This window comes from Gastrolobium bilobum, unplaced genomic scaffold (genome assembly GCF_033153095.1).
Source record: "Gastrolobium bilobum isolate Gb01-03AN ecotype WA unplaced genomic scaffold, APGP_CSIRO_Gbil_v1 utg15086, whole genome shotgun sequence".
In the NCBI taxonomy this organism is placed as follows: Eukaryota; Viridiplantae; Streptophyta; class Magnoliopsida; order Fabales; family Fabaceae; genus Gastrolobium; species Gastrolobium bilobum.
The window spans coordinates 68,017-140,105 of record NW_026897226.1 but is presented as its reverse complement, the minus strand read 5'-3'; the positions used below and the strand labels follow the sequence as shown (position 1 = coordinate 140,105).

At 38.5% G+C, this 72,089-nt stretch overlaps 2 protein-coding genes across 10 annotated transcripts; one reads left to right on the top strand and one right to left on the bottom strand.

The window, feature by feature from the left end:
• Window positions 1-24,863: 24,863 nt before the first annotated feature.
• Window positions 24,864-25,946, bottom strand: LOC133304985 (uncharacterized). Its single transcript, XM_061505079.1, has one exon. It carries the CDS (start codon window positions 25,944-25,946, stop codon window positions 24,864-24,866), a length of 1,083 nt encoding a protein of 360 aa, XP_061361063.1.
• Window positions 25,947-35,224: 9,278 nt separating this feature from the next.
• On the top strand, window positions 35,225-62,851 carry LOC133304987 (uncharacterized). 9 transcript variants are annotated; one of them, XM_061505081.1, is made up of 10 exons: window positions 35,225-35,360; window positions 35,489-35,594; window positions 36,309-36,447; window positions 37,023-37,131; window positions 37,207-37,343; window positions 48,087-48,223; window positions 49,379-49,485; window positions 50,259-50,386; window positions 57,108-57,137; window positions 57,302-57,707. In XM_061505081.1, exons 1-10 carry the CDS (start codon window positions 35,316-35,318, stop codon window positions 57,357-57,359), a joined length of 996 nt encoding a protein of 331 aa, XP_061361065.1. In that variant the 5' UTR covers window positions 35,225-35,315; the 3' UTR covers window positions 57,360-57,707. The 9 variants fall into 9 exon arrangements, with proteins under 9 accessions (XP_061361065.1, XP_061361067.1, XP_061361071.1 ...); XM_061505083.1 differs by lacking the exon at window positions 49,379-49,485 and adding an exon at window positions 48,575-48,648; XM_061505087.1 differs by lacking the exons at window positions 57,108-57,137; window positions 57,302-57,707 and adding an exon at window positions 62,819-62,851.
• Window positions 62,852-72,089: the final 9,238 nt, after the last annotated feature.

Sequence of the window (72,089 nt, the reverse complement as noted above, 5' to 3'; positions counted from 1 at the left end):
TGCAATATAAGTTCAAAAGCATTTAACAGTATAACTTCCAAAACCACGCAGTGCAACAGATATTCATGCCATGTGTGTCAAAACTATTCTACTGGCCAGAGAAATACAGGAATACGTCTATTATCTACAGTTAGTACAAGGAACATCGCTTGCACCTCACCCACAGCCTCACCCTATTGTATGTACCACATACTCAGGCTTACCGTATAAGTAGAACACCACATGCATATCATAAAGGCACTTGCATATAACAGCTTAACAGCATTTCACAAACCAATATATCATGAAAACAACATCATGCATATAACCATACCCCCAAGGGACATGGTGGAACCAACAATGGCTAAACCGAGGACACGAAAGCTTACCTTGCAAGCTAGCTATTCAAGCCAAGAGTCCACACAATCTCAAAGTCCACAAACAGCAAGATCACAATTTGTTTAGACCAATTATAACATCAATATTCATACTATATAGGCATACTCAAAAAGACAACGCCTTTCTCTTATGTTTTACGTCTTTAGGCTCCTCACAAAGCCACAAGCCCTTAATAAATTAGATTCTGACTTAGTTAATTATTACAGAGGTTCAACAACCCATCATGGGTCCACAAACCCATAAATATCATTCTGTATGAATAGTGCAGCCACTGTTCTTCGAAAACCCAGAATATCCAGATACTGTTAAAGAAATATCCGGATATCTCTCGGGGACATATCCGGATATCCATATCCGAATATCAATATCCGGATATCTCCCACCAAATATCCTGATATTTCGCGGCAGAAACTCAGAATCTGCATTTCGCGAAATACCACTTAAAAGGTTGGGTTTTTAACCCAATCCAACGTTAAAGCATGCAATTTTATCCTCTTTTAAGTTCATATACAGATTACATACTTGTTTAACTCATTAACATGCCAAGGATTCATCTTTTAAGCAAGGAAACTCAAGATCAAGGTTGGTGACACTCACCCAAGGCTTCAAACAGAAAAGTAAAGCTCTTGGAGCTCCCACAACAGCTCCTCTAGATTCTGGTTTCCAAGTGCACGAAAATGGCACCTCAAGGAGAGTCATTTCTCTTCAAAGGTCACAACTTGAGACAAGAAACACCAAGATAATGGCTTCCACCACCCACTCTATGAACTCAGCCCCCAAACTCCAACCCACAGTGGCTGGAAACTCACAAAAGGCTACCTCTCACCCTCACAATGAAGCCCACAAGTGTTTACAAGGAGAAGGAGAGAAGGATCAATGCAAAAGATGACCACTTGGCTCAAGAAATGGAGAAGGAGACCAATGGAATAGTGTTTCAGGTCAGCCACCCAAGGAGCCTCACGAAGGACAATAGGAATGTCTAGGGTTTTGTGCAAATAAGTGTATTTATAGTCACTTAGGAATTAAACACACAGTATTATCGCTAATTGCTACGCTTAGCATTTTAATCCCAAACTTTGGAATCTGAACCTACTCATTTTTCTAAGATTTATCATATTTTTATTTTATTTTTCGCAGCACCTTTCCGGTATGCGCTTTTCCATAGCCAGTATCAGTTATGGCACCAGTTCTCATTATTTTAACTTGAAACTTGTTTTACAAGTCCTATATAATATTCTAGGAATATTAATGCACTTATTATAATTTTCCGGGATACTTCATCGGTACGCCTTTATACCAGGTAGCAGGACCGGTATCTACACTTTTCGTCCGAAAAGCGACTTTCAGCATTCTTAATCACTTACCATAATTATTAAAGCATCATAATAATTATTAGGGTCAATTATGGAATTATTTCCTAATTCTCACATTTAATTAATTAATTTTCTTAATTAGCAATGCGGGAGGACAGCTGGTGCTGTTGGTCAGTTCCCACCGCCACCGCCACCACCTCTGTCGTCGCCGCCGCCGCCTCGACCTAGTCTGCAGGACGAGAGCCAGAGCCATGTTGAGGGCACTGGTCAACTCACTGCGGTGATGGAACCCTATGTGGAGCCTGCCGAAGATAGAGATGTGATCGACCGCCGGCTTAATGCTTTTCGCAAGCATAAGTCACCTACCTTTGATGGATCTTATGATCCTATTGCTGCGGCTAGATGGCTTCAGGCGCTGGATAAGATCTTCCGGGTCATGCAGTGTACAGATCCGCAGAAACTGATGTTTGCTACCTATATGCTGGAGGGCGATGCCCATGAGTGGTGGATGAACACCTCTCATGCTTTTGAGATGCAGAGTCATGTTATGACATGGCCATTCTTCGAGGATTGCTTTCTGGGTCGGTACTTCCCTTATGATGCTCAGGAGAGGAAGCAGGGGGAATTCGACAGGTTGGTGCAGGACTCGTTGTCTGTTGACGAGTACCTGGCCAAGTTCAATGAGCTGGTTAAGTTCGCTCACTTTCGGATGGAGAGGCCTACTCCGATCTTCTTGGCTGCTAAGTTCCGCAGGGGACTTAATGAGGATATTGCTGGTTGATGCTCTCCGGCAAGTATACCGATCGCACAAGTAATATAGAAAGTAAGTAGAGTATCGTCTCCACAGGGATTGTAAACCAAGTACTACGATAACCAGTCCCCTTAAGTTGGAAAACTCGGTTTGTTGTTTGGAAAATTGTGAATTGAATTTTAGTAACAATATGAAATAAAGACTTGTTTTTATATTTTTATTTAAGAGAAATAAAACAATAACAATGGGAATTGATTTGTAAAAATGAGAAAAGTATTATAGCTAGAGTGCACTCACCTTATGATCCCCACTTCTTACTTTGTATTGATTTACAACATTAATTTATAAAATTACTCGGATAAATTATTATCTAAAATAATTAGTTAAATCTCAATCCCTTGGCAATTTAACCCTTTAATCCCCAATTGGAATCCTAATCCCTTAGCAACCCCTCATGAAAATTAAGCGATGAACTCTATAATTTAGGCATCCGCAATTCAATACACATCTATTCCTAGCATGCATACGAACCGTTATCCTACCCCCTTTCAGGATGAAAACCCCAATATCCCTTTCTAGGGTTCTAACCCTCAGACTATTATCAACTATTAGAGTGATCAATTCTAATAAAGAAAATATCAAATACGAACAAGGTAGAGATAAAGATAATTATATAAACGAGCAATTATAAATCAATCCGCGTAACAAGGGTTCACGTAGGGTTTGTGACCCTAACTACAATAAAAGAAAACTAGCCAAGCATAATCATGGCTAAAAATAATCCAATATTCAAAAGCATAAAATTAAGAAGAAAAGAGAAGAAGAACTTGATCCCAGGAATCATCTCAGAGCTCTAACGTCGACTTTCTTTAGAAGAATAGGTCTGAATCCCTAATTCTGTCATATGGATCCTATTTATAATCCTTTTTTCTTCCTTCCAAATATACCCCTACGGTAACACGGTATTATTTTCCCGCAACCCGGCGCCAGTTGGCGCCACTTCGCGCCGCGCTTCTGTGCAAAATTGCAAAGTCGGAACCAATTTCTCGTACACTGGCGCCAGTTGGCGCCATCCTTCACCTTTTGGGCGCCAACTCGCGCCACTTCTCCTCACTTTGTGGGCACCTAGTGGCGCCATCTCCTTGTAATTTGGGCGCCTAGTGGCGCCATCCAATTATGTTCTTCTGGCGCTGGTTTGCTTCATGGCGCCACTTAGCATGAGTTTGGCGCTAAGTGGCGCCAAGTCACTACCATTTATACTATGCTGCAACATGGAACTTTCCTCTGTGTGGAGCCGCGTCAACAGGCTTTTTATAATTTGTAATTTTCTCTCCTTTTACCTGTAAAAACACAACCAATAAGTGAAAAATATATTGAAAAGAAAGAATCAAGCTCCTTCAAATCCACCTTCATGGCACCATCTTCCTTGGCATCATCCGCTACACTTTGTTTTTCCTTTACTTCAAGACTAAAACAATCATCTTTGTGAGAAGACTGTTTTAGAGAATCAAAGACGTTGATGGTAACAGTCTCATCATTCATCCTTAGCTCAAGCTTCCTGTTTTCAACATCAATCAGTGCTCGAGCAATGGCCAAGAAAGGTCTATCCAGCAAAAGAGGCATCTCAGCTCCCCCTTCCATGTCCAATACTACAAAATCAGCAGGAAAGATGAACTTGTCCATCTTTACAAGAATATCTTCAATAATACCACTAGGCTTCCTCAAAGACTTATCAGCAAGTTGAAGAGATGCCAAAGTGGGCTTCAACTCGGTGATCCCCAAGGATTTACAAACAGAAAGGGGCATTAAATTAATGCTAGCCCCAAGATCACATAATGGCCTGCCAATTTTTGTGTCCCCAATTTCAATAGAAATTTTGAAACTCCCTGGATCACTGAGTTTGGGTGGGAACTTCTTCTGTATGATGGCACTACACTCCTCAGTGAGTGTTACAGTTTGGCATTCCTGCAGCTTATGCTTTTTTGATAACAAGTCCTTCATGAACTTGGCATAATTGGGCATGCAAGCCAGAGTTTCAGCAAAGGGAATGTTGATATGCAATTTCTTGAATATATCCAGAAATCTTTCATAATGTTGTTTTTTAGCATCTTTCTTAAACCTTTCTGGATAAGGTGCCATTGCCATCACATATTCTGGTTTCAGTTCAAACTTCTCCTTTGCTACTGGTTTTTCCACTTCAGCAGGTTTTTCAATTTATTTTTCTTTTTCTGGCTCACCTGCAGTATCCAGCTTCTTTTCAGCTTCCACATTTATTCTCGGCTTTTCTGGAGCTGCTACCACTTTACCACTTCTAGTGGTGACAAACTACCAATCCTCCTTTGGATTGGTAACTGTGTTACTAGGAAAATTACATGGAGTTCGCACTCATGTTTCTGGTATTAGCCCTAGTCTCTTCCATGAAAGCATTTGTATTTTTGGTATTGGCTCTAGTCTCCTCCATAAAAGCATTGGAGTGTTGAGCCATTTGTCCAACTAATCTCTCCAAATCAGAAAGTTCCTTCTGTGGAATAGGAGGAGGTTGCAGAAAGTTGTTTGAACTATAATCAAGACCACCTCCTTGACCTCTCCTCTGAAAATTATTTTTGCCAGGAGAACTCTGATTTCTTTGAAAATTTTGTTGGGGCTTCTGCTCATACCAAACCCCATTCACTTGCAACTGTTGTGGATTATCACCCATTAGAGTGGGACACTCATTAGACTCATGAGCTTCCTTACAGTATTCACACATCACAGAAGTTGATTGAACCTTGGACACTTGCATTTTCTCAAACTTCTCATTCAAGCTGTCAAACTTTTTGGACAACAGCTTTTGTTCAGCAAGCATAGCATCATTACTTTCCAGCTTTATTACTCCTTTTTTTGCCTGAACTGGGAAGCTCTCATTCTCATTTCTTGCAAGTTTCTTGATCAAGTCAATGGCTTGCTCAGATGTACTCTGCCGAATAGAACCCCCAGCTGCACTATTTATCACCAATCTTGTGTCAGGAGAGATGCCATTAAAGAAAATTGCTACCTTTCTATCATCATCTCCCTTATAGTGCGGACACTTCCGGATAAGTTCCTGGAATCTCTTCCAGGTTGCACACAGCGATTCTCCTTCAAACTGGCGAAAGTTTGTGATCTCATTTACCAGATGGTTGTACTTCTCCATAGAAAAGAACTCGGCAAAGAACTTTGTGGACAAGTCTTCCCATGTCATGATACTATTAGCTGGCTGTCTTTCTATCCATCTGAGAGCTTTTCCCTTAACAGCAAAAGGGAATAATCGAAGCCTGATAGCATCGGCAGACACTCCATTGTGCTTGGTAGTGTCACAGATCATCAAAAATCGATCGATGAACTCATGAGGATCTTCCTCCTCAGCACCAGAAAACTGAACCCTTTCCACCAAAGTAATCAAAGATGGCTTCAGCTCAAAATTGTTTGCCTCTACCGTCGACCTGATTATACTTGAGTTTGGCCTATTGAACACCGGAGTCAGAATGGTGTCCAACAATCTTGGAGGTGGGTTGTTTGCATTGTTGTTACCCATCATTGCTTGTATTGGATGTACAGGTACGTTCTTGAATTCTTCCCAAATTATCTGCTTGGAAACCTTCCACAGTCTCCTCTCAGTCCTTGAGATTTCTGGATCAAATACAAAGTCTGTAGGAGGAAGTCTACCTCGCATAAACTCAGAAAAAAAATAGTTAGTAGCACCTGCAAACACAAAACAAGATAGAACAAAATAAAATAAAAATAAAAATCCAATCTCAAAGATCAACGGTTATTTATAATATTGGAATTAGCAATCCCCGGCAACGGCGCCAAAAACTTGATGCTCTCCGGCAAGTATACCGATCGCACAAGTAATATAGAAAGTAAGTAGAGTATCGTCTCCACAGGGATTGTAAACCAAGTACTACGATAACCAGTCCCCTTAAGATGGAAAACTCGGTTTGTTGTTTAGAAAATTGTGAATTGAATTTTAGTAACAATATGAAATAAAGACTTGTTTTTATATTTTTATTTAAGAGAAATAAAACAATAACAATAAGAATCGATTTGTAAAAATGAGAAAAGTATTGTAGCTAGAGCGCACTCACCTTATGATCCCCACTTCTTACTTTGGATTGATTTACAACATTAATTTATAAAATTACTCGGATAAATTATTATCTAAAATAATTAATTAAATCTCAATCCCTTGGCAATTTAACCCTTTAATCCCCAATTGGAATCCTAATCCCTTAGCAACCCCTCATGAAAATTAAGCGATGAACTCTATAATTTAGGCATCCGCAATAAAATACACATCTATTCCTAGCATGCATACGAACCGTTATCCTACCCCCTTTCAGGATGAAAATCCCAATATCCCTATCTAGGGTTCTAACCCTCAGACTATTATCAACTATTAGAGTGATCAATTCTAATAAAGAAAATATCAAATACGAACAAGGTAGAGATAAAGATAATTATATAAACGAGCAATTATAAATTAATCCGCGTAACAAGGGTTCACATAGGGTTTGTGACCCTAACTACAATAAAAGAAAACTAGCCAAGCATAATCATGGCTAAAAATAATCCAATATTCAAAAGCATAAAATTAAGAAGAAAAGAGAAGAAGAACTTGATCCCAGGAATCATCTCAGAGCTCTAACGTCGTCTTTCTTTAGAATAGGTCTGAATCCCTAATTCTGTCATATGGATCCTATTTATAATCCTTTTTTCTTCCTTCCAAAAACACCCCTACGGTAACACGGTATTATTTTCCCGCAACCCGGCGCCAGTTGGCGCCACTTCGCGTCGCGCTTCTGTGCAAAATTGCAAAGTCGGAACCATTTTCTCGTACACTGGCGCCAGTTGGCGCCATCCTTCACCTTTTGGGCGCCAACTAGCGCCACTTCTCCTCACTTTGTGGGCACCTAGTGGCGCCATCTCCTTGTAATTTGGGCGCCTAGTGGCGCCATCCAATTATGTTCTTCTGGCGCTGGTTTGCTTCATGGCGCCACTTAGCATGAGTTTGGCACTAAGTGGCACCAAGTCACTGCCATTTATACTATGCTGCAACATGGAACTTTCCTCTGTGTGGAGTCGCGTCAACAGGCTTTTTATAATTTGTAATTTTCTCTCCTTTTACCTGTAAAAACACAACCAATAAGTGAGAAATATATTGAAAAGAAAGAATCAATATAATTAGCAAATATGTATTTAAGTTTCTCTTTTATGAATCAATTATTATTAATTTTAACATGGAAAAACCACACTTGCCAGAGGCACATCACTGGTTACCTCACTGGTTCTGCTTCGATAGACTTCGGGACACTGGTGCAGTAGTGTCGGGACATCGAAGACTTCTGCATCTCGAGTAAGGCCAAGAGGGCCAAGATTGCTGAGACGAAGGGAACTAGTAGTTCCACTTCCTGGAGGGACAAGAAGTTTGGGAGCAAAGGCAAGGGAAAGCAGATGGCGGCTCGGCAAGCGCCAAATCAGTTTAAGAGGACTTCTGCTCATGGAGTACAGCGAGACCTCCCGCTCCCAGATGCTCGGGGTGTGGGAAGACTCATTGTGGGTCATGTTCTTCTGGCCACTTGATATGCTTTCAGTGTGGCAAGGAGGGCCACTACTCCAGAGATTGTCCGTCGTCGACGGTGAGAGCTGCAGCAGTTCAGGAAGCTCCATTGCAGATGGTTCCCCTTCCACCACCAGCGGCACCTGCAATGCCACCTGCTACTGGACGTGTGTATACATTGGATCGCCAGCAGTCGGACCGAGCTCCGAACCTTGTCAGAGGTACTGTTACCATTGGTGGATCGTTTGTTGATGTCTTGTTTGACTCTGGGGCTACGCATTCCTTTATTGTTATCCCAATTGTTTTGGGGCTTGAGTTTCCCATGTCTGTGCTTTCTCCACTGTTGCGGGTGACCACCGCCACCAGAGAAATGTGTGATTCTACCACTGTTCATCGAGATGTCGTGTTCCAGTGGGATGGCCGTGATTTCTCGGTAGATCTGATAGGATTGCCGATGGCCAATTTGGAGATTATTCTGGGCATGTATTGGTTGTCCAGAAATTGTGCATTCATTGATTGTTGTGCCAAGCGAGTTGTGATGTCTCCGGGTGATGCCACAGCCAGTTCTTCGCCTTTTATTTCATTACTGCAGGCTTTGAGAGCCTTGAGAGCAGGGGCTTTCGGTTATATCATGTTGAGAAGTTTTGTGAGTGGGTCACAGGAGAATATCGCCGGCTTTCCTGTGGTGAGGGAATTCCTTGAGGTATTTCCTGAGGACATTCCTGAGTTTCCGCCGCAGAGGGAGATAGAGTTCTCCATTGACTTATTGCCTAGTGTGGGGCCTGTTTCATTGGATCCATATCGGATGTCGCCACCAGAGTTGGCGGAGCTGAAGAAACACATTGAGGACCTTTCAGGGAAAGGCTTCATCCGACCGAGTGTGTCTCCGTGGGGAGCACCGGTCATCTTCGTGAAGAAGAAAGATGGAACTATGCGATTGTGCACCGATTACAGGCAGCTGAATAAAGTGACAATCAAGAACAAATATCCTCTTCCGCGTATTAATGATCTGTTGGATCAACTGAAGGGCATTTTTGTGTACTCAAAGATTGATCTCTGGTCTGGATACCATCAGATTCAGGTTAAGCCGGAAGACGTCTTGAAGACTGCGTTTCGTTCGAGATACGGTCACTATGAGTATTTGGTGATTCCTTTTGGACTCACAAATGCACCCACAATCTTCATGGATTACATGAACAGGATCTTCCAGCCGTACCTGGACCAGTTTGTGATCGTCTTCATTGACGACATATTGATTTACTCCAAGACTGAGGAGGAACATGCGGTGCACTTGAAGATTGTGTTGCAAGTGCTGAAGGAGAAAAGGCTTTATGCTAAGCCTTCCAAATGTGAGTTTTGGCTCAAGTCTGTGAAGTTTCTTGGGCATGTCATTTCTGCAGAAGGTGTTGCAGTGGATCCGAACAAGATTGAGGTCGTTCTTGATTGGGAGAGGCCTAAGACGGTAACTGAAGTGAGGAGTTTTCTGGGTTTGGCAGGTTACTACCGGAGGTTCATCCAGGGACTCTCCATGTTGGTTTTGCCAATGACTCTCCTTACCCGGAAAGAGACTCCATTTGTGTGGACTCACGAGTGTAAGGAATGTTTTCAGGAGTTGAAGGAGAGACTGACGACTGCACCTATGTTGGTCCTTCCTGATCCTGCTGAGAAAGTTGAGCTGTACACTGACGCCTCCGGAAAGGGGCTGGGTTGTATGTTGATGCAGCTAGGCAAGGTGATTGCCTATGCTTCGAGGCAGTTGAAGCCTCATGAGGAGAACTACCCGACTCATGATTTGGAGTTGGGTGCTATTATATTTGCTTTCAAGATTTGGAGGCATCATCTGTTTGGCATGAAGTTTGCTGTGTTCAGTGATCACAAGAGTTTGAAGTATCTGTTTGATGAGAAAGAGCTGAACATGAGACAGAGGAGATGGATGGAGTATCTGAGGGACTACGACTTTGAGTTGAAGTACCATCCTGGCAAGGTCAATGTGGTAGCTGATGCTTTGAGTCAGAAATCCGTGAGTCTATCCAGTTTGACCATGGGTGACTATGTTATTATTGAGCAGTTTCGAGATCTGACGGTGACCTCTTTGTTTGGGGGTGCACTTCTCGAAATGGAAACTGTGCAAGTTGAGAATGAGCTCATGGAGAAGATCAAAGATGCGCAAGTGCAAAGAGAGTGCCTAGACTATGTGAAGAACAAGGACGGTGTGTCTTGGAATGAGGATGGATTGCTGACTTTCCAGAAGAGGATTGTGGTTCCTCGAGGTCCTTTGACTGAGGAGGTGATGACAGAGGCTCATAAGGGCCAGTTTAGTGTCCACCCTGGTGCTATAAAGATGTACCAGGACTTGAAGAGGAATTACTGGTGGCCGGGCATGAAGAAGGACATTGTTGTTTATGTGTCCAAGGGTTTGATTTGCCAGAAGGTGAAGATAGAACACCAGAGGCCGTCTGGTAAATTTCAACCTCTTGAGATTCTGGAATAGAAATGGAGAGCATTTCCATGGACTTCGTTGTGGGTTTGCCGAAGACTCAGGCTGGTTGTGACTCTATATAGGTCATTGTGACAGATTGACCAAGTCTGCCCACTTTATTCCGGTGAAGGTGAGCTTCACTACTGAGCAGTTGGCCAGACTATATGTTCGCGAGATCGTGTGACTTCACGGGGTGCCCAAGAATATCATCAGTGATAGGGACCCAAAGTTCACATCTCGGTTCTGGGAGGCGCTGCAGGAAGCTTTTGGTACGCAGTTGAGATTGAGTACCGCCTATCACCCTCAGACTGACGGACAGACCGAGCGAACCATCCAGACATTGGAGGACATGTTGAGGTCTTGCACTTTGGAGCAGGGTTCAGCATGGGATAGGTACATACCATTGGTTGAGTTTTCTTACAACAATAGTTTCCACGCTAGCCTGGGCATGGCACCCTACGAGGCGTTATATGGTAAGAGGTGTCGAACTCCTACCTGTTGGTTTGAGGTGGGAGATAAGGAGCTTTTTGGCTCTGACTTGGTCCAAGATACTACCCAGCAGATCCAGTTGATCAGAGAGAAGCTGAAGCAGACGCAGAATCGCCAGAAGAGCTATTACGTTATGAAGCATCGACCACTGGAGTTCAGTGAGGGTGAGCACGTGTTTGTGAGACTATCACCTGTCACCGGTGTTGGTCGAGCACTCGGAGTAAGGATGTTGAGCCCGCGATTCATTGGGCCCTACCAGATACTTGGTAGAGTAGGACCTGTTGCCTACTGGCTTGCCTTGCCTCCGAACTTGGCCAACAACCATGACGTGTTTCACGTGTCTCAGCTGCGGAAGTATGTAGCGGATCCCTCTCACGTGGTGCAACCGGATGATGTGGAAGTTCGGGAGAACTTGAAAACTCCTGTCGGACCACTCAAGATTCTCGATCGTGGCGAGAAACAGCTGAGGAGCAAGATCATTCCGATGGTCAAAGTGAAATGGACTGGAAGAACTCCTGAGGAGTGTACTTGGGAGCGAGAGGACGAGCTTCTCCAGCAGTATCCCGACTTCCGAGACAGGTATATTTCTGATTTTGAGGACAAAATCCTTAAGAAGGTGGGGTGAATGTAAGAACACGCACCGTTAATTTAGGAAATTAATTAAATAAATATGAGAATTAGGAAATAATTCCATAATTGACCCTAATAATTATAAGAAGGCTTTAATAATTATAGTAAGTGATTAAGAATACTGAAACTCGCTTTTCTGACGAAAAGTGCAGATACCGGTTCTGCCTCACGGTATAAATGCGTACCGATGAAGTATCCCGAAAAATTATGAAAAGTATGTATATGTCACTAGGAAAATATATAGGACTGGTATAACAAGTTTCAGGTCAAAATAATGAGAACTGGTGCCAGAACTAATAATGGCTAAGTAAAAGCGCGTACCGGAAATGTGCTGCAAAAAATAAAATAAAAATATGACAAATCTTAGAAAATGAGTAGGTTCAGAATCCTGAGTTTGGGATTAAAAAGATAAGTGTAGCTATTAGCGCTAATACAGTGCGATTAAGACTAAAGTGGCCTATATAAAGGCTTGGCACATGATCCTAGGTCAGCCTCCCTCTATTCTACGTGGGTTTTTCTGAGTATTGTGACCAGCCACCTTCCTCCATCCTTTTTCCCTTCATTGGAGCTTCTTGGGAACACATTTTCTCTTGCTTTCTTCTCAAAGATTCCTTGGGTGAGTGTGTTCTAGCCTTGTGGGGTTGAAAGGTTAGCCATTTTCTGAGTTGGAGGTTCTATCTCGAGTTGTGAAAGGCTGATTTCACTGTTTATGGGGAAGGAGCCATTGTTCCTTGCTTGTGTGGCTTCAAGAAGCCACATTTGGAAAGAAAGGACCTTGCTTGTGTGCCATTTTCGTATCCTTGTGTGTGCTGAACTTTGGAGCTGTAGTGAGAGCTCCAAGAGCATCATCCACCTCTGTTTTGGTGCTTGGGGTAAGTTGTTGAACCTTGATCATGAGTTTTAGTTGTTAAAGGTTGAGTTTTGGCATGTTAATGGGTTAAATAAGTAACCAACCTGAACATGAACCTTAAAATGAATAAAAGTGCATGCTTGGACGTCCTAATGGGTTAAAAATGCTACCTTGGGAGTGATATCTCACGAAGTGCAGAAACTGCATTCTGTCGCGAAATATCCGGATATGGGGTTTGTAGATATCTGCATATGGATATCCGGATATGATATCCAGATATGCGGATATGCCCCCGACATATATCTGGATATTCTGGGTTTTCGAGGACAGTAGTTGTACTGTTCATACAGAATGACATTTTGGGTTTGTGGACCCATGATTGGTCAATGTGGACTTCTGTAATAATTAATCTAAGTCAGAATCTACGGGATTAAGGGCTTGGGGCTTTGTGAGAAGCCTAAAGACATGAAACGTAAAGGAAAGGCGTTGTTTTTATGTCATATGCTTGTAGAGTATGATTATTAATATGATTATTGGTCCAAATAGATTATGATTGTGCTGTGTGTAGACTTTGAGCGGGTGTGGACCTTGGGTTGGTTCGATTGCTTAGAGGTAAGCTTTTGTGTCCTCGGTTTAGCCATTGTTGGTTCCACCATACCCCATGGGGGAATGGTTTATATGCATGATGTGTTTTCATGTATTGATTTATTGAAATGTTGTTAAGCTGTTAAGTGCAAATGCCCTATGATATGTATGTGATGTCCGCCTAGACGGGATTAAGTTCCTGTGGGCAGGTACGACATTGGCGTGTACTATTGTGGGTTGTAGACGTACGTACATCCTACACTTCCTCTGATCAGTAGAATAGTTAACAGACATGACATGATGATATGCTGCATTGCACTGATTTTGGAACTTATATGATATTACTGCTTTTGAGCTTATATTGCACATGGAAGTGAGCTTGGGGTGGAGAAATCCTTGAGGACCCCTTGCCTTACTGAGATTTCTGTTTAGAGATCTCACCCCATGTTTGGGGCACATATTTCAGGTTCAGGTAACTCGGGGGTTGAGACCTCGGGTGGCAGGAGGCCGGAGCTGAGTTAGATATATGCTGCTTATGATGATTATGCTTGGATTATGTTTGGATGCTGATCTGCTTTACTATCTTTATGATTATGTTGTTATTGTTGAGACTCTATTGGGCTTGTTGCCTTATTTGGTGAGCATGGGGGTTGTCCATGACACATTGATTGGCTATGTCTTATTTAGATTCGAGTTGTTTTAATGTAGCAGGATTATGTTCGGACTACCTGTTGTAGATCCGTGACTTAGATACTCACCTTTATTTATATATTGAGGTTATTCAGTGTAGATAGCTATTTAATTGCAATTACATACAGGCAACATTTCGAAAGTGATTTAAGTAATCAACTTGGTAATTGATAATGACGTCATAATTGAAAAGAAAAATATATTCCGCATTTTTAATTAAGTGTGGCTTAATACGATGACATGATAACAAACCGGGTATACACGGGGTGTTACAGAATCCAAAGACTGTCCAGGTATGAGACTGCACAGTTTGGGATAGCTTATAAGAATTAATTGGTACTTCTTATACTAACAAGATGCATCTACTTTTTCATAGCTCGAAACAGAAGAACTCCATAGTTAAACATGCTTGACTTGCAGTAATTCTGGGATGGGTGACCTCCTATGAAGTTTTCCCAGGAAGTGTGTGAGTAAGGAATAAACACACTGAAAAGTCTCATGTTAGTATGTGGGGATAGTCATTAATTCTTGAAGCGACTGTGCGTTACAAGTGGTATCAGAGTAGGGCCTCTCTCCCAGTACGGTGTGGTTCGAGGACGAACTAGGCAGAAGCTGGTGGGCATGTAACATCCCGAGCGCTGACGAGAGGGGAAGGATCGCCGGTGCGAAAGGGAATGGACAAGGAGCGGCTCCTGACAGGCTTCCAGCGGGGGGTTACATGAATGAATCGAATCGACACCCAAAAGAGAGGAATTCCAAAGACTGTGCAGGTATAAGACTGCACAGTTTAGGATAGCTTATAAGAATTAATTGGTACTACCTGTACTAACAAGATGCATCTACTTTCGGTAGCTCGGAACAAAAGAACTCCACAGTTAAGTGTGCTTGACTTGCAATAATTCTAGGATGGGTGACCTCCTAGGAAGTTTTCCCAAGAAGTGTGCGAGTGAGGAAAAAGCACACTGCAAAGTTTCGTGTTAGTGTGTGGGGATATTCATTGATTCTTGAAGCGGCCGGGTGTTAAAATATACATGTTCATCTCAATTTACTACTTCATATTATCAATAATCCAACACGAATTCAAATTTCAAACTTAAAAATTTTCCATCAAAACATGCTCATATTTTCCAAGACTTACATTATGAAAATCAAACCATAGAAATAGAGATTTCTTACCTCCAATCATGTGTACAAGGTCTAAGGAACAAAACCCTAGCTTGGCTCCATCAAAATACATATTTTCACTCCTTGATGAATAGTTCCATGAATTAGGGGAAGGTATGATCTCTTCACCCAAGCAATTTCAGCCCAAAATAAGTAGAGGAGTGGATTCCTTGAGTGATTTACTATCAATTTCATGTATACACTTAATCATTTGGTTGAGTGTGGGAGGAGAAATCAAGGGAAGAAAAAATGAAAATCTAAGCACCATGAGAGGAGTGAAACTCGGCCTTTGTAACACCTTGTGTTCACCCGGTGTATTATCATCAGAATGGTATTAAGCGCAACATATTTAATTAAATAAATGTGGAACCTAAACTATTAAAGCGTGGACTATAATAACCCTAATAATATGACTTTTAAATTAGAGGGTTATAATGAGGACCATATGGTCATAAATAGAATGAGGATGAAATTCTAAGAATTTTGATACCCATATTGAGGGTATTATGCACAGATGAATTTTTATCTGTTAAATTTAACTGTTGACGTAATAAGAGTCAGTAGAATAGCTTCAAGTTAGAAAACTATAGTTAGAGAGCTAATCTAATGATATAAACATCATGAATGAGGTTAGGATATGATTTGATGAAGATTGATACCCATATTGGGATATTTTTGAAAAGTCACTTATGCCGGGTATTTTGTACTGCTGTAGCAGCAGCCGGTAGAATCCCGAAACTGGAAAAAGATGAGAAAATGGAAATAAAGATAATATATGCCTAACAAGTCATAATTAGACCAAAAATGTTAAAGTTAATAAGATTATGAAATCCGGGTACAGTTAAGAACACCGGTAAAAACTATAGTGCAATTAAACAACTATTAGTGGATCTGTGATCTACTAATCAAATTTTTAGTTAAGAACATGATAATTAGACAAAATTAATGTTAAGTACTTAAAGTTCAAGTCTTGGGAGTTTTTGGGTAAAAATTTGACGATGGTTCAGTTAAAAATTACACCGGGTTTCACTAAAGGACAAGGTGCCACTTAAGTGACATGACAACCCTAATTAGGGCACCTTTCTCTCCATTTTCTGATCAGATTCAGCAGCCCCCTTCCTCCTTCTCTCTCTAAATTTCAAATTTTGAAAACTCTCTCACTTCTCTCTAAGATTCCATCACCTAAACCTCTCCAAAACACAAAACCTCATTCATCAAAGTTGTTCCTCTCACTCTCCTCTTCACAACCATACCATTTTTATGATGTGGAGCCAAAATTTCGTAGCCTTTAGCTACTTGGACAACCACGGTTTTGTGAAGAAAGATGGCCATTGAGTTGTGTTCTTAAACTTTCTTGAAGAACCACACTTGGTTGCTTGGTTCTTGTGATTTGTGGGTAAGTTCTCTTGATTTTATTATGAAAAAACTCATCTTTTCTTCTTGTGTTCTTGAGACTTACTCGTGAGCATGTTCATGAAGGTGTGTGTTTGCCTAAAGGTGTGTTCTTGGTGGAAAATCGTGGAGCCTGGAGATAAAGGAGGAAGCTTGAAGATGTAAGCCTCCATTTGATAAATATGAACCAAAAAGTCTCTCTTGTTCTTCTGTGTGTGCCACAGTTTTGTTATGTATTGGAGAAATAATGTTTAAAAAATTTTAATACCATGGTTTGATGATGATCCTTAAGGGTAGGTGTGTTTTGAACCATGGAATGATGGATTGGATGACTAAAGGTGCCACCTTTGGACCTTTGAGTGATGTTCATGCAAAAAGATGACTATGAACCCTAATATAGACTATGTATGATTCAGCCAAGTCAAGGATGGATAGGGTTTGATGACAAAAAAATGTGTTTAAGTTGTTAAGTGTGGAAAAATGATTAGAAAGATTAACTATGTGGGTTAACTCTAAGTAAAACTCATTAATCATGATTAATAATGGCTAAAAACCCTAATTAAAATAGCTCATCAAATCTGCTCCATAGAGTATATAAAGGTTTAGTTGTGTTAAAATTAAGGAGATGATGAACTAGGGGATTAATTAAGGGTAGGAATTAATTAACAAAAGTAATTAAGGATTTAACTCTAAAATTGGACTAAAGTAGGGTTTAGGTACACTAATTAAGCAATTAGTAAAATTTAAGTATCATGACATAATGGGATTAAGGAGATTTCATAATGTGACTTAATAATAGAAAAATCCAAGAATTAAAGTGAATTAGGATTTATAATAAAAAATAATTAAGGTTTGTTAAGTAACTCCTAGAGTCCAGCCATAGGCAGTCTACACACAATATCTGTAGAGTATGAAATAACTCAAGGGAATGACCTAAGAGCCTACATACCTATTCATTGGCCAGGAACCTCATAACATACATCATCAATGCATCATAACATAATGAGTCATATAATCTCTATATGAATATGAATGAATGCACATATACAACATATCTCATACTCTCATACAATGCAACCATAATGCCACCATCATGGTGGAGTCACAAAGAGAAGAGAAACATCCTAAACAAAGAGCTTATCTCAGAGAGCTATACTCAAGCCCACTTACCTAGGCAAGTATGTATGCTCCAACTCAATGTTCTCACAAGCAAGTATCTCTAGGCACACCTAGAAAAGGAATCATACATACACATTAATGACATATTAATCAGTCAAGTAAATATACAAGACTTAGCGATTTATTGATTCATTAATGACATACATTATGATACGGGCCCACAAGCTGAAGAGACAATGGATCAAGAGGAAGAGCATCAGCTGGATCCACAAGTCACGCCCAAGGCCAGGTGGGCCAAGCGTCACAGAAGTCAGCCCAAATGGATGAGGGATTACCATTTGGGTTAGGGTGGGGGTGCTGCATAGGATCAGTTGGTTGCGTGTTCTTAGGAAGTTGTTAGAATAAGAGATGTGGTGTTTCTGTATTTTCATTCTGTTTGTTTTACAATTCCGTTAGCTGTGAGTTCAGATAGCACCTTCCAATTGTTTCCATTTCCATTACCTTGCTGTTGTATATAAGTCGTTTGGCTTTTCATTGGAAACCAAGCAATCAACAAGTTTTTTTTCTTTCTTTGGTTACTGTTTGTTAAAGGAGGTTTTTGTAACAGCCCGTTACGTACCGGTAATGTTATCATTGCATATAGTATTAAGCGCAGTTACAATCACAGTAATTGAGTTTATTAAATTACGGGTAAACTTTTTCTTTTATTAAATCCGCATTGTTAAACAATTAATCATTTCCGTAACTAATCAAAACAACTCCGTAATTGTAAATGCAAAACTGCGGAAGCATAAAACATATTACCATGCTTGAGGTAATCGATTACCAAAGGTTCCATAATGAGGAAATAGCTCAATTTGGGCTTCCCTATTTTGGGTAATCGATTACCTTGACATAGGTAATCGATTACTGAACTAGGTAACCGATTAACCATGCAAAGGTAATCAATTACTTTGATCACAGTGGCTCAATTTTTGCGTTCCCTGTTTCAGGTAATCGATTACCTATGAAAAGTAATCGATTACCTTGCAGTAAAAATGACATATGACAGCTTTAAAGACCCAAAATGAGTGAGGTAACTTACTCCTAAAACCTTGATCTTTAATATACACCTTACCTAGTTACTAATGTAGGCTTTAGGCCCTTCCATCATACATATCCATTATGCAATGCATCAATTACAATATCTCCCATTTGTTTTGCCATTTACACATCATATGGCTCATTTTACATCACAAGTCACTAAATGCCTTTAAACATAATGTGTGGCCATGGACAAGTCTCATGCTCACCAAAATACCAATATAAACCAAGGCATGAAATATAATTCAGATACAAAAGACTTAGAATCTAATCATGAACACCACAAAAGCATGGAATCTCAACATGCAATATATTCATGATCTAAGTCCCAAAATGCTAAATAAAATGCTATGTGCATCATATATGCTCCTCTAAAATGCCATGCTCTCCATATGCACATCATTCTCAACTCGTCTACTAAGCGGGCCTCTTGCCCGAAGCTCCTCCGTGCTCACTATATCCTGAAATGAAGTCCCCAAACGCGGGGTGAGATATACAAATATATCTCAGTAAACCAAGGGTATTAGAGGATTACTCCACCACATGGCTCACTCAATGTGCAACAGTAACATCATGTAAACATGCATATACATACAAAATCACAAACAACTGGGCATAAAACCAAGACCATCCTTATAAGGATTCCGTTCAAGGCCCCATCATATAACTCCCGGGAATCTTCCTGGTGCCTCTCCCATGGATGAGACGACCCCATGGAAAAACCCAACTGGAACTCCTCATGAGCCCTATCCAGCAGAAGTCCCACGTTTGGATCATCCTGGTGTCGCTCCCAGAGTCGGCCCCACGACAAAACCCAACCGGAATCCCCAAAGGATATCTCCAGCGGAAGTCCAAACCACACACATCTACTGGCTAGAGATCACAAAATTCAACACACAACATGCTCCAAACATGTCACACAATCAAGCAATAATGCATGAACATACATATTCACACAATGCCAAAAGCACAAAATCCAACCACAACCTTCCACTAGGTGTGGTGGAGCACACAAGGGACTAAACCCAAGTTCCAAAAGTTTACCTCAAGTCCAAGAACAATGCTCAAAAACGTACACTCCAAGCTCAATCCTCCACTATCGCGTCCGTGAGAGGCAACCTATATGATCAAACACAATGACCATCATCCAAATGCAAACAACCAATCAATTTCACACAATTTTAAAACCAATTTATAGTCATTTAGACCTAATGGCCCTTTCCCATTTAATTCAATTATCTTAACTACTTGACTCATCAAAGTAATTCACCAACCCATCCATTATACACTTAATCATCATCCATTGCCTAAACCATATTTTCACATCATTTTTCCTCCCAAACACCTATGGTTCCAATTCTTCAAGGAAGCACCCCTCAAGGTTTTCAATCCAATTAAACACTCACACATCTCATAAAATCCTATTATTAACCTATACCAATGGTCCATAATTCAATTATTCAATTACACCACATACCAATTTCATAAAGTCTTGAAACTCATCACAAAATTGCCTAAGTTATGAATTTACAAATCACCATAAATTTTATTGCATCAATCATCCTCACTCATCATTCTAAGCATTTAATTACAAAGGAGGCATACCATTTAATGCTCCTAACTACCTTAACCCAACTTACATCATCAAAACCCTACTAATTTTTATGATCTCCATGAATATTTAAAGAGGATGGAAGAACTTACCACCAATAGCTTCCAATGATCCTAGGGATTGATATCCAAGCAATGAACCAACCCCAAAGTCACCAAAAATTCTCCAATAATCCCAAATTTTCGTGGCTGATGTATGGCTTTTTCTCCTTCCACAATGCTCCCCACAAGATGCTCTCTACATGGAAGTCACTCACAAGAGTGTGGGGAACAAGTTTGTAGTTGGAAGTTTTTGCTAAAAGTGGCTAGAAAAATAGTTGCAAATTCAAAAAGATCACAACCCTTACAATGGTGAAGGAGCTCGACGGTGGAGAAGAATTTAGGAGAGAGAGTTTTCTGATTTTGGGTTTTAAAAGGTCACTTAAGTCACTTAAACCCTTAGGTGGGTCCCACTCTCGTATTAACTTTAATAATTCACCTAATTTAAATCATGAATTCATATCCTACGTATTTTTCTCATCCACGTCATATTTTTACTTCATAAAAATACTGATCATAATTTCACGCTTAACGGTACATATATACCGCAGTATTTTACACCGGACAAGTCACTATTCATCAAATTTTCCGAAACTTATCTATCCACTCGATTTTTCGTCCTCAATCCATTTCCGGCCTTATTTTTATCATTTGAGACTTTCTACTCAATTTTTCATGCCTAGGGATACGTGTTTGGTAAATTACCATTTTTCCATTTTTACGTATTATGGCCTTAATTCCCGAATTTTCACTAATCCTACCCCTTTTAATCAACATTATCATATATAAATATATATTTAGAAATACGAGGTGTTATATTCACCCCTTCTTTTAGAAATTTTGTCCGCAAAATTAAATCTTACTTGTCCGCTAACTCAGGATACAGCCGGAGAATCTCATCCTCCTGCTCCCAAGTAGCCTCCTCATGTGTGCGGCCTTCCCACTGAATCTTCAACATGGGAATAATTTTACTTCTCAGCCTCTTTTCGATGTGGTCAAGTATCTCAATGGGAGTTTTCAAGTTCTCCCGAATTTCAATATTATCCAGTATCACCACGTGTGCTTCATCCGGAACATACCGCCGCAACTGCGACACATGGAAGACATCATGTAAATTAGACAATTGAGGGGGCAAGGCGAGCTGATAGGCCACCAATCCTACTTTTTTCGTAATCTGATATGGCCCAATGAAACGAGGACTCAGCTTCCTCACACCCAAGGCACAGCCAACCCCCGTGACCGGAGATAACCTCACGAACATGGTCGCCTTCTTCAAATTCTAACGGTCTGTGCTTATTATCATAGTATCTTTTCTGCCGACTCTGTGCCTGTTTAAGCTTTTCTCTGATCATTTTAATTTGCACCGTGGTCTCCTGCACAAAATCCGGACCAAATCTTTCTTTATCACCTACCTCAGTCCAACAAGCAGGAGTACGACATCTCTGCCCATACAAAGCCCCATACGGTGCCATGCCCAGACTGGAGTGAAAACTGTTATTATATGAAAATTCCACCAACCTATCCCAAGCAATACCCTGCTCCAACGTGCAAGCTCTCAGCATATCCTTAAGTGTCTGTATGGTCCTCTCAGTCTGACCATCAGTTTGCGGGTGTTACGCAGTGCTCAGCCTGAGCTGAGTGCCAAAAGCCTGCTACAAAGCTCCCTAAAAATGTGAAGTAAACTTCTGGTCCCGATCACTTACAATACTAACCGGAATCCCATGGAGCCTTACAATCTCATTAACATATAGCTTTGTTAATCTCTTCGTAGTGAAGTCCACTCGCACTGGCAGAAAAGGTGCAGACTTTGTAAGTCTATCCACTATAACCCAGATTGAATCGTAACCAGCCTGAGTCCGAGGCAAACCGACAACGAAATCCATATAGATGCTCTCCTATTTCCACTCTGGTATATCCAATGGCTGAAGTAAACCAGCAGGTTTCTGATGTTCTATTTTACTTTCTGACAAATTAAGCACCTTGATACATACTCAGCAACATCCTTCTTCATCTCAAGCCACCAGAATTTCTCTTTTAAATCTTGATACATTTTTGTGGCACCTGGGTGGATAGCATACTGACCCTTATATGCCTCAATCATTACCTCCTCTGCTAACTCTTTGGGCACAACAATCATGCCCTGATACATTAATAGCCCCTGTTCATTCAAAGATATACCACTCTGCCTTTTCAAATACTTGATACTGTCATTTCGTATATGAGTTTCTCTAATTTTCTCGTGTAACTCATTCTCAATCCATAAGCACTCAACTTCATCCATCCTACCTGCAAAGACATCCGTCAATTTCAAATCCCGAAATTTCTCAATCACTTCATTATCCCATAACATTAGCTGGGACACGCTGACAGACTTCCTACTCAAGGCATCTGCCATACATTAGCTTTACCCGGATGGTATTTCAACTCAAAATCATAATCCTTTAAGAATTCCACCCATCTCCGCTGTCTCATATTCAGCTCTTTCTGATCAAACAAATATTTCAAACTTTTGTGATCACCGAACACAGCAAATTTCATCCCATACAGAAAATGCCTCCATATTTTTAAGGCAAACACAATAGCAGCAAGTTCCAAGTCGTGCGTCGGATAATTTTCCTCATGAGGCTTTAATTGTCTAGAAGCATAAGCAACCACTCTCCCTTCTTGCATCAACACACTCCCCAAACCTTTCTTGGAAGCATCACAGAATAATATAAACTCACCTTTCGGGTCGGGAAGAGTCAACACAGGAGCAGTAGTCAATTTCTCTTTAAGATCCAGAAAACACTTCTCACAATCATGGGTCCACACAAAAGGAGTATCCTTTCGTGTCAATCGGGTCAACGACAGTACCATTGTGGAAAATCCCTTTATAAATCTACGATAATACCCAGCAAGACCCAGAAAGCTCCGGATCTCAGTCAAGTCTTCGGTCGTTCCCAGTCAATTACAGCATCAATTTTATTTGGATCCACTGCAACACCCCTAGCAGAAATAACATGACCCAGAAATTTCACCTCAGATAACCAAAATTCACACTTAGATGGCTCCGCATACAACTTTTTATCCGTTAATACCTGCAACACAGTCCTCAAATGCTCTGTATGCTCCTCTTCACTTGCAAAATAAATTAGAATGTCATCAATGAACACAATTTCAAACTAGTCCAAATACGGTTTAAAAATGTGATTCATATAGTCCATGAACACCGTAGGGGCATTCGTAAGCCCAAAAGGAATCACCTGATACTCATAGTGTCTGTATCTAGAATGGAATGCCGTTTTAGGCACATCCTCCGGCTTAATCTGAATCTGGTGGTATCCGGACCGGAGATCAATCTTAGAAAATACACAGGCACCTCTCAACTGATCCAGCAAATCATCAATACATGGCAATGGGTACCTGTTCTTAACCGTGACCTTATTCAACTACCGGTAGTCAGTACACAATCTCATGCTTCCATCCTTCTTTTTCACCAGTGTTGTCAAACCCGGCCCGACCCGGAACCCGGTGACCCGGTGGGGTAACCGGTTTGGGTTGCACTTTGGACCGGTCATGCAATCAGCCCAGTATGACCCGGATGACCCGGCCGGGTTTTTACGGAACACGTTGACCCTCCGGGTCTTGTAAACCGGTGCGGGTCAAATGCTTATTTAAAAAAAAAAATTAACTCCCTAAAAAGAACACAGCCATAAACGTAAAAAAACATAAAATTCATCGCTGGTCATTTTCACAGGTCCGTCTACTACTTCATCGAGTCACAAGGAAACCCTCAAGAGGACCTTGGTTGTTCTTCTCTCTTCGGAAAGGTATCTTTTTCAACATTTATCTCATCGAGTCATTGCTATTTTTTTATTTTTTGGTTCCAAGTATATTTTTCCTTGATTTTGTGAAGTATGTATGGTGTAGGCTAAACACAGCGTGGGAATTACAGACCAAAATGTTGGTCAAGATTTAAATGAGTTTGGTAGAGAAAGAGAGCTAACTGACACAACTTTGGCACCATGGGCATAGTGATAGCATGTAGTTTCATTCATTTGTTCTTATTTTTTTGCAATTTACTAATTAAGTATGAACTTGTAATAGTGTGATAGGATAATTTTTGAGCTTATTTAATGAATCTTGCTTATCTCTTTTAGATATGGAGAATATTTTAAATTTATATATTTATATTTATATATATTTATAGATATATGGGTCAACCGGTTCGACCAGTGACCCACCGGTCCGACCAGTGACCCAGTATCCCGACCGGGTCGATGCCCGGGTCGAGTCTAATAACACTATTTTTCACAAATATAATCAGTGCTCCCCACGGAGACACACTCGGTCTGATAAAATCCTTGGCGGACAGCTCCTCAATATGTTTCTTCAATTCAGCCAACTCAAATGGCGACATCTGGTATGGAGCCAAAGAGATAGGCCCCACACCAGGCAACAACTCAATCGAGAACTCAATCTCTCTCAGGTGGGAATTCCAGTATCTCATCAGGAAACACATCCACAAATTCATTAACCACCGGAATACTCGAAATCTCTACCTCTTTATCACCCACCAATCCACCCAAGAAAACATAACCCAGATCACCAACCTTCAAGGCTTTAATTGTTTGGCAAACAGACAGAAAAGGAGACGGACAAACCGAGGGCTTCTCGTGAGATAATATCAACCTCTTGCCGTAGCAATTAATCATTGTGCAGTTTTGAGACAACTAATCCATCCCTAAAATCAAATTCACTGAGGCCAGGGGAAAGATAATCAAATCAATAGTGTAACCCCTGCCTTCATAGACGAACTCAACCTCCTCACATATATAGGATGAATCACTAACCTCTCCTGTAGCAGTAGTAATGGGCATAGGGGGAACCATTCGTGTTACCTTTAAGTTCAATGCCTTAGCCACATATTCCGCCACGAACGAATGTGTTGCTCCCGAATCAAACAATACAGACAAATCAATATTAGAAATGAAAATTATACCTTTTACCAGATTTGGGGCCCTTTCAGTATGTTGTGCATTAGTAGTATACACTCGTCCAATTGTAGGAATAGCAGTAGCAACAGTAGTAGTAGTAGTAGTAGTCGGTAAGGCCTGTAGATTCGCAGCCTGCCCAGTAGCAGATGGACAACTCCTAGCAAAATGGCCAGCCCGACCACACTTGAAACACGCCCCCGGGGAAGCTCCACATACACCTTTGTGGTATTTCTTGCACTTTCCACATTGTGGGGTATAATACCTGTCAACAGCTCCACCATTCGGGGCCCCATTCCTCTTGAATTGACTAGGAGGCTGCCTTACTTGCAACCCCTTACCCCTGTTGTTATTGTGATGGTAGCCACCTCTATTATTATTATTACCAGAAAGACCAGATGTCCTCTTCATTTCTTGCTCTTTTGTCGAATTAGATTTCGAATATCTTCCATAAACAGTTTCAACCCTCTTACATTGGGTCACAAGATCAGCAAAATTTCTCACTGCCGTATTTGACATCCTCGTAGCAATATTTTCACTCAGTCTTCTTTGAAACTTAGCAGATAAAAACTCGGGCGTAGGTAGGGTACCCCCATAATTGGTAAACTTTACCAACTCATTGAATTTAGCCAAGTAGGCATCCACGATCATCGACCCTTGTACAAGCTTATCAAACTCTCCTTGCTTTGCCTCTCGGATATCTTGGGGAAAATATTCTTCGTGGAACAAGCCTTCAAATAAGGCCCATGTCAACTCTTCACCTTGAATAGTAAAAGGGTGAGTTACATTGCACCACCACTCGTGGGCATCACCCTCCAGCATATACACAGAGTTATGGGTGTTCATCAACCGATCCAAACCGATTCAAACCGCGATGATCGAACCGAAAAACCGATAACCGAATAAACCGAAAACCGAAAAACCGAAAACCGATTAAAAACCGCAAATTTTAATTGGATTGGATCGGTTTTTGGATGGGTTGATGAAAACCGATCCAATCCAAACCGATCCAATATATTAATTTTCCTCTACCTACTTGGGTATTTCCCTAATCATAGCCTAAAAATTTCTAAACCCAAGACTCATTAACTCATCAACTAAACCCAAGAAAAAATCTAATCATATCTCATCAACAAAATTTTATCTTTGTAGAGCTTCATATCTCATTGCTAAAATTAAAAAAATTATATTATAGTTTACTAATGCTTTTATATTTCAAAAAAAATTACAAAGTCAATATATACAAAAGATGTTATTTGCACAATAATCATGAAATAAATTTTAGGATTTTCAAAAAACCGAAAACCGATCCAATCCAAACCGAAAAAATTGGATTGGATTGGATTTGAAAAAAATCAAAACCAAATGGATGATTATATGATCAAACCGAAGGGATTGGATCGGATGATTTTTACTTCGAAAACCGATCCAATCCAGACCGCGAACACCCCTACACATAGTACAATAATTTCTAAGGATCCTGACACCTCATAACCTGGAATATCTTATCCATCCCTCTCAGCCATGTAGTAACCTCATTCGGGTCCTTTGACCCCAGAAATACAGGTGGTTTGTGTTTTCTAAAAGATATGAGCCTTCGCTCATCAGCAGCATCATCAACAACTTGCTCAGCAACCCCAGATGTCTGAGCGACAGATTTCGGGTCAATAGAAGGTTCTGGAATATATGTAGGATCAGTAGTATGGTGACTAGCCTCACCAGTATGGTGACTAGCCCCACTCTCCCCCTGATGAGGAGTAACAGACGGCGTAGGTGGATGAGTCACCGTAGTCGTATGCGGAGGAGAATCATCCCTCCGATGACGAACTCTATCAACCCTCATCTCAGTTATGAAGGCCCGCAACATATCCTGATTGTTCTTCATCAGGTTTTTAGTCATAGTCTTATTGGCAGCCGTCTCCTCCTGCGGAGCATTAAGAACTGCAGCAACCGGATCAGGCGGCTGAGGACCTGCACCTCGTGTTCCACAGCGACCCCGTGCCCTACTCATGATATTTGTACATGTAACACAAAGGAAAGAGCTGTCAGACCCACACTGAGGAATCACATATACATTAATCATAAATAGTTCACAGATAGCTATGCAACACAAAATATAATCATACATACTCAGAGTTCCCTAACCAAAACTGCTCTAATACCATAAAATGTAACAGTCTGTTACGTACCGGTAATGTTATCATTGCATATGGTATTAAGCGCAGTTACAATCACAGTAGTTGAGTTAATTAAATGACGGGTAAACTTTTTCTTTTATTAAATCTGCATTGTTAAACAATTAATCATTATTGTAACTAATCAAAACAACTCCGTAATTGTAAATGCATAACTCGCGGAAGCATAAAACATATTAATTATCATATCTCTAATCAATACCATTGATTTTAGCTTTTATAAAACACATTTTCGAAATTTAACACAGTGGTAATCGATTACCAAAGGTTCCAGAATGAGGAAATAGCTCAATTTAGGCTCCCCTGTTTTGGGTAATCGATTACCTTAACATAGGTAATCGATTACTGAACTAGGTAACTGATTACCCATGCAAAGGTAATCGATTAGTTTGATCACAGTGGCTCAATTTTTGCGCCCCCTGTTTCAGGTAATCGATTACCTTGCAGTAAAAATGACAGATGACAGCTTTAAATACCCAAAATGAGTGAGGTAACTTACTCCTAACACCTTGATATTTAATATACACCTTACCCAAGTACTAATGTAGGCTCTAGGCCCTTTCATCATACATATCCATTATGCAATGCATCAATTACAATATATCCTATTTGTTTTTCCATTTACACATCATATGGCTCATTTTACATCACAAGTCACTAAATGCCTTTAAACATAATGTGTGGCCATGGACAAGTCTCATGCTCACCAAAATACCAATATAAACCAAGGCATGAAATATAATTCAGATACAAAAGACTTAGAATCTAATCATGAACACCACAAAAGCATGGAATCTCAACATGCAATATGTTCATGATCTAAGTCCCAAAATGCTAAATAAAATGCTATGTGCATCATATATGCTCCTCCAAAATGTCATGCTCTCCATATGCACATCATTCTCAACTCGTCTACTAAGCGGGCCTCTTGCCCGAAGCTCCTCTGTGCTCACTATATCCTGAAATGAAGTCCCCAAACGCGGGGTGAGATATACAAATATATCTCAGTAAACTAAGGGTATTAGAGGATTACTCCACCCCATAGCTCACTCAATGTGCAATAGTAACATAATGTAAACATGCAAATGCATACAAAATCACCAACAACTGGGCACAAAACCAAGAACATCCTCATAAGGATTCCGTTCAAGGCCCCATCATATAACTCCCGGGAATCTTCCTGGTGCCTCTCCCAAGGATGAGACAACTGTTGGGTGGTTTGCTGATGGTGGAAAAATATAAGTTCTGATAGAGGACGTTCTTCTGTTCTTGCAGAACACAGATTCGTCCCTCAGTTCCAACCCAAGTGCGCAAGTGCACGCATCAAGTAATAAAGGGAGTATTAATGCCCAAATTATCGTTCCCACGAGGATAGAGTGCTAATTATTGTTTTATCATTGTTTATAAAGAGTGAAAATGAGAAGAAAAGTTAGTAAATGAACTGTCTGGTCAAACGTTCCCTACTGTCTTGACAACGTTTCTCAGGAACAGTAGGTTCAACCTGATGGCAAACAGTTGCTCGCTGCGTTATGTATGTGATCCTTCCTGTTTAGAAGAAGGTAAGATAACAATCATTGGAGTTTTTATAAGTACTAAATAAAATAAAATAAAATTACTAAAACAGAAATAACTATAATCAAGAGACAACAGGGTGGTGGTTAAAACAGTTTAACAGAAGGAACAAATTCACTGCTTCACTCTTAAATGGGCTGTTTTCTCTACTCAAGACTTAGCACCTTTTGGCTTTGTCCCAGTTTCTTTGCCTGCCAACTTTGATTCCTTAGCTCATGGTCTAGATGGCTCACAAGTTTCCATATTCCTATGGCTCCCTTGACTTCAACAGGTACTTAGTCCAGAACCTTAAAACGGACGAGTTGGCCCCTTATTCCTAAGGTGACCTGTAGCATTTTTGCCATGACATCTACCTTCCCCCAATGGCTAAGCTGTATGAAATCCCTTCCTTATGGAAGTTCCTTTCTCAGTATGTACCCAATTTCCATTGGCGCACAATGAATATAGCTTACTTAGCCAAAGAAATACAAAAAGCTTCGGTCAAGAGTTTTGAAAACAGTTCTTTAAGAGTTTCACAGTTTACCCGTTCCACATATAGTTTAGCTCATGCTTGATAGTTTAAACATAATTATTCTCAACTGAGATCACATAGACCCGAGATTCAGTCAAGTGATAACGATTGGAACGAAGAGAAAAACACTTATATTAATTTAAAAGACAGTTTACAAAAAGAAACAAAAAATGGAGAAAGATGGGTATTTGCTCGTGAGGAGTCTTGATGGTTGTTTACAGAGAAGGGAAGAGGGGTTGTCGCTTAACTATAGTTACAACCGAAATTTAAACTAAGTTACTAACTACTACTAAGTGATCTCTTCCTTTCGGACTGCAAACCCTCCAGGATTCGATGATGTTTTTGTGTGAGGGAGGTCCTATTTATAGCTGGAAGAGGAATGACAAGGTTGTAATTCCCTTGGAGCTAGTTGCTTGAATGAGGGGACGGGACTGTGGCAGCAGAGTGTGAAGCTTGCGTGAATTTCTGAATGGAACAGGATTTGGTGATGATTAGTCGTTGTTTGCAGGCCTTCCCATGTTTTGCTTCTGTTTTCAGCCAATGAGAACTCTTGATTCTCTGCTCTTCACGTTTCCAGCTGCTCAGTTGGTGCACCGCCTTGCTTTTTAGAAGTCTTTAACTCTACGTTACCTACAAAGTGTACAAAAGCATTAAATAAATTGAGCAGGTGCATTAAATGTGTCTCAGTCCGTTCTCCTTTTAATATATTTTAAAAGAATTAATACGTTACCATCCGTTGCCCCACTGTGTTTTTGTCACAAATGTGTAAAACAAGTGATTTTCATGTTGAAGTTGCTCATCAGATGAAGGAACGTATGGTATTTTGCCATCAAAATGGGCTTAGATGGGAACGAATTTACATCCCATCAACGACCCCATGGCAAAACCCAACTAGAAATCCTCATGAGCCCTATCTAGCGGAAGTCCCACGTTTGGATTATCCTGGTGCCGCTCCCAGAGTCAGCCCCATGGCAAAACCCAGCCGGAATCCCCAAAGGATATCTCCAGCGGAAGTCCAAACCACACACATCTACTGGCCAGAGATCACAAAATTCAACACACAATATGCTCCAAACATGTCACACAATCAAGCAATAATGCATGAACATACATATTCACACAATGCCAAAAGCACAAAATCCAACCACAACCTTCCACTAGGTGTGGTGGAGCACACAAGGGACTAAACCCAAGTTCCAAAGGTTTACCTCAAGTCCAAGCACAATGCTCCAAAACGTACGCTCCAAGCTCAATCCTCCACTATCGCGTCCGTGAGAGGAAACTTATATGATCAAACATCGTGACCATCAACCAATTGCAAACAACCAATCAATTTCACACAATTTTAAAACCAATTTATAGTCACTTAGACCTAATGGCCCTTTCCCATTTAATTCAATTATCTTAACTACTTGACTCATCAAAGTAATTCACCAACCCATCCATTATACACTTAATCATCATCCATTGCCTAAACCATATTTTCACATCATTTTTCCTCCCAAATACCTATGGTTCGAATTCTTCAAGGAAGCACCCCTCAAGGTTTTCAATCCAATTCAACACTCACGCATGTCATAAAATCCTATTATTAACCTATACCAATGGTCCATAATTCAATTACACCACATACCAATTTCATAAAGTCTTGAAACTCATCACAAAATTGCCTAAGTTATGAGTTTACAAATCACCATAAATTTTATTGCATCAATCATCCTCACTCATCATTCTAAGCATTTAATTACAAATGAAGCATATCATTTAATGCTCCTAACTACCTTAACCCAACTTACATCATCAAAACCCTACTAATTTTTATGATCTCCATGAATACTTAAAGAGGATGGAAGAACTTACCACCAATAGCTTCCAATGATCCTATGGATTGATCTCCAAGCAATGAACCAACCCCAAAGTCACCAAAAATTCTCCAATAATCCCAAATTTTTGTGGCTGATGTATGGCTCTTTCTCCCTCCACAATGCTCCCCACAAGATGCACTCTACATGGAAGTCACTCACAAGAGTGTGGGGAACAAGTTTGTAGTTGGAAGTTTTTGCTAAAAGTGGCTAAAAAAATAGTTGCAAATTCAAAAAGCTCACAACCCTTACAATGGTGAAGGAGCTCGACAGTGGAGAGGAATTTAGGAGAAAGAGTTTTCTGATTTTGGGTTTTAAAAGGTCACTTAAGTCACTTAAACCCTTAGGTGGGTCCCACTCTCGTATTAACTTTAATAATTCACCTAATTTAAACCACAAATTCATATCCTACGTATTTTTCTCGTCCACGTCATATTTTTTCTTCCTAAAAATACTGATCATAATTTCACGCTTAACGGTACAATTATACCGCAGTATTTTACATTGGAAAAGTCACTATTCATCAAATTTTCCGAAACTTACCTATCCACTCGATTTTTCGTCCTGAATCCATTTCCGGCTTTATTTTTATCATTTGAGACTTTCTACTCAATTTTTCATGCCTAGGGATACGTGTTTGGTAAATTACCATTTTGCCCTTTTTACGTATTATGGTCTTAATTCCCGGATTTTCACTAATCCTACCCCTTTTAATCAACATTATCATATATAAATATATATTTAGAAATACGAGGAGTTATAGTTTCCCCACCCTCGAAGTGGGGCCTTAATACATTAGGTACACAAGGTGTTTATTTGTTACCTATGTCAATAATAACTTATTAAACACTTAGTCCATCAATAAACCCTCTTAGGTTAAGGCCTTTTCCACTTAACTTACAACTAATCAAGACATCTATCATCACTATATGTCATTCATAACCTTGAATATTAATTCGCATTAGGATCCTAAGACTCAAGTTCACAACTTAAGACAATTCAAAGAATCACAATCCAATCCTCAAAGATCATTCACTTTTAAGCCTTTTTAACTAAGTTAATTAAACTATAAGCCACTGACTCAAGGATTAACCAAATCAAGGACACCTACCCTTGTATGTTCGTGGCACACTATAAGGTCTCACAACATGGAAAATCAACTCACACTTTAATCCACAAGTGGAATTAATCCATAATTATACAATCAAACCCTAATTCATCTTTCTTTACCATTTTGCAACCTAAAACCCTAATTAACCAAGCTATGGCCGAATATGTATAGGGTGTTTCCATATGATTTTTCCATCATTTAATTACCTACATATGTGGATTTAAACTCACCTTAAGCTTAAGTTAGCATTTAACCCCTTAATTAGGTTTAATTAGTAAACCCTAATTAGGTTTAGTTTGAAACCCTAAGTGAACATAAATCTAAGGTTTTTCACTTTATTATATCCCATATATAATTCCACATCATCAATTATGTACTATTTCATTAACTTCACTAATTACATGATTAGTAGTTCTAAACCCTAATTAGGTCAAATTTTAGGGTTTAAGAGTTAATTAGTCAATTATGCTTAATCCACCTCTCTTAGTCCCTCCATTAGTGTCCTAATTAAGTCTTGAAACCATTTTTAAAATATCAAACCCTAGGGTATCCCAAGTGGCTGAATTGTTTAGTGCACAAAGTTAGGGTTTTTACTTGTCTTTTTCCACACTTTCTTTGTTTAATTAACTCCCTCAAGCCATTAGTCCACACAAGTATCATCTTTATAATTTTTAACCACCAAACCCTAAATTAAATGGATAGGAAAGAATTATAACATGTGGTTTTTAGGGTTCTTAGTTCATCCACATTAAAAACAACTCACACATCTACCAAAGGTGACACTTTTTCTCACAAGTCTTCATTTTTCTTGATTTTAAGACATCCACCAACACATTTGAACATCAAGACTCTATTTTTAATAATTTACAACATCATTATCATCAATAACTCATCATGGCCAAAATGAAAGTGGAGGAAAGAAAGGGTTTGTGGTCATCTTTTCCATGGATTTAAGCCTTACTTCTCCAATATGGCTCCTTTAGCTCAAGCTCAAATCTTTACCCACCAAGAATGTTTCTTTTTCACCAAGAACACACCTTCATAAGATATTCAAGGATTTAAAATCAAGAACATAACTTTAAAAGAGTAAAGGTAGGATTTTCAAGAAGAAAATACAAGGAACTTAAACTAGAAAATCAAAGAATGACAAAGGGAAGTATGTTCTTCAACAAAGAGCTTCAACCACCATTTTTTACCATAAGAGGTAAGAATATGCAGCTGCTGTATGGGAAAGTTTAGCCACAAAAATGGAGGGTCCAAGGGTCAAGAACACAAGCTTTCACAAGTTCAAGAGCTAAAGAACAAGATTGGTGAAATGTGTTTTGGATTTTGATGAAGTTTAAGTGGTGGAATTTTAGAGAGAAGATGGAGAGAATTTGAAAACTCAAGCTTAGAGAGAAGGTGAAATGGGTGGCTGATGGGAAGGGAAGGGGAAGGGTTCATTAAGTTTTTAGGGTTTTGTCATATCATCTACGTGACTTTCTGTCATTTAGTAACTCCCGGTGTAATTTTTCTTTGAACTGCTGTCAAATTTTTACACAAAAATCCCCAAGATCTCAACTTTAAGTAATTAATATTAAGTTTTTTTAATTAACATCTTTCTAACTCAAAAATCTAATTAGTATCTCACAGATACAGTTTCTGCTATTTAACTACACTGTAGTCCTTACGAGTATCCTTAACTGTACCCGGACTTCATAATTTTCTTAACTTTACATCATTGGTCTAATTATGACTTGTTTGACATATATTGGACTTATATTCTCTTTTCTCAATTCATAACTCTACCGGCTGCTGTCACATCAGTACAAAATATCTGGTAAGAGTGACTTATCAAAATACTCCAATATGGGTATCGGGATTCACAGAATCAAATTATCTTATCATTTATGATAATTATATCGTTAGAATAGTCCTCTATCTATGATTCACTGATTAGGGTTAATCAGATACCTGTTATTACCTCAGCAGTATAAAATATCCGGTCTAAGACTCACTTTCTCAGAATACCCACAATGTGGGTGTAAATTTTTACAGAATTGAATTCTAAACTCCTTTATAATACTTATATCATTTGAATAACTCTTTAACTCAGATTCACCTAGTTAGGGTTATTCTATTTTTTGTTGTTGCATCAGCAGTCAAAGATAACCGATAGAAATCCACATGTTTAGAATACCATCAATATGGATATCAAAATTTCTCTAATTTCATCCTCATCTCATTAATGACCCTTAGGTCCTCATAATAACTCTCTAATTTTGAATTATCCAAATTAAAGTTATTATACCTACAATGCATTAGTAGGCCAAGGTTTGTTAATAAATAGAAAAATCTTTTACAAAAAGACTAATATATTATAATATAAACAAATCATAATGATAAAATGAGTAAAAAAACTATCAAAGCAATTAATCGAATAAAAAAAAGAAATTAAAGGGATAACAAAATAATTGGATAAGTGATTGTCATGTACTGATGTTGTAGGATGGAAAAACTTTTTTCCAACTAACACGAATAAATGAGTAGGGAGAAAAAAATTAATAATGGGACCCATATGTATTTTTGAATCAATTGGAAAAAAGATTTTCCTTCCTATCCCAAAAATAATATAATGTATTATCATGAAATATTTAGATAACACAAATTCATTTTGCACTATGTACCCGATTTTTTTAATTATTTTAATAAACTCCGGTCAAATATACGAATATGTCAAAAATTATCAATTTAGCATTTATAAACCCACGATGCCCCCCATGAAATAAAAAGTGATTGGAACCTGGACTGGGCTTCCTGTACCGTACTAGCTTTTGAACTCGTTCTGTTTCGTGTTTTTATGACCCAAAAGCAAAACACCTCTCTCTCTCTCTCTCTTCGTTTTCGTATTTCGTGTCTCTCTTCCTCCGAAGTCAGGAGTTTTCAAACCATCCAACAAAGATGGAGTACTACAACAAACTGGTTCTTGCTCCAATGGTTCGCGTTGTGAGTTTATCTTCCTTATGTCTTGTCTCTTCGTTCAACAACCGCTTTTCTCTTCTTATAAATTATTTAGTGACAAACCATAACAGAACGGTTAAATTATTAATGCTTTTTATTATTTTGTTTGGTAGGGCACTCTCCCCTTTAGATTACTAGCTGCTCAATATGGTGCAGATATCACTTACGGTGAGGAAATTATTGACCATAAGATGGTTAAGTGTGAGCGCCGAATCAATGGTACACAATTTCACTTTTTTTTTTCTTTCTTTTTTTCCTTAGTTCCTTCTTATCTCTCAATTGTACGTCTTATTAGACCATCAAAATATTGATGTGTGAGAGTGGTCATTCTTTTTAAATTTTTTTTTGGTACATCTAAGTTATTTAAACCAAAAAAAAAAGTTTTAAAGCTTAAGAATGATGCAGCAGAAATATAATTTCGTTTAAATACATAAACCCCACATAATTGAAGTAGAAAGTTTCTGGCAAAAAGGGGAAATTTTTTCATGAAGATAGTCCTGTACTCTTGTGCAGTTTATCATCACTAGAGACACTAACAAATAGAAGGACAGGAGGTCTGTCATTTCTTTTTCTTCTTGTTCTTTACTTAAACTGATATTAGATAAGTAGATAACTAATCCAAAATTAAATTCTGATGTTTTAGTTTTCATTTTTTATTTTTGTTTAATAGGATAACTGACCCTCTCTAATGTTGTATTCCTCTTTTATATTTAAGTTATAATACTTATTCGCGTAATGAAATAAAATTGTGTTGTCACTTGATAATAATTGTTAATGTTTTATTCATTTATTTATTTATATTGCGGGTAGACATCAACTGCTCAGAGTTTGATTAGAAACTTTTGAGATATCTAATCATTCATATGTCTGTTGTTTTCCCCCAACTCCCTCTTAGTTTTGCTTTTCTAAGAAACCAATTATCTTCTTGGTCAGAACTCATTGGATCCACTGATTTTGTGGAGAAGGGGACAGAAAATGTTGTGTTTAGAACCTGCGATCAAGAAAAAAATAGGGTTGTTTTTCAAATAGGCACGTCTGATGCTGTGAGGGCCCTAACTGTTGCCCAGTTAGTGTAAGTTAATTGTATCTTCGGTTTCCGTCTTTACTCTGAAGTTGATGTATTTTTTTGCTTTTACTTTTTTAAATGAAATGATTGTTTAATGTTGGTCATAGAATTTTTTATATGTTCGGTTGTCCAGTGGCATCAATCACACCATGTAGAAGCCGATAAGGCTTGGTTGTTATTATTGTTGCTGGCTCTTTATAGTTGTTTATTGATCTTACTATACATGAGAATGAAGGTGTGTTCACATATTACATTAAAAACATTGCAATCTTAGTCGTAGTTATGCTTGGCCAAAATATCTTTCCCCTCATTTACAAATACAAAAAAAAAAAAAAAAAAAAAAAATATCTTTCCCCTCTTCCAATTCCAAATATAGCACCCCAACGAAAGATTAAAACATTCTAAGATGTGAAGTATGTTATGTTTTCATTTGTGCACTAAGGTTGCGATACAAGATTGTTACATGTGGCTTTTCTAACATCCAACAAGCAATTTAGTGAAGAGGTGTTAGTTGTTTCTTTGTGTTCCTTTTCCTATGTTTTAGTTATGTTTCTTGGGGGTGGGGTGGGATTGGGTTGCAGGTGTAATGATGTTGCTGCAATCGATATTAACATGGGTTGCCCGAAGTCATTTTCTTTGAGTGGTGGGATGGGTGCTGCCCTGTTGTCCAAACCAGAACTTATTCATGATGTAAGTCTTATAATCTGCAGTTGTTCTGATTGTACTTCTACAATGTGTTTGAATTCTTCCTCTTTAAAAATCCAGATATTAACAACATTAAGGAGGAATTTAAGCACACCAGTAACATGTAAGATTCGACTTCTAAAATCACCACATGATACAGTGGAATTAGCCAGGCGAATTGAGAAAACTGGTGTATCTGCTCTTGCAGTCCATGGAAGGTAATCTCCAAATATTGTTTCTTTTTCCTGGACCTTTCTGATTACGGTGGGAACTACAATCTTGCTGTTTTGCTTTCTTTAGGCCCTCATTCTCAAATTAGTCAACAGCAACCAACAAACAAGCATTATCTTACATTGGCACCAATAGGATCTGTCACAATTCTATTGTTGATCCATGTTATAAAAAAATTCACCCAAGTTTTTCATTGTGTACAGACTACATAACAGAACCCTCCTTTATTTTCTGGACTTGGGATACTATATAATGTTTGGCAAAAAAGCCTGACATAGGTAGAGTTAACTGTTCTCAAATCAGTCAATTCAGGATAATTACTTTCCTCATTTTTTAATCCAATTGTGATGAATGAATTTTTCAAACAATTAGGATATGGAAAACAAACTATCTTCGTAATAATGATGCTGATAAGAAACCAACTCAACCTTGGAAGAGCCTTACCCCAATAGTTAGTCCATGAGGTAGGAGAGCCCAAAGTTCATATAAACCCACACTAGAATCATATGTTTCTGATGTACGATTCCAAGTTTCATACCTTGAAGTAAGATCGTAACATTCCATCACGCTCCGCAGCCTCGGCATCCACGCGGACTAGCTTTGTGGTAGTCTTTTACTAGCCCTGGGCGAACATTGCAAGGCTAGCGTTACCACCCGTGCCGCTCGATTACAACTGGGAGACATAGTGGAAGGCTCTGATACCAATTTGATAAGAACCCAACTCCAAAAGCAAGTTAAAATAACAAAACACAAGAATTTGGCCTGGAAATTCAGATTTTATTTATATATGTATTAACAGTAAATGATTACAATTGATAAAATAAACTAATCTAATTACAGAATTCAAATGACGTGAAAGAAAGGAAAATTGATAAAAGGAACAAAACAATGAGTGAAGCAATTCAAGAGGCCTCACACTGTCCCAATTCCAAAAGATATCCCAGATATTTCCATTGCTCCTCCTTTCCCCTATTTAACTACTCCAGCACCATCTACGTTGATTCCAACCCTCCTTCCAAATCTCAACTGATTTCCTCATAACAAACTAGGGAATATTCTTTGCTAACTCGGCATGCTTATGGGCAAGTGATCCACTACACCTCTTCCTACTATAAGCCTTCCCTGTTGGGTTCCTATCAAATGCATAATGTGTTAGGATAATTTTACCTTCTTCTTTTTTTTTGATAATTTATGCTATTTTTGGGATAATTGTGCTTCCTTATTCTAAGGGATTTTATCATTGTAGGAACCTTAAGTCCTTAGGATTTTATCTTATCTTTAGTAACTTATTTGTATACCTTTTTATTATGATTAGATGCCTAGTATTTAACCTAATTTCTAGTGTAAATAGGGGTTGGTGTTTTGTCTTTTGTATCATATCATAAAGACACCATATAAATCTATTATTCAAGATTTTTATTCTCTTTTCCACCTTACGTACTTAAACCCTTTAATTTCAATGTGGTATTAGAGTGGTGCCTTCCTCCATGTCTTATCTTGTCACTATTCCTCTGCTGAGTTCCCTAAAATTTGTAACTCTTTTGTTTGGTATACTCTGTTTTGACCATCCTTAATCTTCAGCAATTAATTTTTTCCTTCCCATTGGCTTACTATGACAAATTCTGGCCACTTAAACCCAATATTTTCTTCCACCGACGTCACTTTCTCTTTCCTATACCTTCGCCTGCCTCCTTTTTCTGGCAACCTTTCCTGTATATACCGTTGGCCTAGTCCCAAAGCCCCAGATACACATACACCACACAATAAGCCTTGAATGCATGCATTTCTTGCGGCATCTTCAGCATCCATCACCACCGTTTGACTCGGATTCCCCTCCTCTACACAGATATTTCCTTATCTTCTTGGATCGCACATTGTCAATGGCTTTTTGACTTACCCTGCTGTGCTTTGTTTTGGCGTCCATTATGATTTTTCAACTGTTTCTTCTCTCAACTTGACATTGTTTTTGGCTACTATTTGTATCTTTTCTAGCATAACATTGAGAGGAAAAAGGTACAATTATCACCAAAGCCAACTTATAACTCAATGCATGTGTTTAGTCTTGTCAATGATTTGTCAAGTGGTGACTTTACTCACTAATGGTCATACTAGTGGTGATTTTCTTTGCTCCGTGAATCATACAGGAGGTGATTTATCATCCCTACCGATGTCATAAATCATACTAGTGGTGATTTCTTTATTAGCTATGATTTATACTGTTAGAGACATAATATAAAAAAAACCCATTAATACAACCTCATCAAAAAGCTTAAGCTTTTGGGTTGAATTAGATCTTTACATGGTATCATAGCTTCTGTGATCAAGTGGTCATGAGTTCAATCCTCACCGCCCCCATTCTATTGAAAAAAATAATAATTAAATATTGTGGAGCTTCTTAGAACAGGTAGGCGATGCTTGATGCATTGTCCTCCCTTCAAGCCCAATGGGCTCTTGTGGTGGGGGTGTGTTAGAGAGACATTATATTAAAAAAATTATTAATGTAACCTCACCTAAAAGCTTAAGCTTTTTGGTTGAATTCATTCTTTACACATGCTACCCTCATTCTTAATTTCCATGGTTGTGATTCAAACTAGCTTTAGTTTCAATTTTTTTGCTAAATTTTGGGTCTCCTAAATTTTGTTACAGTTTTCAACTTTCAAATGTTGTTTAGAGAATTTTGGGCTTCTTGTGCTTGATTGCTTTTCATGAAATTTCCGTAATCATTTCAGCAGTACTCATCTCTTTGGTATTTATAGCATCCTTGGGTTGTTTTTCCAGCTGTGTTTTATGTAGCCTACTTCATATTTTTGTTATTTTCCTTTTTAAAGTGTTCATTTGTGACAAGCTTAAAGCTTAGTAAGCTTTAACTTGGAGGGGTACTGTCAGAATATCTACAGAGTTTCTTAGTGGAAGAGAATGATGTATACATAATAGATTAGGATAATTTATGTTATTTTAGGGATACTTGTGTATCTTATTTTTAGCAGGATCATATCTTGCTAGGAACCTTATTGGTTGGGATTTTATCTCATCTTTAGTAAATTATTTTTTTTCCTTATCTAATTAGGATTAGGAGTCTAATACTTAACCTAATTCCTAGTGTTAGAATAGGAAATATTAGATATATAGATTTGTATAGATTACCTTCCTATCTGTAAATATTTTTTTCCTATTTAGTTTTGTATTAGGTCTGGGCTTCTCACTTAAGCCCATTAGGGTCTCTATATATTGTAACTCTCTGTATTAGCTTAATACACAACATATTATTTTATATTCAAGTTGGTACCAGAGCTCTTTTGTTCTGGGGACCCTCGCTTTCGCTTAAAACTTGGTTCCGCTTTAAAACCTAAGCCCACTGCTTCAGAATCCTCTTTTATTTGTCGTGCCCATATAGGGCTGTAAGCTCCTTTGGAATAATTTCCGAACGCGTCAGCACCTCCGACAACCACCGGAACCAACGTCCAACACTGTTTAGGCCGCCGGAGAAGTTTTCTGGCGAGTTTTCTAACCAAACCACCCGCGATCAAGACCCTCTCCTCCCGGCGACCAGTTCTGTGGAGGTCCGACCACCAACGCAGCCGTCATGCGCCTCCACGCGCCGCCCGTCTCCTCTGCGCGTGGTGCTCACGCGCCACTTTCTGCCAGCGCGTGTGCACTGTTCCGGTGGAGTTTTCCGGCCGTTCTTGGACAGAAAGGCTCGCCTTCTCCTCCTCTTTCCAGATCTGTGGTTGGTTCTTTGTGGGTCTCACTTTTTGTGCGCACCTCTTCTTGATTTGCGATCAGGTTAGTTTCTACTCACTTGGTTGTACGTCCTTGTGATTTATTATAATGGCAGCATCTTCTCTTGTTCACTCGGAGATCAGTTCTCCCTCTCGTCCTGCCAAAAGTTTCCCTAATGTCATCTCCACCAATGTTGGGCTCATTACCTCTTCAAAGCTGAAGGGTTCCGTTAATTACAAGAATTGGACCACCTCTGTTCGAGTTTGGTTCTTTGGACAGGGACATAGGAACCATCTCACAACTAAATCTACTTATATTCCTATGGAAGAAAAATCTGATTGGGAAAGGATTGACAACCAGCTTCTGAGTATCCTTTGGCAATCTATTGATCCAATCGTCTTGATATTTTCTATTCTTTTCAAACCTGCAATGTAGTGTGGGAGGAAGCAAAACACCTCTATACTAATGATGTTCAGCAGCTCTATTCCATCATGTCTCAGTTTATGGATCTGCGCAAATCATCTGACACTCAGATGGAGACATATGTTGGCAAAAGTCAATCTCTGATGCAGGCATATTTGGATATGTTGTCCTACCTTACTGATGCTTCTGCATATCGGAAATAGGTGGAACCTCTCTTTATGGTCGCCACACTTTTTGGTCTTCCCGTAGAATATGATAATGTCCGGGATACTATCTTGACCAGTGGGGATCCTGATCTATCAATGACGTATCAGCGTCTTCTGAACCTTAATAAGAAATCTGCTCCTGCATCGTCTTTTGTTATTGATTCCACTGCTCTAGTTTCACGTACTGACTTTCGCGGGACCATTGGAGGTGGTCGTGGTCGTGGTAGAGGCCAGAGAGGACGTGGCCCAGGAGGACGTGGTCAATGACCTCGTTGTCATTATTGTCAGCCACTCGGTCATTATGAGGAACGTTGTTACACAAAGTATCCTCACCTGCGACCCTCTCATGTTGCTAATATAGCTCAATCAGATACTGCTTCAACTGGTACAGTCTCTCTCCTCTGAAGACAATGCAGCACTCTAGACCCTTATCAGGAAGGCCTCTCCTCAGTCTCAGCCCTCTGCTTCAGAAACTGGTAATCCCGTTGCTTTTTTTCTCATTCTACATCACTTAGTCATTGGATATTTGACTCAGGTGCTACTGATCACCTTTGTGGTAATAAGGAACTCTTTTCATCTCTTACATATTCTGATAATTTACCCTCCTTTACTCTTGTTGATGACACTAAAGCCCCTGTTCATGGGATTGGGCAAATCTGTCCAACCTCCTCATTGACCTTGACATCTGTCTATTACATTTCTGACATCCCTGATAACTTAATCTCTGTTAGTAAATTGATCAACTCTCTTAATTGTATTGTTACCTTCTCAAACCATTCTGTTTCTGTGCAGGATCCGGGTACGGGGAAGACGATTGGAGTGGGCCGTGAGTCACGGGGTCTGTTCTACCTGGTTGTGCCGAGTCCTTCAGTTGCTTGTTCTCTTACTGAATCTCCACAACTCATCCATAGTCTCCTTGGTCATCCTAGTCTTTCAAAATTGCAGAAGATGGTTCCTTTTTTATCTGGTCTTCAGACTTTAGATTGTCAGTCATGTCAGCAAGGGAAGCACATACGCTCCTCCTTTGCTAATCGAGTCAATAAACGAGCTGATGCTCCTTTTTCAATTATTCATTCAGATATTTGGGATCCAAGTCGTAGTGTGTTTGTTTTAGGGTTTCGGTATTTTGTTACCTTTATTGATGATTTTTCACGTTGTACTTGGATTTATTTAATGAAAAACCATTATGAGTTAATTTCTATTTATCAAAAATTTTCTGCTGAGATTCATACTCAATTTGGTGCTTTTATTCGTATTTTACGTAGTGATAATGCTAAGGAATATGTTTCTGTTGACTTTTCTAATTTCTTAGCCACACAGGGTACTTTACCCCAAACTTCTTGTCCTCACACTCCACAACAAAATGGAGTAGCTGAACGTAAAAATAGGCATCTCATTGAGACTGCACGGACCCTTCTTATTTACATGCATGTTTCTCTTCACTTCTGGGCCGATGCAGTCCTTGCTTCTTGTTTTCTCATCAACTGTATGCCTTCATCTGTGCATAATAATGACATTCCTTAGAACTTGTTGCTTCCAGATATTCCTCTCTATCCTCTATCCCCACATGTCTTTGGTTGTATCTGTTTTGTTCATGATCTCACTCCTGGTAAGGACAAGTTAACATCCAAAGCCTTTAAGTGTATTTTTCTTGGTTATTCTCGTCTTCAAAAGGGTTATCGTTGTTATTCTCCTGATCTTAAGCGTTACTTTGTTTCCGCTGATGTCACTTTTCTTGATCAACAACCCTTTAATTTTATCCCATCTCAATTGTCATAGGTTGATCATGTTCTTCCTGTTCCTTTTCTTGACTTGTTTTTGCCAGCTGCAAATACTTCTATTCCAGATAAGCAACCTATTGCTTCCATACCTTAGGACCGTCCATTTCTTACCTATCAGCGTCGTAAAACTGTGCCTCCTGTTGACTCGACTCTTGCTGACTCATCGCCCCTTGCGGTTGATTCTTCCCCTCCAGCTCCTTCACCAGAGGCTCTTCCCATTGCTCAAAGAAAAGGTACACTTACTACTCGTAACCCTTATCTTCTTTATATCTTTTTGAGCTATGACAGTCTTTCTCCAGCTCATTTCACCTTTGTTTCTAGTCTTTCTTCTGTTTCTATTCCTAAACCCACAGGTAAAGCACTTTCCCATCCACGGTGGCGCCAAGCGATGCTTGATGAGATGACTGCACTTCATTCCAATATCACTTGGGACCTTGTTTCTGCTCCTCCAGAGAAGTCTATAGTTGGTTGTTGCTGGGTTTTTACTGTGAAAGTTGGACCTGATGGCAATGTTGATCATCTCAAGGCACGCTTAGTTGCAAAATGTTTTACTCAAATCTTTGGCCTTGATTATAGTGACACATTCTCTTCAGTCGCTAAGATGGCGTCAGTTCGCCTGTTTCTTGCTCTTTCTGCTGTTAGTCACTGGCCACTCTTTCAACTTGACATCAAAAACGCTTTTCTTCATGGTGATTTACAAGAAGTTTACATGGAGCAACCACCTGGCTTTGTTGCTCAGGGGGAGTTTGGGAGGGTGTGCCGACTTCGTAAATCCTTATATGGTCTCAAGCAGTCTCCTCGAGCATTCTGTATTTTATAGGATCACATCTCCTGATAAGTGCATCTATTTGTTAGTCTATGTTGATGACATCATTTTCACCGAAAGTGATCAAGCTGGAATTCGTCAGTTAAAACAGTATTTATTCAGTCAATTTCAAACAAAGGACCTTGGGAAGCTGCGTTACTTCTTGGGAATTGAGGTGGCACAATCTAGACAGAGCATTTCTATTTATCAAAGGAAGTATGCATTGGATATCTTAGAAGAGACTGGTATGTTGGGGTGTAAACTAGTTGATACATCCATGGATCCTAATGTCAAGTTATTGCCCGGACAAGGGGAGCCATTATCTGATCCTGGTCGTTATTGGAGGCTAATTGGAAAGCTCAATTATCTTACTGTGACTAGGCCAGACATTTCTTTCGTTGTTAGTACGGCTAGTCAGTTCCTTGATTCCCCTTGTGATTCTCATTGGGATGCTGCTGTGAGGATCCTCCGATATATCAAAGGAGAACCAGAAAAAGGTTTGTTGTATTCGGATTAGGGAAATACAGAAATTTGTGGTTATTCAGATGTTGATTGAGCAGGATCACCCTCAGACAGGCGCTTTACTTCCGGCTATTGTGTCTTCTTTGGAGGAAACTTAGTTTCTTGGAAGAGCAAGAAACAACCTGTTGTTGCTCGCTCTAGTGCAGAAGCTGAGTATCGTGCAATGGCAATTGTTACCTGTGAGTTAATTTGGTTAAAACAGTTGATTCAGGAGCTTTATCTTTGTGAACAGAAACAACCTATGACACTCATTTGTGATAATCAAACTGCATTACATATATCCTCCAATCCTATATTTCATGAAAGAACCAAACATATAGAGATTGATTGTCACTTCATTCGAGAAAGGATTCAATCAGGAGAAATCAAAATAGCTTTTGTAACCTCTAATGATCAACTAGCGGATGTCTTCACTAAAGCTCTTAGAGGTCCTCGGGTTGAATACATTTGTAACAAAGTTTGGTGCTCACAATATATACGCACCAGCTTGAGGGGGAGTGTTAGAATAGGAAATATTAGATATATAGATTTGATATAGATTTGTATAGATTACCTTCATTTCCCCTGGAGAAAAGCTATAAGTATGGTGGAGGGTTAGACTCGCTGTTATTCCTATGTTCCAGATGGTCCTTTTTTAGTCCTTTTCCCCTTCATTTCCCCCACTTCTTCTTGTCCCTTTCTTTTTTACTTTTATTTATTTATATATACATATATTTTTATTTCATTTTATTTTATTTTATTATTTTATTTGTGTATTTTTATTTATTTATTTATTTATTTATTATTTTTTTTTACTTTTTTTCAACCGTTTTGTATCTTTCATGTGGGTTCATCTACCACCGACCCCAATTAATTTGGGATAAAGGTGTTGTTGATGTTGATGTTGATGTTGTATAGATTACCTTCCTATATGTAAATATTCTTTTCCTATTTAGTTTTGTATTAGGTCTGGGCTTCTCACTTAAGCCCATTAGGGTCTCTATATATTGTAACTATCTGTATTAACTTAATACACAACATATTATTTTATATTCAAGTCCTAGTATTATAGGGGTTTGAGCTTTCTCTTTTGTATTACATTATAATATGTAAAGAAAGAATGGCTAAACAATAACATAAGGGGGAGGGGGTGAATTGTGTTTTACTTCTTTTGCAAGAAACAATAAAAAACAAATCCCTTTTCAAGAAATCAACCAAGAATTAATTTGATTAGAAAACAAACATTCCCCAACCCTTATACATAATCAAAAGAACATGTATAACATATCAAATCGAGTTTTATGCAGCGGAAAATAAAAAGATAGGGAAAAGAGAAGAAAACATCAAGATTTATCCTAATTCACTCTCTAACCACTTGAGAGCTACATCCAGACTGATGTCGTCGATCCACTATCATCAAGCTTCCATCCGGTACTTGAAGAAATCGATTTACAAGAGGAATTTTACAAGACCTGCGATCTCCCTAGACCACGCTCAACCTGAACACCTTCAGGATCACTCCACTTGTACCAAAAACCAATTCACAATTGGAATTTTACAAGAATTATGATCAAACCTTGATCACTCTTAATCTAAGCCCCTTAGGATCACTCCAATCGTCTCAAAACCAATCACAACGTTAAACAACGTTCTAATAGCAGTAGAGGAGTCTCTCTACATTCACAATTACAAAAGATTTCAAAAGAAAATAAGAAGAGAAGAATAATATTGAGCTTTTCTCTCAAAGTTTGCAAAATAAGCCTAAATGTGTATGATTCTAGGGTGCTAAGTGTTTTAAAGTTTTTCTCTCCTACATTCTTAAAAAGAACTTTGAATAAGGACTCAAGGTATGATACTTATAGACTTTTTCTCAAAATCAAATCCTAAGGAAAAATATCTAGATTTTTGCACTAGATATTGTATCATGATTTTTAAGAAAACTTTCTAAAATATCTTTTTGAAAATAAAATCAAAATCTTCAAATTAACTTTCCAAAATTAGATAAAATCAAATCAAATCTTTCAAAAAGGAAATTAATCTCAAATTAACTTTTTCTTTTTCAAATCAAAAACTAAATCTTGAAAAAATCAAATCAAATTCTTTAAAAAAGGAAATTATTCTCAAATTAATTTTTTCTTTTTCAAATCAAAAACCAAATCTTGAAAACATCAAATCAAATCTTTCAAAAAGGAAATCAATCTCAAATTAACCTTTTCTTTTTCAAATCAAAAACCAAATCTTGAAAAAATCTATTTGGATTAAAAATAAAACTTTTAAATTTTCTTTCCTTAGTTTCCACGTGTGTCATGCATGTGATTTTCTCAATGCATAAGTTTACGGCTTCTAAATTCAACCTTGAGAGATATAGCTCAATAAACTCAATTAACATTTGTAAGACTCTAATTAACATTACAAACAATGTTACAACATACTCTTGAGTCTTCAAATTTCTTCAAATCTTAATTGTATTTAAAGTCTTTCTTCAGTTGGAAACTTTGACTTTGATGTTGACTTTGCACATTTGAGTTACTTCTTCACTTTTGCATGTTGCCTTGATCTTCTAACTTCATTTGGGACTTGTTGCATTATTGTCCCAGTTGTGCAAGCATGTTGAGCTAGTTGGTGCTTTATAATCATCAAAACTTCAATGCATTAGTCTTAGTGACCTATGGTTCAACATAATACATCATATTAAATTACTACTTACTGTCTTTATTATCTGTTTTCCTCCTCTACCTAAACCCTATAATTTCAACAGTTCTAACTGAAAAGAAGTGAAAGTGAAACAAAGGAACATAGAATTTCTTTTATTTTTTTGGGGGAGGGAGAAGGGGAAAGAAGATGGATGTATATGTTTTGTTCCTTGGAAAATGCAAACTATGTTTTGGCTATGTTTTCTATCTCTTCTCCTCCTTGACCTGGGCTGGAGTCCTGGGCAGCTAAACTGTAGGAGGGGGATGCCATTTTCTTTGACCGTCTTTTTTTAGTATTTCCCTATTTGTTGCTTTCCATAAATAGACTAGAGCCTGGTTATTAGCAAAACCATATTCTTTTAGATGGTAACTAGCACAAGATTCCCGAACCATACACTAAGTACAAAATCTAACAATTCCATGATATTACACATGCAACTTGGGGCTTATTTATCCGTTTGGAAAATTTGATGCTTAAGAAACTTAAAAAAAGTAGCACACGGCACATGCATTTACAGTCGCACACACCCCCAAAGCATCAAGAGTTAGATCACGAATATATTTATTCTTTTATCATTCTTTTGCTTTAATCTATTTACAGAAAAGTCCCAGATAGGCCCAGAGATCCTGCTAAATGGAGCGAAATTGCTGATATTGTGTCAGCATTATCGATTCCAGTTATAGCCAATGGTGATGTCTTTGAGTATGATGATATCCAACGCATTAAATCCGCTACAGGTAGCTGAAAGAATTCTTCAAGGCTTTTAACTGATTTTTCTGTTATGTTGTGTTAGAATTGTAAATACGATGCTGTGAAACAAACTTTGAATGTAGTTTATTTTTATCATAAGTTTCAGAGAGCTGAGTTGCCTTATTTGTATTTATGTTGCAAGTTGCAACCTAATCTCTCTGTCCTTGTTAATTAGTTCTCTACAAGCTGCAATATAAATACTCTGATAAGATGCAACTCGTTCTCTTGGAAAGTGATGAGATGAACCAAAGCTAGCAAACTTTGTTCCGCGATGAGATTCATTAATTGCATATTCTATGCTACCCTGAGGTCATGATAGATTCCCCTCAATTCTGCAGGAGTGATTGGGCATACCCCTAGGCTTAGCCTTCCCAACAGCTGCCTTGGAACAAGCCTCCACATCATACTATTGGTAATCTTTGCATTCCCATGTGTGTTAACTTGAACTCATCCCTCTCAGGGAATGCTTCAAGTGATATTTAGTCCTCCTTATGACAGCACTTTGGCAATTTAGACTAGAGATTGAGAGTGATTTCGTACTATGGAAATATAGACATTCTTCTATTCCTAAACTATATATTAAATGTGGGAAACAAAAGACTATAATTACTAAATGTGAGAACCAAAATTTCTATAATAACTCCCAAGTCAGTTCTTAGAAGCTTTAGAAAATCCAAGGCTACAAAAGTAACACTAAAGAGCTTGAACTAAATTTTGTAGGATTCTTGCTGATCATCCTCCTACCGTTATGCATAAGAAATCAAGCAATCTTATAATTTTTTTCGCAGAAGAGGGGAGAGGGAAGGGAAAGAGGGGTGGCAGCGGGGTGTCAACACTAAGTGTGTATCATGTGGCTTACCAACCCTTATCAGGCTGCTTACTAGATGTCACTCATGGACCCAAAAAAACTTACAAGGCTAGTCGAATTAAGATTCAATGAATTAGGATGAATAAGCATTTGGATGTCATATAAAGCCTTGAGTGAAGGAAGTTATTATCTTTTATTGCAGTTGATGGGAATTTATATTTGATCTTGATGATTACTTTTGTATTAAATATGCAATAACATTCATACTTTTTATGATGATAGACTAGCTATTAGTTTTTCATTTAGTTTCTAATTGACGCTGGTTTGGCATAAGGTGCCTCGTCAGTGATGGTTGCCAGAGGGGCACTCTGGAATGCTTCAATATTTTCGCCTGAAGGCAAAGTTTCTTATGAAGTTGTGAAGAGAGAATATATTAGGAAGGTAATATTTTTTTTCATTTTTCTACATTAACTACAACACCTACTTATGACCTTTTATTCTTTACCTTGAGATGAGTAATATTCTTATGAATATGCAGTTTCTAAACCCAGACAGACTTGTTATTCTTTCAATGTGATACTTCCAATTTGATGGTACCCACAAGTTCTAAACAGAAATTGAACGAAATGGTAAAAGATGGACTGAATTCAAAGACTTATATTAATATTGCAGAAATATCGGAACACTTCATCAGTGTCTCTTACAAACAAAATGCCCTATTTAACAATGGACTTAGCCGAATTACAATAGAAAATTAACATAAGATGCAAATAAGAAATAACAAGAAAAATAACCCCTTCATCCAATTACAGAGACAATGACCCAGCCTCAGCAATAGGACTCTCCATTCTTCATTCATGTAATTGCCTGCCTCTCTCCAACGAACTCTCCTTGCTTTTATTCGCTTCACACCTCTCTTCACGCTGCACGTTCTCCACTTCCTCTTGCCCATTCATAGCTTTCCACGTGGCATTGATATTAACTAACTTCTCTTCAATTCCCCTTAGTGCCTTGCTCTGGTGACTTCCCCTTTCTCTTTGGGCTTGGGCTTTCCCTCTCTTTCATACACTATTCTATAAGGTTCCATGGCTATGAGCCCATCACAATTTAGATGAATGGTTTTACATATTCTCATATTGGTTGGGGGCGTTGGGCTTGTGGATGTCGTGGTACTACCTGCTAAATGTTACTGTTTTTTCTACATGTGATTTCAGTGCATCTTGTGGGATAATGATTTGAAAAGCACCAAGCAGACATTAAAGGAAATGATAATGCATTATTCTTGCCTAGAGTTCCCTGAAGGGAAGGCCGTGATCAAATCAGAGTCCTTGGCAGATCTAGCGTAAGTTTATTTTTCTTTATTGCTTACCTTCATGCTCACAATACATGTTGTGTGTTGACTATAAATTTATACGATTTGTATTAGGAGGGAAAGGATATTCCGATAGAATTTACTTAGTGATTAGACAATTAGGAGGTGATTAGTTAGTTGAGAGGATAGGCAGTTAGCAGTTGTTAGCTTCCCTAATATATAACGGAATGTGTTTTTAGTTAGAAGTAGCTTGGACAAAATTGATTAGGCTAAGAGTGCTCAGTGAGTGCCCCTTGGCAAGAGAAGTGTCTCTTGTGCATTCATAGGTTTTTCTCTTAGCAGTTGTTAGCTTTTCTTGGATTATGCATGAACTGGCTGACAATACTAACTACATAAGCTAGATCAGATCTAGTATGAGCCAAATATATTAATCGCCCCTCTAGTTGTTGATATTGTTCTTTATCAACTGGAGGACTCTCTTCTTCATTGCCCATTTGTGATTTTGCTCAATGGGAGTGCTAGAGGGTTTACACCCAAGTTTTCTTACCTCTTTAAGAAGATCAAGGACATACTTCCTCTAATTGATAAAAATTTCTTCTTTTGAACGAGTTACCTCTATCCCTAGGGAATATTTTAATCTCCCAAGGTTCTTAATCTCAAATTCAGAGGCTAGTGGTTCTTGTAAGACACATTTCTCCATTATATCATCCCTTGTTATAATTATGTCATCAACATACACAAGGAGGACAATGAGTTTACCATCTTATGAATGTTTAAAAAAGAGTGTGTGATCTCCTTGACTCTGTTTATATCCTAAGGCCGTCATAACCTTAGTAAATCTCTCAAATCAGGCACAAGAGGATTGCTTCAGCCCATACAAAGTCTTTCTTAGCCTACGAACTTTATTTTCTCCATCTGTAGAGTCAAATCTTGGTGGGATTTCCATGTAGACCTCCTCTTCTAACTCACCATTGAGGAAAACATTCTTCAAATCAAATTAATTTATGTACCAATTGTAATATGCAGCAAGGGATAATAAGGCTATTACTTTGTTCATTTTTGCAACTGGAGTAAAAGTTTCTTCTTAATCAATACCATAGATCTGAGTGTAACCCTTGACTACTAATCAAGCCTTATATCTCTCAAAAGTACCATCAGAATTATGCACCCATCTACACCCCATTGCCTTCCTTCCCCCAGGTCTATTTACAACTTTTCATGTTTTATTTTTCTCCAAGGCATTCATTTCATCTTGCATGGCTTGGACCCAATTACCATTTTTCAATGCTTCGTGCACTAATTTTGGTATTGAGATGAAATCTAGTGCTGAAATAAAGCTTTTATAATACACAAAAAGGTTATTAGAAGAGACAAAATGAGAGATAGGATGTTGAGTACAAGATCTTTTTCTTTTTCTTAAGGCAATGGGTAAGTCATCAGAGTCAACAATGGGTAAGTCATAAGAGTCAATAATATTAGGCTCAGAAACAGGAGATTTAGGATTTACTAGTAGTTCAGATGATTGAGGTTGCTGGTGGGGCAGATTGGGTTGTTTTCTTCTCTGATATACCAACTGAGGTGTAGCAGGACTCGCAGCCTTCCGTTCCTCATAAACTAAGTAATGTTGCGTATTTGCAGAATCTGGAGTGTCAGAAACACGAAGAGATACAAGTAATTATAAAGAAGACTCAGACTCAAAAAGAAAGAGACATCAGAACTACTACTCTCCCCTTAAGATAAGGATCGGGGTAAAAGGACTCAGATTCATGAAAGGTAACTTCCATAGATACAAAGAATTTTTGGGGAGGACGATGATAGCATTTGTAGTGTTTCTTATCGGGGCATAGCCAAGGAAGATACACTTAAGAGCCTAAGGGTCCAACTTACTCTGATGTTGTTTATGAATATGGAACACATCCAAACACTCAGGGTTGAAGACTTTGCATAATGGGAATAGAAGGAAAGAAAGAAGTCATGGAGTGAATAGGACTTATATGATCAAGGATTCGAGATGGTAAGCAATTGATTAAATAGGCTGCAGTAAGAATGTCATCTCCCCAATAACAATTGGGTACATTTGTCTAAAAGAGTAATGCCTGAGTGATTTCAAGAATATGATGATTCTTTCACTCACCAACCCCATTTTGCTGAGGGGTGTCGACACGTGTGAGTTCATGAATCATTCCCTTGTCCCTTATAAATTGGGAAAGACACTAGTTGACATAATTCGTACCATTGTCCGATCTCAATCTTTTAATATTTTTATTAAATTGGATTCAATCATATTATAAAATTGAATAAATAACTGAAGAACTTCAGACTTGTCATGCATAAAAAATATCCAAGTTACTCGAGTACAATCATCAATAAAGGAAACAAACCACCTGAAACATTAGGGACCTTAGAAAGGCCCTAAACATAAGAATGAATAAGATCAAAAGGTTCAAAAAAAATTATTGTAATAGAAGGAAAAGTTACATGATTGTGTTTTGTAAACTCGCAAACATCACAATGAAATGACTCAACAGACTTAGATAAAAATAAGGATGGAAACAAAGACTTAAGCAGACTAAAAGGAGGATGTCCCAGGCGTTTGTGGTAAAGCCAAATCAGAGAATCAAAAGTAGACTGGAAGCAAGTCATCAATGTGTGATCCTGAACACAATTTGCAGCAAAGTCGGGAACAAGATAGTACAACCTACCTTGCTCCTTAGCACCCCCAATCGTTTTTCCTGTGGTGAGCTCCTGAAAAATACAGTGAGTAGGGAAGAAAGTTACAGAACAATTTAATTCTTTAGTAATTTTATGGATAGAAAGGATTGGTGGAGAGTTGGGGAACATGAAGAGCATTTTTGAAATGCAGGGAAGGTTGTATGTGTATGTTACGAGAACCCGTAATTGATGTGTGAGAGCCATCAATGATGGCTATAGTATGGGTGCCAATAATGGGGTGATAAAAAAGAAAAGACTCAGTGCAACAAGTCATATGATCAGTAGCACCAGAATTCACAATCCATGAATTTTTAAAATCAGTACAGGAGACAAGAAAAGAATGAGAGTTGGTAGTCATACCAGTCATAGCCAAGGCACAAGTACCAAATGAGTTACTCAGAGAATCAAGCATAGTCCTAATCCGCTCCAACTCGTCTTGGGGAATAGTAGTGAATTCCGAAGACGCAGGTTGGACATCACTGGTAGTAGTCACATTAGAGGAGGTCAAATGAGCTTGGCCACGAGGAGACGCCCTCCCCATCTTCTCCAGAACCTATTGCTTCCCATGGAGGCAAAAGCATAGGTCCCTAATATGACGACCTTGTTTACAATAGGAGTATCAACGATCATCTTTCTTGGTCTTAGAGGAAGAACCATCAGTAGGCTTGCTAGAGGAACCTCCTTGAAAAGAACCTTCTTTCTTTGTCGAGATCATAGCAGACCCATCAATGTTTCTAGAATCAGCAGATGGTGATGGCGATAGTAGTGGTGGCATCGTGGTGATGGCAGTAGCATCGATGATTGTGGTGATGGTGGTGACAGTGGTGATGGTGGTAATAATGGTGGTGGTGGGGGTGGTACGGCGATGGTGGCAGTGGTCGTGTTGGGATGGTGGTGATGATGGTAGCAATGGAGAGTAATTGAGAGAGATAAGTGTTTCTCATTTTGTACTTGGAAACAAAAAAGCTGAAATTTTTTTATTCTTTTTTCTGTTCCCGAGCACAAAAATTAAACCGGTTCATCCCGGGAACAAAAAATTAAACCGATTTTATCAAACGAGTTTTCTATCCATTTTTGCTCCCGGGAGCAGAAATTAAAAAAGAATTGATTCCAGAAAGGTTGTTATGCACACCCTAACAAAGCAATGCACCAATGAAGAAAAAAAAATGTTGCTTGTGTTGGTAAAGGTGCAAGAAGTTGATAGAAAAGGATATTAGGAGGGAAAGGATACAATTTGTATTAGGAGGGAAAGGATATTCCCTCTGATAGAATATTCCCGGTGTCTAGGGAATTAGGAGGATAGGCAGTTAGAAGTTGTTAGCTTCCCTAACTAGGGGATGTGCTTTTGGTTAGAAGTAGCTTTTGACATATATTGGATTAGGCTAAGAGTGCTCAGTTGAAGGGGAGTGCCCCTTGGCAAGAGAAGTGTCTCTTGTGTGTTCATAGGTTTTTTCTCATCAATAAACAGGTCATTTTCATTCATTCCCCATTTTTCTTTCATTCTTCCTTACTATTTTGCAAGTATCAAGCTCTAAAGAATCCAGAGCCGTAACACAAACAATCTTTTATTGTTCATGTAAAGAACCTTGGGATACACCACCCCAAAAGCTAGCTCAAAGGGTGAGAGTGCCCAAGGTCTTATAAACTCCACATAAGTTGCACATACAACCAATGTGGGACTATATATCTCAACACGCCCCCTCACACGAGAACCCATTGGGCTAGAAGCGTGGATAATGCAACAGGCCCAGCCTACCTGTGCGAAGAAAGAAATTCCACAATAGAAAGTGGGGGGTGGCGAGGCTCTGATACCATGTAAAGAACCTTGGGATACACCACCCCAAAAGCTAGCTCAAAGGGTGGGAGTGCCCAAGGTCTTATAAACTCCACATTAGTTGGAACCAACAACCAATGTGGGACTATATATCTCAACACGCTCCCTCACACGATAGCCCAGTGGGCTTGAAGAGTGGACAATGCAACAAGCCCAGCCTACCTGTGCTAAGAAACGCCACAAGAGAAAGTGGGAGGCGGCGAGGCTTTGATACCATGTTAAGAACCTTGAGGTCACCACCCCAAAAGAAACTGAGCTGACCAGGACATCAACATCAAGATCCCTCTCAGACATTTCATTTAACAGTTGGTGAGCAGCCGTGGTTTCCCCTTGACTATGCTACAAGCTTATTACAAGAAAGACCAAGTAACATAACATCAAAATAAATCTCCTAAATGAGAAACCAAAAAACAACAATGTGCTAAAAATGGCGTCGAAATGAACATCAACATGGAAGATGCCGGAATGATCATCGCCAAAGACAATTGTGCTGGAATGACCATCAGCAACATGGACGGTGCTCCCCCTCAAGAGGAACTTCTAAACAATGCCGGAATTATCATCGGCAAAGACAATTGTGCTGGAATGACCATCAGCAACATGGACAGTGCTCCCCCTCAAGAGGAACTTCTAAACAGTGCCGGAATTATCATCGACAAAGACAATTGTGCTGGAATGACCATCAGCAACATGGACAGTGCTCTCCCTCAAGAGGAACTTCGGTGTCGGAATTAACATCAGCGGAGACAACATCAGCAACTTGGACAGTGCTCCCCCTCAAGATGGATGATGAATAGTATAAATACTCCATCTTGGGAAGAAAGAAGATTAAAGAAAAACAAAGCTTCGCGGAATCGGAAAAGTCGCCGGAGACGGCGGTGGGTCGTCGGAAAAGTCGTAGGAGACGGTGGTGGATCGCCGAAAAAGTCGCCGGAAAGCCATCGGAAAAGTCACCGGAAAAGTCGCCGGAGACGGCTATCAACGGTGGACGACGCGGTCAACGACAACGGTGGTCACCCAACAACTTCCCAAGGATCATTCTTTTCTGATGTGACAGATCAGTCTAAGCTGCAGTCACAGAGCATACTAAGAAAAACCCGAAAAAGAAATAGCAATGGGAATCCTTCAAGGAGGGTGATATCTCTCTATAACCATATTGAAATTATGGAAAATAGAACTAAGTTAAACGGATTAAGATTCCTCTTGTTAGGCTCTGGATACCATGTTGCATCTCATAGATACAAGAGGAAATGATAGTAATCCTTGTTGTATTAAACTACACAACATTGGTGCTATTATATAGCAAACCAATTGAAGAATACAAAGAGACACACTCAATGTGGGACTTCTACACTATTAACACTAACACTCTTAACACTCCCCCTCAAGCTGTAGCATATAGATCATATGCTACAAGCTTGATACATAAATAATACTCCCATTAGGAACCAAAAACAACAATGCTACATCAACGAAATGAAATGACTAAGTACAACAAATCAACTGGAATGACCATCAGTGTGAAGAGCTGATAAAGAGACAGTGCTGGAATGGACATCAGAGCATGGACAGTGCTCCCCCTCAAGAGGAACTTCGGTGTCGGAATTAACATCAGTGGAGACACCACCACCATTGGTTGTTGAGATATATAGTCCCACATTGGTTGTATGTGCAACTTATGTGGAGTTTATAAGACCTTGGGCACTCCCACCCTTTGAGCTAGCTTTTGGGGTGGTGTATCCCAAGGTTCTTTACATGGTATCAGAGCCTCGCCGTCCCCCACTTTCTCTTGTGGCATTTCTTAGCACAGGTAGGCTGGGCCTGTTGCATTGTCCACTCTTCAAGCCCAATGGGCTCTCGTGTAAGGGGGCGTGTTGAGATATATAAATGTGCAGTTTATAAGGTCTTGAGCACTCCCACCCTTTGAGCTAGCTTTTGGGGTGGTGTATCCCAAGGTTCTTTACAGTTCAATAGTCACATGTTTGTTGACTCAAATCGCTTTTCAGTGACTTGAAACTCTGTCATTTCCAATCAAATAAATAAAAAGAATAAAGGGCACCAGGTTCCTTTGTAAGTTGTAACGGAAAAAACAATGATAATAAAGCGTCAATGTGTCATTACTTATTTCATTTGTGTTTGCTTCCTTTTTCACTAGCGAGATACTTGAGCTTGAGTTTGATTTGAGTTTGTTGTTGCTTATTATAGAGGGAGAATTGGGTTCAATTCTACTTGGAAGTGAGTAAAACCTTCTTATGTTTTGATAATAAATGTTAATTGATCAGGTTGAAACTTGCAACCATCTACACAGTATGTTATTTTTTTTTATTTTTTTAATATATATATATATATATATATATATATATATATATATATATATAATGTACACTTTGATGGTTCAGAGAACTCTACGGGCAGGAACAGTACTACCAGTTAATAAAAGCGGATAGATACCTTTGACGATATGAATAATGTTATTTTGGAGCATAAAAATTCTGGGTTAAGACATGGCTGCACTGGTTTAGGATTACGGCGAGCTCCCAGCTTAGTAAGCACTTACAAGAAACTTACTCAAAAACCACCAATTTGAGATTCCTGAGATCGAACTCAAAGTCACATGTTTGTCATGGGTCGAGCAAACTGGATTTGCTAATCCCTCAATGCATGGATATAGATGGTGTTAGAGGCTTTTTTCATGAATTATAATATCTTTTGTAGGCAATTTTTTCCTAGTAATATATGAACAAAAGTGTGATTGACTGATTCTGTATCCAACCTCTGATGATTTGTTTCTGTAGATAGTTTTACTACCCATATATTCTCCTTTTATCTTTTGGTCAACACTCAGGTATGTTTGGATGGGCTTTTAAAAAAAAGAACTTTTTATGAGTTATTTTTAAAAAAAAAAAAATTAAAAGTTAAAGTTATTTTGTATTTGGATGTAATATTTAAAAAGTATTTTAAAGTAAAAATATCATTTGGATCTTAAAATAAAAAGATACTTTTAAATATAAAATGATTGTTGTGTCCTTAAAAAGAAGAAGAAAAAGTTCCCTTTTTTCCCAAAATATCCCCCCTCCCTTGTCACCTTAATTTTTCCTTCTTATTCTTCAAAACACTTTGTTGCCGTCACAGTGTCTAATACTCGGCTGTCCACTATCAGTGTCCTTGTCCACGGTTGTCGTTGTGCCATTAGCACCTGTCGCACGTTCGCCCTTGTTGTGTCGCCAGCACCTCCACTTGACATTGCTACACTCGCCTGTTTGCCGTCGTCCATCGCCGCTACTGTTTGTTGTTCGATGCATTGCTTGTTTGTTGTCCGACGTGTTTGCATGTTTGCTTCCTGCTGAACACCGTATTCGTATAGTATGGTGTGCGCATTTGTAGTGATAGTCTAACCGCCCACTTGTATTCAATGCAACCCACAGTAGAGTGTCGAAGGAGAATGATGAAAATCGTAACATTAGAAGTGCTCTGAACTTCATATGGAAACCAAGTCGAAGGAACGATGGGTAAAACTGGTCAAGAGAGTTTTGGAGTTGCTTTTGGCTTCTGATTTTTTCAAAAGCCAAAAAAATTTACTTTTCAAAAAAGCAAGATTTTGACTTTTTTTGTTGACTTCTCCCTTTCTTAAAAGCTCACATTCAAACAGCAGAAAAATTTCAAAAGCACTTTTTTTTAATAAAAAAAAAAAGCAGCTTTTAGAGTGGAAGAAACCCATCTAAACAAGCACTTAATATAACTATCTATTTTGTACCAAGTTTTTTTTAAAAAAAAAAAAAAAAAAAAAAAAACTAATAAAGCATTTCAAAATAAACTTTCAAAAGTGCAGGTTGATCAAAGTTCTTCCTTCTAATTTTCCATAAAACATAAACTCAACCTGCTAGTCTCAAATTACATAACCATTTATTGTATCAATTATTTTGATAAAAAGAAAAAATAATTTTCCCCTTACAAATAATTAGGTTCGGCATATTTGTCCTACAACTCAAAAAACATGATAATTTATGTTAAAATTTGACAAAATATTACACAAGAGGGCTAAAATGCATACTTTCAAAACTTTAGGAATTGTGTTGAACATTTTTAAAGTTTATGGATCAAAGTAAATATGACCCTAAGTTATATGAGACAAATCGAATTTTTTCCTAAATTAATTTTATTATATTATATTGCTTGATTAATTTAGACTATTCTTTCAAAAATAAGATAAATTCTACATATTGTTTGCACCTTTAGAAGATTAGGAATAAAAATAAACTGATCTTAGAATAATTAATAAACATATAATAAAATATTTCAAAATAAGCATGTGAGTAGTTACCCTTCATCAATTATAAGGGTACCTAGATCCTTACCCCCGCTTACAAGATTCTAACATGGATCCCAAACATATATATAATATTTTTTTTATACATATATATAATATTTTAACAAAGCAACTTTTGATTCAAATCAATTCATTTCTAATGATAAATAAAATTTTAAATCCCATTATTTTAAACCAAATATTTCATATTAAAATTATATTCAATATTTATAAAATAATTATAAATGTCACAAATCATAAATGTGATGTTACTATATAAATATTTTAAAATGCATAAATTTAATCAATCACATCATAAAAAATTGTTTTCCCATGTATATGTTACTAAACAATAATGATACAATAAAACTTGAAAGATAATAATAAGAATAAAATACATCATCATAATTATTATCCACTAAGTCGTGAAGAACCATCTAAAGCACTTTAGGGTAAGCAAATGAGTTTTAGCCAAATCTGAGCATTAATAAATATTTTAACAATGCCTTATAAATTATTCAAGGATAACTAAATAAATCTAATAGGTGGCAAGGAGATTTATGCTCTAAGCTCAAAATAAATCTACCCAAAACATATCTATGTTATAGATTTTCTCATATGTTTGGATAATAGGTTAACCTCTAAGAGCTTAAAAATTGAATTATTAAGGAGTGGGTTGCACCTTTTTTCTCCTTAGACTTTCCTTAACTTCAAAAATCACCCCTAAAATATAACTGGAAGAGAGAAATGGTTAGGGCTTAAAATTTAATCAAACTTTCAAAATGATACTTGAAGTTTGGTAGTTGATCCAGATAAAATATGATAGGCCCATCAAAGGCCCAAATATATAAAGACAAGGCCCAAAACCCTTAAAGACCAGTATATGGTGCGATGGTCCACATCACGCACAAAGCAAGGCGCAATGACACCATCGCGCACGAAACCGCCCTCTTACATGCTATAACACCTCACAATTTTAAATCAAGTAATTAAAATATTAAGTGAGCAATCAAGTGATGGATTAGTGAAAATCCAAAAGATTAGGCCAAAATACAAAGAAAGGGCAAAACGGTAATTAGCCAACACGCAACCCTAGGAAGATAAAATTGAGTACAAGGTCTCAGATGGTAAAAATAACCCTGGAAATGGGTTCAGAACGAAAAATTGAGTGGACAGGCAAGTTTCAGAAAAATCAGTGAATAGTGTTTTTCGCGGGTAAAAATACCGCGGTACGATTGCACCGTAAAACGTGCTGATTGAGTTTTGAGCTCTAGGTTTCAAATATGAGTTAAAAATGGTCTAATGAGTTAGGAAATATGATTTCTTATAATATTCGATGAAATTAAGACAATTTGGGGAAGCGTGCCAATGGCGCGCATAATAGCTTAAAACAGTGTTTTCTCCGAACGAATGGAGGACTCTTAATTCATCTGATCAAGCCTATTTAAAGGGGAATAGTTAATGTTAAAAATTTGAGTTTCTAAATAGGTTGTGAATTTACGGACGTTCAGTGGAATCGAAGGAAAATTTGGATTAGTTTTAAATCGCGTGAGGTGGCAGTGGGACCCACCCCACTTAAGTGACTTAAGCCACATGTGCTTGGCACTATTCATGCATCACTTTCCTCCCTCTTCTTGCTCAAACCCGCAGCCACCATAGCCCTTCCCCTCCAAGATTTCATTTCACCATAACTTAGCCATTTCTTCACCAAATCCATTGATTCTTGTCTTGAAATTTGATGGAAATGGTCTTCTAAATCCATTGGTGGTACTCCCAAGCCTTGAAAGCCACTAGATTTTGAGAAAAACCCTCCCCAAAGCTGCGGCCCTTTCCTTTAGATTTGTGAAAATGGTGTTGATTGATGCTCCAATGGTGGAGTATGTTTAGGAGGAGCCTTGTGCCAAGCTTTTGGGTGAGTTTCCTTGTGTTCCAATGGTTTAATTTTGTGGTTGAATTTATGAACCCTAAAGAGGGCTTGTTGGATTGATGTGTTTAGAGAGCTCAATTGGAAAATGTTTGTACATGAATGTGTCTTAGAATGATGTGTAGTAGCCATAAATGCAATAAAAATTATTGATGAAAAATGTGAATTTTTAACTTAGAAAATTTTGAGGTTGTCATGACTTTGAGTTTTGAAAATGTGTTAGGATTGGATTGATGAGTTGTTGTATGATTGTATGTTGATATAATAGGATTGTATGAGGTGTGGAATGATTAAAGTTTTATGGAAATTCCTTGGAATGCCATAGGGTAAAATTCGATTCTTTGAGGAAAGATTGAGGAATTGATGTTGAAAAATGATTTGGATGATGATTTGTGTAGTTATATGGTGCTTAGATGGGTTGTGTTGTGCTTGGAGAGTGTTTGAAACAATGGAAAAAAATGAATTGTGTTAGAGACCTAAATGAGCCCAGAATGAAATATTTCGCAAAACGATGCGTAAATGTCGGAAAACGGAAAAACGACGATTGAACTAGCCTCTAAACAACCTAAGGGAGTGTTATAAAATGAGAAAGAAAATTTAAGAAAATAAATCTCAAATTTACACCTACATGGCCGAACCTCCAAGGGGAAAAGGGGTGATTTGGCGATTTTCGCGTTTTGATGTAATTCGACGCGAAAATGACGAACCGGCACTTGAACTGGCCTATTGACGACCTAATGAGACGTAACAAAATGAGAAAGAAAATTTAGAAAAATAAATCTCACATTTACACTACAATGGCCGAACCATCAAGGGAGGATGGGGAGGATTTTTGTGTTTTTGCGTTTTGATACTATTTGACGAGTACTGATGGATGTACGTTATTGTATAGGTTGCCGTACGTCGACCTGAATCCCGAATCTTGAATCAGTGAATTGCCCTTGGTCCGGGACGAAGTGGATTGAGGTAAGAAATTGGTTCATTGCATGTGTAATTATAAATTAACATGTATGGGTTGAACTGAGAGTGATTGGGAATGTCCTCTGTGTAGGCATTCCGCTGTGTACCGAGTTGAGGGATAAGCTGCTGCGGAGCTTGTGGAAACGCAAATTAAGGTAACCTCTTGGTACTGGGGCTTGTTCCCCTTTTCTGTTCCACCTTGCCAGTTGATGGCAACGGTAGGAAGTGTGTATGAATAGTATAGAACACATGAGCATGCATGCATTATTGCTATGGGTACTGCAGTACCGAGTCTCTGGCCAGTAGACAGTTTTATTAGCCTTCGGGCATTTTCGGACTTCCGCTGGATAGGTCTCCAGGAGGGAGTTCCAGTTGACTGCGGTCATGGTGTGTGATCCGGGTAGGAGCACACTAGGAATGTCTTTGGCGTTTTGGTTGGTTTGGGCATCATGGTTGTGGTTTCTGTGAACACACCTTGGATGATACCCATAGGCTTATATATGCCGAGGGCGTACGTGGAATTGGGGTTACCATCCCGTATCGTCGTATTTTGTTTTCTTTATATTCCCCCTTCTCTAAATCCTATGCTATATCCCGTTTTCAAAATGGTTGTTGTATTCTATTGATATGCATCGAAGTGAACCATTGGGTGGAGTTTTCTCCAGAACCTCTTGGTTACTGAGATATATTCGTATATCTCACCCCGTCTCGGGGCATTTATTTCAGGAGGTAGCAGTGGAGCAGGAGCCTCGGGCAAGAGGCCCGCAGAGTGAGCGATGGAGCGTTTCTTATTTTGCATTTTGTTGGCCGTGTGGCCTAGGCTAGACTTAGGGCATGAACATGTCATTTGTATTTATTAGTAGCTTCATTAGCATCTTGTTCATGCCATTTTGCCTAAGTCTAGTAGTGATGTATTTGGTTATGTTGTCTTTTAATTAAGTTGAAATTTTAGAAGAATGTAATTTGAAGTTTTAGTTTCAAGTTGTAATTTGTAAAGCCATATTGTAATAGTATTGATGCATGTCTAACTATGATGGAAGGGCCTTAGGCTTATCTTAGGTTATGATAATATGTATGATGGAAATATGCATGAAAAAGGTGTTAGTGATTGCAACTACTTAAGAATGATTAATATGGACTCTATGTTTAATAACTATAAACTGGATTGGGTTGTAAGTGCCCCAAGGCGTTGTTGGTCCTTGTGTGTGCCACCCATTGGATTATTACTGTATTATCATGTGTTTATTAGGTACATTGAGGTTTTAAATGATCTTTTACAAATTTGGGATTATTGGAAAAACAAAGGAAACTCTGGCGAATTTTCTGTAGAATTGGCAGATTTTAGGCGAACTTCGGAAGAGCATATCTCCCTCTATAGAGGTCCCCTAGGGACGTGCCATACGTCATTTTGAAGGTTGAGATGTCCTCTACCTTGTGTCAAAATTTGAGGAAATTCTGGGTTGATCTTCGGCCTGAAATAAATAGAGAAACACGGACTGCCCATGTGCCCCTGCACCTGAGGCAGATTCTGGACCGGATTTGGGAAATTAATTCCCGCTTCGTTTCTCCGTCAAATTAAGCGTGTGATATATCAAAATGAAGTTTGAGATGTCTAGTTTGTAGGATAAAAATTTGAGAGCAAATGGTTGAGTCGATTGTGTGCAGTAATTCGGGCAAAGTGAGTGGTTTGGGCTGTTTCTGGGGTTGTTTGGGCTAATTGCTTATCCAACTTCAAACGGCGATAACCGGAGCAAATGAGCTCCGAATTGAGCGTATTTTAGCTTGTTAAAAAGGGAATTAAGTAACACAAAGATATAATCTGAGAAGTAGGGTTGGTTGCGATCTGTTTGGTCGCAGAAAAACTTAGAGTGTAACATATTCGAATTGGTGTAAAACGTAAAGTTGGAAATTGGCTAAGTGAGTTTATGGGAACTCCTTAGTAACTTATAATAAGTAACGTAAGTGATAAAAATAGTTTAAATAAGTCTTCCGCAAGAGTTTATGGTTACGGTCACAGCTTTTAATTATTACGCCTTTTTATGTTTTAAATGCTCGCGTAATAATCGGAAAAAAATTTATTCGCGTTTCATAAATGAACTGCTGTGATTGTAACTGCGCTTAATATCATAATTAATGTTAACAATACCGGTACGTAACGGGCTGTTACATTTTATGGTATCAGAGCAGTTTTGTTAGGGAACTCTGATAATGAATATATAGTTGTGTTGTGTGTTGCATAGTTGTATGTAGATTCTTATCGATTACTGCATATGTGATTCCTTAGTGTGGGTCTGATCAACCCATTCCTTTGTGTTACATGCGTAGTCATCGTAAGAAGCCTGCGTGGCAACCTTGGAACACCAAATGTAAGTCCTTAGCCTGATGTTGTGGATGCAGTGTTGACTGCTCCATGGACAAGAGATGGCAGTAAGTAAAATATGAATATGATAGGACTTCAGGGAAACATACTTAAATGTTTTGTCTGACCTTGTAGATGAAATTTATAAAGCTGGATTGTAAGTGAAAGTTGTAAACAAATCTATGATATGTACGGTATTGCATGGATGAACCTTGTAGTACCATGAATAATAAAGATATATAATTGAGATGAGTCCATAGTATGGAAAAGGTATTGGTGAAGCTTCCAAGTATATGTGTTGTATAGTAAAAACAATTATGTCCAGGTGGACGTGGTGGAGGGACTTCATCAAGGTGGAAGATTAGAACCTGTTGGGTTATTGAAAATGATGAACAGATATGCTTAGGCATGAGTTTGAATATTTTATGTTGACTAGAAGTTATAAGTCCTTGATGGATGATGTACACTTAAACAAATTGAGATGGTTCATGCAGAGAAATAAATAGAATAATTGATGATTAATCCTATGGGATTTGACCACTTGAAATTATAATGTTGGTCAATTGTTAAATTGAGATGTATCGAAATATGGGATTTAAATCCATAAGGAGGTAGTATTGATTAAGCATAGGGGAGATGAATTAATTATGTATTATATGTATAAGGAAGAAGTTGATAGAATCGCCATGGATGGCATTGAACAAGGTTCATTGAGAGTATGATTGTCCGTAACGGAATATGGTCTAGCTTGACAGACATGCCATAAAGGAAACAAATGTGATTATATGTGTGCGTTAATGTGTGGAATTCTCCTTGGAAATGGCTACTTTGTAGAGGTTCAGGTGTTATGAAGCATAAGAGGATTGATCCATGATGGAGGTCTCATGGAGATCTCAAAGAATGAATATCGTAAATTGAAATGGCCTAATTACTAGTGGATGTTGTAATGCATTGTGAATAATACCTAATGGCCTGATGGCCAGTATACCTACTCTGATAAATAAACGGATGATGATCCAGTGATGGCCTAAGTGGCAGTATACATATATATGTATGTACACCTTGTGACGGCCTGAGCGCCTAATTATCTGTGTTGAGGTAAATTATTAAATTTTTTGTAAAAGGACAATGAGGCTGAATGAAATCCCCGATGATGGGAAGTATCTGAAGAGATTGTATGATTAGAGAATGAGCTAATGTACAACCTGATGGGAAATCATGTGATTAGTGTATGAACTAAGTTACAATAAAGTGTGGAATTATGTGTTTAGCAAAAGAGCTAATGTGTAATGTCAAAACAAAAATGATAAGATTAGTTAATGAGTTGAGGTATAAGTGTTAATGCAAGGATTGATATAATTTTCCAGTGCACGGATTGAGGTGAAATTAGTCTTTTGTGATAGGACGAATATGTTTAGAAGATCCCTGTGTGATGGGAAGTATATGTGAGATGTGTACAGAACTTTGAGAAAATTCTTGATTCACGGAATAGAGATTATGTTATGAACTATGCCAAGTGAATAGTCAAAGTAAAAGAGAAAACAATCTGTGAGAAGAATAAGCAAGGAAGAGATAATGGACTATGGATTTGAACAATAACATGACAGAAGGAACTATTGAGAGTTAAGAAATGTGTATGAAATTACGAAGAGAATGTGAATTATTATAATAGTGACTTACATGTAAACTATCTGTGAGAAGAATGAAATGAGAGAGTAAAATGAATTGACTTATATATATAACAGGTGTATATTATACCATTATTACTATGGTTATGGGGATAGCCCCATGTGAATATACCAAAGATATTTTGCTGTTATATACAGAGTGATACAGACACCAAATGGACTGGGTCCATGTGTGATCTGGAGTGTACGGAGTACCAGTTTTGCCGTTATATACGGATATGTTATAAGTATGAACTCCCCTGTGTACTGGGTACACGTTTGCTGTTGTATACAGATGTGATGTAAATATGAACTCCTCTATGCACTAGGTGCACGTTATGAGACTTGATATTACCATCTCTGTGCGGCTTATGTGCCCGAAGTGTGTAGCCATCTCCGTGCGGATTATGTTCCCGGAGACTATTATTATGTTATACGAGTAATATGAGATGAGGAAGTATCCCGCAGTGATGAGACTGCTATTATAGTTGAATTGATCTACATAAGTGCACAAATAAGAAACGTTGGGAATACTAATAGAACACAGTCAGCAGGTGGTAGGTTATCATTACTGCATGGATTATATGGGTGGATTCTCTGATCGGTGGGTCATTACATCTGGGGCCCTGAGGACAGCAAGAGCTCGAGCGGTTAAAACCTGTGAATGTTGTTACCCACTGTATTGAGAGAGTTCTTCCATGTGATTAACGCAAAATATGAGGTCAGATATTTGTAAATGGACAATAGTATGTCAGAATTGGATACAAGAGGTGAGGCATAGTGTGTAAATTTTTTTGAAGTGTGATAGTGAAACACTATTATGGGTGTAAAGTAAGTTTGATGAAATAATTTCGGCTCCAAGTGAGGTAGTAAATTTGTTGGAATTCTCGTCTTATGATGAAAGAGATAATAACGAGATTGATGTTGACAGATTGAGTGAGTGTCCTTCTAGGAAGGCTGGTAATGATCAAGAGTTCAGGTTAAAACGGTGAATTATTAGCCCTTATAGAAGGTAAATTGTCATGGAATCAAGCGCGAATGTGTAATAATAGTTAGAAACTGGAATTGCGATCGGTTGCCTAAAAGTTGATAGCTTGGTTGTACTGATAGAGTGGATTGAGGAGTGTTATATATAATCGCATATGCCACTTATGGTGGAAAGTGTGTGGAAAATGCACAATGATAATATTGTTTTGGTTAAGTATTAATGAGGTATGACTGAGTGTTTGTGGTAGCTTTGAATATTCTGAGAGATTGAGATACCAATCGGTGGGGAATTGTATAAGTAGTGGCAATGATGGATTTAGTTTTATGTGACTTGATAATTAAGTTTCAAAGATTCCTATAGAACGAGACTTGCATGTGAGAGACATGGCATTTTAAGGGTCCATCAGTTAGTAGTGAAATGGCTTGGTGTGGTTGATTGATTCGAACAACCAAGATGATTGGTGAAAGTTGGTGAAAACTGTAAGGTGATGTTATATTGAGTTTGACATTCAGGATTAAATGACGATGATTACGAAAAAGTGGTATAAATAAGTTGAACATATGGTTAAGTTGCAACGTCGGAGTGGAATAAAAGTTGAAAATAGTTAGTGGGAGAAAATATTAAGCATGAGGCCTTGATGTGGAGGTCATTGATGAGTGTTGTGTTTAGACTGTGAGAGGTCTAAGTATGGAGTTGAGCTGGTTGAGTTGGTAAAGTTGAGATGGTTAAGCTAATAAAGAGTTTAACAATGAGTGTAAATTATGAATATGAATTTGTAGGTGGAAAAATTTCATGAGTATTTGTGGTCGAAAGGCCTTATAGGGCTAATCGAAAATATAAACTAGTATGGGTATTGCTAGTTTCGTATCACAAAGAGAAAGATATAGTTGTGAGTACCTAAAAAGAGATGAAGACACGTGACAAATTAAAATAAAGTATATGAGTATAGAATTTAATGTGAGTCGTAATTGTAGGACACGACAAAGTGCCTTTGAAACTAGAAAGTATGTGCTTGGGTGAAAGCCAAGAAAACAACGAAATGATAAGAGTAGTAACAGTAATAGAAAGAAATGGTTGTTGGGGTATTGTGAAAACAGTGAGGACAGCGAAAAGAGTTAAGTACTAAAGAACATGTGAGTTGGAAATACTCCAGGAATAACTAGTGAATGTGCATGAGAGCGGTTAGAGCCTAGTATGAAAACGATTAGGTGCTTTTGAGAACGACCATGGGTCAGAAGGATGGATAAAGATGAGAATGAGGTAAATTGATACCGACAAATCCGTAATATGGTTATATTATTACCTACAAATCAGCGAAAGAGAAACGGTAAACCAGAGGAAGTTTAAAGTATTGGGAATTAAAATGTCACAGAACCATGGGAGACGAGTAATTATGAAGGATCAAAGGATAATGAGTATCATAAAAAGGAGATCATGCTTGTGATAAAAGTAATATGGTAAAGATACACACTTGAGGATGCTACTTGGGAGCGGGAGGATGAGATTCTCCGGCTGTGTCCTGAGTTAGCGGGTGAGTATGATTTAATTTTGCGGACAAAATTCTAAAAAGTTGGGGTGAATATAACACCTCACAATTTTAAATCAAGTAATTAAAATATTAAGTGAGCAATCAAGTGATGGATTAGTGAAAATCCAAAAGATTAGGCCAAAATACAAAGAAAGGGCAAAACGGTAATTAGCCAACACGCAACCCTAGGAAGATAAAATTGAGTACAAGGTCTCAGATGGTAAAAATAACCCTGGAAATGGGTTCAGAACGAAAAATTGAGTGGACAGGCAAGTTTCAGAAAAATCAGTGAATAGTGTTTTTCGCGGGTAAAAATACCGCGGTACGATTGCACCGTAAAACGTGCTGATTGAGTTTTGAGCTCTAGGTTTCAAATATGAGTTAAAAATGGTCTAATGAGTTAGGAAATATGATTTCTTATAATATTCGATGAAATTAAGACAATTTGGGGAAGCGTGCCAATGGCGCGCATAATAGCTTAAAACAGTGTTTTCTCCGAACGAATGGAGGACTCTTAATTCATCTGATCAAGCCTATTTAAAGGGGAATAGTTAATGTTAAAAATTTGAGTTTCTAAATAGGTTGTGAATTTACGGACGTTCAGTGGAATCGAAGGAAAATTTGGATTAGTTTTAAATCGCGTGAGGTGGCAGTGGGACCCACCCCACTTAAGTGACTTAAGCCACATGTGCTTGGCACTATTCATGCATCACTTTCCTCCCTCTTCTTGCTCAAACCCGCAGCCACCATAGCCCTTCCCCTCCAAGATTTCATTTCACCATAACTTAGCCATTTCTTCACCAAATCCATTGATTCTTGTCTTGAAATTTGATGGAAATGGTCTTCTAAATCCATTGGTGGTACTCCCAAGCCTTGAAAGCCACTAGATTTTGAGAAAAACCCTCCCCAAAGCTGCGGCCCTTTCCTTTAGATTTGTGAAAATGGTGTTGATTGATGCTCCAATGGTGGAGTATGTTTAGGAGGAGCCTTGTGCCAAGCTTTTGGGTGAGTTTCCTTGTGTTCCAATGGTTTAATTTTGTGGTTGAATTTATGAACCCTAAAGAGGGCTTGTTGGATTGATGTGTTTAGAGAGCTCAATTGGAAAATGTTTGTACATGAATGTGTCTTAGAATGATGTGTAGTAGCCATAAATGCAATAAAAATTATTGATGAAAAATGTGAATTTTTAACTTAGAAAATTTTGAGGTTGTCATGACTTTGAGTTTTGAAAATGTGTTAGGATTGGATTGATGAGTTGTTGTATGATTGTATGTTGATATAATAGGATTGTATGAGGTGTGGAATGATTAAAGTTTTATGGAAATTCCTTGGAATGCCATAGGGTAAAATTCGATTCTTTGAGGAAAGATTGAGGAATTGATGTTGAAAAATGATTTGGATGATGATTTGTGTAGTTATATGGTGCTTAGATGGGTTGTGTTGTGCTTGGAGAGTGTTTGAAACAATGGAAAAAAATGAATTGTGTTAGAGACCTAAATGAGCCCAGAATGAAATATTTCGCAAAACGATGCGTAAATGTCGGAAAACGGAAAAACGACGATTGAACTAGCCTCTAAACAACCTAAGGGAGTGTTATAAAATGAGAAAGAAAATTTAAGAAAATAAATCTCAAATTTACACCTACATGGCCGAACCTCCAAGGGGAAAAGGGGTGATTTGGCGATTTTCGCGTTTTGATGTAATTCGACGCGAAAATGACGAACCGGCACTTGAACTGGCCTATTGACGACCTAATGAGACGTAACAAAATGAGAAAGAAAATTTAGAAAAATAAATCTCACATTTACACTACAATGGCCGAACCATCAAGGGAGGATGGGGAGGATTTTTGTGTTTTTGCGTTTTGATACTATTTGACGAGTACTGATGGATGTACGTTATTGTATAGGTTGCCGTACGTCGACCTGAATCCCGAATCTTGAATCAGTGAATTGCCCTTGGTCCGGGACAAAGTGGATTGAGGTAAGAAATTGGTTCATTGCATGTGTAATTATAAATTAACATGTATGGGTTGAACTGAGAGTGATTGGGAATGTCCTCTGTGTAGGCATTCCGCTGTGTACCGAGTTGAGGGATAAGCTGCTGCGGAGCTTGTGGAAACGCAAATTAAGGTAACCTCTTGGTACTGGGGCTTGTTCCCCTTTTCTGTTCCACCTTGCCAGTTGATGGCAACGGTAGGAAGTGTGTATGAATAGTATAGAACACATGAGCATGCATGCATTATTGCTATGGGTACTGCAGTACCGAGTCTCTGGCCAGTAGACAGTTTTATTAGCCTTCGGGCATTTTCGGACTTCCGCTGGATAGGTCTCCAGGAGGGAGTTCCAGTTGACTGCGGTCATGGTGTGTGATCCGGGTAGGAGCACACTAGGAATGTCTTTGGCGTTTTGGTTGGTTTGGGCATCATGGTTGTGGTTTCTGTGAACACACCTTGGATGATACCCATAGACTTATATATGCCGAGGGCGTACGTGGAATTGGGGTTACCATCCCGTATCGTCGTATTTTGTTTTCTTTATATTCCCCCTTCTCTAAATCCTATGCTATATCCCGTTTTCAAAATGGTTGTTGTATTCTATTGATATGCATCGAAGTGAACCATTGGGTGGAGTTTTCTCCAGAACCTCTTGGTTACTGAGATATATTCGTATATCTCACCCCGTCTCGGGGCATTTATTTCAGGAGGTAGCAGTGGAGCAGGAGCCTCGGGCAAGAGGCCCGCAGAGTGAGCGATGGAGCGTTTCTTATTTTGCATTTTGTTGGCCGTGTGGCCTAGGCTAGACTTAGGGCATGAACATGTCATTTGTATTTATTAGTAGCTTCATTAGCATCTTGTTCATGCCATTTTGCCTAAGTCTAGTAGTGATGTATTTGGTTATGTTGTCTTTTAATTAAGTTGAAATTTTAGAAGAATGTAATTTGAAGTTTTAGTTTCAAGTTGTAATTTGTAAAGCCATATTGTAATAGTATTGATGCATGTCTAACTATGATGGAAGGGCCTTAGGCTTATCTTAGGTTATGATAATATGTATGATGGAAATATGCATGAAAAAGGTGTTAGTGATTGCAACTACTTAAGAATGATTAATATGGACTCTATGTTTAATAACTATAAACTGGATTGGGTTGTAAGTGCCCCAAGGCGTTGTTGGTCCTTGTGTGTGCCACCCATTGGATTATTACTGTATTATCATGTGTTTATTAGGTACATTGAGGTTTTAAATGATCTTTTACAAATTTGGGATTATTGGAAAAACAAAGGAAACTCTGGCGAATTTTCTGTAGAATTGGCAGATTTTAGGCGAACTTCGGAAGAGCATATCTCCCTCTATAGAGGTCCCCTAGGGACGTGCCATACGTCATTTTGAAGGTTGAGATGTCCTCTACCTTGTGTCAAAATTTGAGGAAATTCTGGGTTGATCTTCGGCCTGAAA

Bases quoted from the DNA above. Each gene is read 5' to 3' on its own strand.
- LOC133304987 (XM_061505081.1), top strand. From the start codon at position 35,316: ATGGAGTACTACAACAAACTGGTTCTTGCTCCAATGGTTCGCGTT. The intron at 35,361-35,488 runs GTGAGTTTATCT...TTTGTTTGGTAG, and splicing joins TTGCTCCAATGGTTCGCGTT to GGCACTCTCCCCTTTAGATT. The intron at 50,387-57,107 runs GTAAGTTTATTT...TGCTTATTATAG, and splicing joins GAGTCCTTGGCAGATCTAGC to AGGGAGAATTGGGTTCAATT.
- LOC133304985 (XM_061505079.1), bottom strand. From the start codon at position 25,946: ATGCTGGAGGGTGATGCCCACGAGTGGTGGTGCAATGTAACTCACCCT.